General features: G+C 48.7%; 1 protein-coding gene across 1 annotated transcript; it reads left to right on the top strand.

Annotated features, from left to right (window-relative positions):
- Positions 1 to 23,888: 23,888 nt before the first annotated feature.
- On the top strand, positions 23,889 to 52,741 carry LOC116967688 (atypical kinase COQ8B, mitochondrial-like). The gene is made up of 15 exons (XM_033014279.1): positions 23,889 to 23,947; positions 26,525 to 26,703; positions 27,401 to 27,763; positions 29,092 to 29,158; positions 30,501 to 30,578; positions 31,790 to 31,912; positions 33,360 to 33,445; positions 35,606 to 35,746; positions 37,735 to 37,816; positions 39,222 to 39,315; positions 45,237 to 45,378; positions 46,565 to 46,672; positions 48,391 to 48,456; positions 50,279 to 50,365; positions 52,206 to 52,741. The coding sequence occupies exons 2-15, from the start codon at positions 26,527 to 26,529 to the stop codon at positions 52,518 to 52,520; spliced, it is 1,929 nt and encodes a 642-aa protein (XP_032870170.1). The 5' UTR covers positions 23,889 to 23,947; positions 26,525 to 26,526; the 3' UTR covers positions 52,521 to 52,741.
- Positions 52,742 to 63,491: the final 10,750 nt, after the last annotated feature.

Raw genomic sequence — 63,491 nt, 5'->3', positions numbered from 1 at the left:
AGTTCGCGCTAAGTACGCGCGTGACGTCATTTGCATCATACTCACCAATCAGCTGGGCAGGAGGCGGGCCGACTGAATTTAGGCGTCAGGCGGTGATGTCATCGTGCAACGCCACGCGCTAGGCGTACGCCGTCAAGACGCTGCGTACGACCGCAATGCGCCTGCGAGCCGACAGGCCGTTGGCGCGCGAAGATTTCGGCCACTGCCCGGATTTCGGAGCCCCGCGCGATCTTGGGACCAGCCCCGTGCAACTCCGCGCTTCTAAGTGGGACCGGCCCCGCGCGGGCATACGGTGCCCGTACGCCTCAAGCGACCACGAGGTAGCGTAACTTGTGAGCCAAGGTTGCGTAGGTGGGACAGGCCCTTTAGTCAGAGAGATGGGATCTAGATGAGCATTTGCACCAGTTCCTCTCATTGTATTTTGTAATGACAACCACCTTGTCCCGAAGCTCTGTGTGTGACCAGAAGACATAACAGCAGAATTAGGCCATTCAGCCCATCGAGTCTACTCCGCCATTCAATCGTGGCTGGTCTATTTTTTCTCTCAACCCCATTTCTCCACTTTTCTCCCTGTAACATCTCCGCTTTCAAAATACCAATCGATTTGACCTCCACAGCCGTCTGTGGCATAGAATTCCACAGATTCACCACCGTCTGACGAAAGGAATTCTCCCTCATCTCCTTTCTAAAAGCACGTCCTTTTATTCTGAGGCTGTGCCCTCTGGTCCTAGACTCTCCCACTAGTGGAAACACCCTCTCCACGTCCACTTTGTCTAGGCTGTTGTGCTGGATTTTGTGTGGTAGACACAAAACGCTGGAGTAACTCAGCGGGTGAGGCAGCATCTCCGGAGAGAAGGAATGGGCGACGTTTCGGGGTTGAGACCCAACGGGTCCTTCTCTCTCCATTCCTTCTCTCCAGCGATGCAGCCTCACCACGCTGAGTTACTCCAGCATTTTGTGTCTACCTTCAATTTAAACCAGCATCTGCAATTCTTTCTTACACGCCTTTTTATGTGCATAGAACCTCCTTTTAAAGTTTGCACGGAAAGCAATATTTATTTTAAGAGACTGACCTCTCCTTCATTGACATTATTGGAATCAAGTTGGTAAGGCTTTTTGAGAAGTGTTCATTCAAGCTGGGCATCACCCTGGGCGGCACGGTGGCATAGGGGGTAGAGTTATTGTCTTACAGCGCTTGCTGCACCGGAGACCCCGGTTCGATCCTGACTACCGGTGCCGTCTGTACGGAGTCTATATGTTCTCCCCGTGATCTTCTCCAAGATCTTTGGTTTCCTCCCACACTACAAAGACGTGCAGGTATGCAGGTGAATTGGCTTGGTATAAATGTAAAAGTTGTCCCTAGTACGTGTAGGTTAGCGTTAGTGTGCGGGGCTGGCTGGTCTGTTTCTGCGGACTGTTTCCGCGCTGTATCTCTGAAAACTAAACTACAGAAATGCGATGGTTTGTTGTTTAACTACTGGGGGGATGCTGTTGAAGATGTGGATTGGATCAAGGACATTCAGATCGCTGGTTCTTTGAGTGCAAGTTTCCAGTTACGCCTGCACCCATTGTTCTGATGTAGACCTACACCACAGGGGCGGCACAGTGCCACAGCTAGTAGAGACGCTGCCTCACAGCGCCAGAGACCCAGGTTCAATCCTGACCTCGGGTGCTATGTCTGTGTGGAGTTTGCACGTTCGCCCTGCGGCCGCGGGGGTTCCCTCGGGTGCTCCGATTTCCGCCACATCCCACTCCCCAAAGACATACGGGTTTGTAGGTTAATCGGCCCTCGGTAAATTGCCCCTAGGTGTGTAGGGAGCGGATGATTAGATTAGATTAGATTAGATTAGATCCTTTATTTGTCATTCAGACCTTTCGGTCTGAACGAAATGTCGTTGCCTGCAGTCATACATATAATTTTTTAATTTTATTTAACCTTTATTTAACCAGGAGAGGTCTCATTGAGATTAAAAATCTCTTTTACAAGAGAATCCTGGCCAAGACAGGCAGCAGCACGGTTCCACAGTTACAGACAATAATTGAAAAACAACAGAGAACATATAAATAGAGTCACAGTCAGAACATCAACAAACAAAGCATGTACAGACTATAAACAATACATAATAATAAACAACAAAACACAAATTAACATCCACCACAGTGAGTTCACCAGGCACCTCCTCACTGTGATGGAGGCAAAAGTCTTAAGGTTACTGTTCCTCCCCTCCTCGTTCTCCCTCTGTGCTGAGGCGATGTGTTGTTCCCCCACCGGGCGATGGTAGTCAGTCCCGCGGCTCAACCGAGCTCCGCGAAATGAGAATGTGGAATTACGTCGAGCTAGTGTTAACGGTTGATCGATGGTCAGCGTGGACTCGATGGGCCAAAGGGCCAGTTTCCACGCTGTATCTCCGAACTAAACACAAATCATCCACCAGTGACAATGTCTCCTTCATATGAAGCTGTATCTTATATATTTGTATTAAAAAAAAAGCTTAATAAATAGAACAGCAATAATTTAAAAAATGAATAGGAAGAACAATTTCATCCAGTGAATTAAAAAAATGACTTTTACACTGGGGATTAAGTCAGTCATTCTTGTCAGTTAAATCGTTTTTTAGTGTTATTTTAAAAACGTAACCCTTCATAGCAGTAAAATTGTTTTGCTTTGGTAATATGTGGTGACTGCGTAGCATAAAATAGGCTTTGCACAGATATTTTACAAAAGATATTTATTGGTTTAGTTGTGATAAAACGCTGCTGTACATATCTCCAAATGTATGTGATTTTGTTCATTGTTAATGAATGATGTGGAAGACAAGGTTGGAATAACATGCAAGGAAAATAAAGCAAGATGTTGCAAACAATGGGAGTCTTTCTTTCTGGTGGGTACGGAGTAAGTGGGCGGGCATGGTGGCTAAGCGGGAGAGTTGCTGCCCCTGTCCCACTTAGGAAACCTAAACGGAGACCTCTGGAGACTTTGCGCCCCACCCAAGGTTTCCGTGCGGTTCCCGGAGGTTTTTTTATCAGTCTCGCTAATGGTCGAGAGCGGTTTCCGCTTCTTCTATGTTCCGGCGATTATTTCAAAAAATTCAAAACCGCGTTTTAGCCGCGACTAAAAATAGGTTGCCGTTTTAAAAATCGGTAATTTTTTAGTCGAAGCCGGTTGCGATGCTAGTTGAAGGCGGTTGCCGGAGGTTGCAGGTGGTTGCCGGAGGTTGCAGGCGGTTGCCGGAGGTTGCAGGTAGTGGAAGGTAAGAACATAGAAGAAGCGGAAACCACTTTCGACCATTAGGGAGACTGACAGAAACCTCCGGGAACCGCACGGAAACATTGGGTGGGGCGCAAAGTCTCCAGAGTTTCCGTTCAGGTTTCCTAAGTGGGACAGGGGCATAAGTGGGACAGGGGCATATTACAGCGCTTGGAGCGCCGGAGACCCGGGTTCGATCTCAACTATGGGTGCTGTCCGTACGGAGTTTGCACGTTCTTCCCGTGACCTGCGTGGGTTTTCTCCGAGATCTTCATTTTCCTCCCACCCTCCAAAGACGTGCAGGTTTGCAGGTTAATTGGTATAAGTGTAAATTGTCCCTAGCGTGTATTCTGATTCAGATTCAGATTCAATCTTCATTGTCATTGTGCAGTGTACGTTACAGAGACAATGAAATGCAGTTCGCATCTCACCCAGAAGAGCGAACATAGAATAATGAGCAGTAAATATATATACGCACATACAGTCGTAGTAGTGCAATTTTTCTAGGGGGAAGGAGTGTCCGGGGTGGGGGGGAGGGAGGGTGACTGGCATTCACCGAGGGAGCGCTAATATGCAAGCATCGCTGGTCGGTGCGGACTCGGTGGGCCGAAGGGCCTGTCTCCTCGCCGTATCTCTAAACTAAACTTAAGTAGTGGGCGCAGTCGTGCAGCGGGTAGAACTGCTGTCACAAAGTTGGGGTTGATAATGATGGGTGTAAGAAGGAACTGCAGGTGCTGGAAAATCGAAGGTAGACAAAAATGCTGGAGAAACTCAGTGGGTGCAGCAGCATCTATGGAGCGAAGGAAATAGGCAACGTTTCGGGACGTTTTGTGCAACCCTGGAAAGCAAACTTGTGTCTTTAGCCTTCAGTAATCCAAAATATACATGAATTAGGATTTTGGTGACTGTGTGTGGACTAACATGCAGGGAAGCTGTTGTTCTAAACTAACAAAAGTCTAACACACAATAACTACTGATTTATAGTGTTTAAGAAGGAACTGCAGATGCTGGAAAATCTGAAGAAGGGTTTCGGCCCGAAACTTTGCCTATTTCCTTCGCTCCATAGATGCTGCTGCACCCGCTGAGTTTCTCCAGCACTTTTGTCTACCATTGACCATTTACTATTGACCATTGACCAATTACTATTGACCATTGACCATTTACTATTAGAAACATAGAAACATAGACAATAGGTGCAGGAGTAGAGGCCATTCGGCCCTTCGAGCCAGCACCGCCATTCGATATAATCATGGCTGATCATCCAACTCAGTATCCTGTACCTGCCTTCTCTCCATACCCCCTGATCCCTTTAGCCACAAGGGCCACATCTAACTCCCTCTTAAATATAGCCAATGAACTGTGGCCTCAACTACCTTCTGTGGCAGAGAATTCCACAGATTCACCACTCTCTGTGTAAAAAATGATTTTCTCATCTCAGTCCTAAAAGACTTCCCTCTTATCCTTAAACTGTGTGACCCCTGGTTCTGGACTTCCCCAACATCGGGAATAGTCTTCCTGCATCTAGCCTGTCCAACCCCTTAAGAATGTTGTAAGTTTCTATAAGATCCCCCCTCAATCTTCTGAATTCCAGCGAGTACAAGCTGAGTATTGACCATTGAACGTCCGGCTTCATGTGGAAGACTCAGCAGGAAGCAGAGGCAGTCAGTGGGGAAACTGAGAGAAGGAAACTCATTGCGATTACCCAAGCCGCCCTGGTTTTAAGTTCCACTCCGTCCCACTTTGTAATCTGTCCCCAGTGACATTGAAAATACATTAGTGCACTAATCCCGTGATGTAAAGACATGTGACCAGCTGGCAGCCTCGATAAATGTGGCCCACTTTCATAATCCCCAACAGCATTAAAATGCATCCTGTTTCAAAATATCACCAGGTCCAGGATATTTAAAGGGGTGGAGTAATGTGAAAACATACAACATAGAGCAGCACGGTGCAGGAACAGGCCCTTCGGCTCATAATGTTGGTGCCAAACATGATGCATAGTTAAGCTGAAGATAGATACAAAAAGCTGGAGTAACTCAGCAGGACAGGCAGCATCTCTGGAGAGAAGGAATGGGTGACGTTTCGGGTCGAGACCCTTCTTCAGACTGACGTCGGGGGGGGAGCGAGATAGATAAGATAAGGAAGAGTGAAGGTGTGAAAACAGGGCAAAGGGAATGGAGATGAAGGAACGTAGGTTAGATTGGTTGGTTGGTTGGTTTGTGTGATGGTCTGGGCTGCATCCACAATTCGCTGCAATTTCTCGCGGCCTATATAGTCCATGGCTGGATAGAAACATAACACCATCCTAGCGGGACGGTTCCACATCAATGGGGGCCACCGTATCCACCACCCAAGCCGTAGTTTATTGTCACGTGTACTGAGGTACAGTGAAAAGCTTTTGTTGCGTGCTAACCAGTCAGTGGAAAGACAATACATGATTACAATCGAGCCGTCCACAGTGTACAGATACATAGACACATAGAAACATAGAAAATAGGTGCAGGAGTAGGCCATTCGGTCCTTCGAGCCTGCACCGCCATTCAATATGGCTGATCATCCAACTCAGTATCCTGTACCTGCCTTCTCTCCATATCCCCTGATCCATTTAGCCACAAGGGCCACATCTAACTCCCTCTTAAATATAGCCAATGAACTGGCCTCAACTACCATCTGTGGCAGAGAATTCCACAGATTCACCACTCTCTGTGTGAAAAATGTTTTTCTCATCTCGGTCCTAAAAGACTTCCCCCTTATCCTTAAACTGTGTGACCCCTTGTTCTGGACTTCCCCAACATTGGGGACAATCTTCCTGCATCTAGCCTGTCCAACCCCTTAAGAATTTTGTAAGTTTCTATAAGATCCCCCCTCAATCTTCTAAATTCTAGCGAGTACAAGCCGAGTCTATCCAGTCTTTCTTCATATGAAAGTCCTGACATCCCAGGAATACATGATAAGGGAATGGCGTTCAGTGCAAGGTAGTAAAGTCCGAGGGTCACCGATGAGATAGATAGTAGTTCAGTGGAAAGTCCAAGCATGTGATTCCCAACCTGGGGGGCCATGGCAAATTTCAGGGGGGCCTCAGAAAAAAATTGGGATTAAATTAAATTTAAATTAAATTTCTTTATTTATATAGCACATTTTTAGTCAACTTGCATTGACCCCAAAGTGCTTCACATAATTACATCCACACACACAGGCAAAGGTGGGTGAAGTGTCTTGCCCAAGGACACAACGACAGTATGCACTCCAAGCGGGATTCGAACCAGCTACCTTCCGGTTGCCAGCCGAACACTTAGCCCATTGTGCCATCTGTCGTCCCAGGATTGAGGGGGCCACAGGTTCAATGAAGGGGGCCACAGAGCTACCACCCTGTTGCCTCCTAAATTTCAGTTCTAATAAATTTATATCTATGTAGTTGAAATATTTTTGATGTTTGTGGAATAGAATAAAAGAGAATATTTGTGCAATTAATAGACTGATATTTTTATGGAAGGTATTATAATATTGAAGTACTTTTTTCCCGCTAATAATGTCAAGGGGGGGGGCACAGAAAAAATAAAAGATCCCAAGGGGGCCATGAGCTAAAAAAGGTTGGGATCCACTGGTCCCCGAGTTTAAATCGCCCTGTCTCCTTGTCCTGCTGTCTGGAAATTGCATTTCAATTATGTTTCTACCCGAATGCAGCCGATAATCACGTATTTTATTAACGATAGAGGTTTTTCTCCCTGCGATCGCCATCGGTTCCTGCCATTACTTGGTCTCCATATTGGCGCTGGCTTCCAATCCCGTTCTGCAAGGTTTAATTCACCTCTGTGCTGCCCTCTACATCCTCTGCCCCCATCTGTCGAGCGGATAAAAAGGGATTAGATTCCAATCTGTCCGTCTCGCTCACCGGCTCTTATCAGAAGCAAAACGCTGACTCGGACGGAAGATTAATTAAATTATTCTCATTTTGTCTCTGGCTAAATCTGAGTGATACAAGCAGGGTAGATTGGAATAGGCGGGCAAGATGTTCCATCCCATTTAGGTCAGGGGCTAGGCCTTGTGTCTGCTTTTTTTTGTTTTGGAAGGAAGGGGAGGTGAAAAGGAGACATTTTCTGCCATGTCCAGCCCTCTCCCCACACAAAGTGCTGGAGTTATGCCCCTGTCCCACTTAGGAAACCTGAACGGAAACCTCTGGAGACTTTGCGCCCCACCCAAGGTTCCCGTGCGGTTCCTGGAGGTTTTTGTCAGTCTCCCCACCTGCTTCCACTACCTGCAACATCAGGCAACCACCTGCAACCTCCGGGAACCGCACGGAAACCTTGGGTGGGGCGCAAAGTCTCCAGACGTTTCCGTTCAGGTTTCCTAAGTGGGACAGGGGCATAACTCAGTGCGACAGGCAGCATCTCTGGAGAACATGGATAGGTGACGTTCCTGATCGATCAGGTTGATTGCGTTAGTCTAAACAAGGTGGACCACGTGAAGGTTGCAATCTCCCACCCCGACCTCCTGATTACATTTTATCTTTGTATACTTCGTTGTCACCTTGCCTGAGCTAACAATTATCTATTCTACATTCTCCTTGATCTCAATCTCCTTTGTCTTGTTTTCACACCTTACCATTCTATATCTGTGTGTCTCTCTGTCCCCTGACTCTCAGTCTGCAGAAGGGTCTCAACCCGAAACGTCACCATTCCTTCTCTCCAGTTTGTATAGCCTCCGAAAATGTCGGATGAATTTTTCGCATGGCTCACGTATTGTATATATTTATTACCTGAATAAAGTCTATTTTGAAAAAAAAAAATTCCTTCTCTCCAGAGATGCTGCCTGTCCCGCTGAGTTACTCCAGCATTTTGTCTCCATCTTCTCTCTCTCCCTCCCCTTCAATTCCTGTCCCTCTCTCCCGCTCCCCCCCCCTCTCCGTCCCCCCCCCCCCCCCCCCCACTCTCTCACTCTCTCTCTATCATTTCCCATTGCCAAGTTGTGGTCCCAAATTCTGCAGGATTTCAGCTCGGAAATTTGAGCCCAGAATGCAGGTCCACACTCCCAGTGTCGCACGCTCGGAGTTACTGATGTTAAATCCAGGGAATGCTGCCCTTTCCGTTGGACGTAAAGAGCCCTTTGGCGGGAAGATCAAGGAAGTCGAGTTTAGTTTAGTTTCGAGATGCAGCGCGGAAACAGGCCCTTCAGCCCACCGAGTCCCAGCTGTTCAATTGTTCAGCTTCTGTCAAGGAGAAGCTATACTTCACCCTCGTTAGACCTCATTTGGACTCCGCAGTTGCAGCATGGGACCCCATACACAAATAAAAACATTTCTTCCATCGAACGTGTCCAAAGACAGGCAGCTCGATTTGTTACTAACACCTATGAGAGAGAAGCGAGTGTCACCAAACTACTGAATTCTCTGGGGTGGAACCCTCTCCAAGACAGACGTGAAGGTCACCGTTTGACCTGTTTTTACAAAATGTTAAATGGTCAGCTCGACGACATAGATTACAAGACCAAACCCAAACCAATTAGGAGCAGACGAGGGCATTCGATCCAATTTGTGATCCCAGCTACAAAGACAGATGTGTACAGCAATTCGTTCTTCCCCCGCACAATTAAAGCATGGAATAATCTCCACCCTACTATAGTTACCCAACCAGACGCAACTACATTTAAAGTAGCTCTTTCTTCCCAATAACCCTTTCTGGCTTAAGTCCTCCCTTCACCACCTCCAGTTTAAATTCCATTTGGAATATTTTGGAGGACCAAGAAGACCAGCGATCACCCCCGTACACTAACACTATCCTGCAAACACAAAGGACAATTTTACCAAAGCCAATTAACCTGTAAATCTGTACGTCTTTGGAATATGGGGAAAAACCGGAGAAAACCCACGCAGGTCACAGGTTTAACAGACAAACTCTGTACAGATAGCACCCGTAGTTTGGATCGAACCGGGGTCTCTGGAACTGTACAGCCCCCTGTCCCACTTAGGAAACCTGAACGGAAACCTCTGGAGACTTTGCGCCCCACCCAAGGTTTCCGTGCGGTTCCCGGAGGTTGCAGGTGGTTGCCGGAGGTTGCAGGTAGTGGAAGCAGGTAGGGAGACTGACAAAAACCTCCGGGAACCGCACGGAAAGCTTGGGTGGGGCGCAAAGTCTCCAGAGGTTTCCGTTCAGGTTTCCTAAGTGGGACAGGGGCATAAGGCAGCAAATCTACCCCTGCGCCACCGTGAAAGTTGTAGGAGAACGAAATGGAATTAGTGTAGGAGGCGTTTGATGGTTAGCATGGGCCTGGTGGGCAGAAGGGACTGGTGCTGTAAAACTAAAAATGATGAGTGGATTTATTCATTCTTCTGCCTGGTTAGCACGTGAGCAGTGCTGGTGTACACCGGGGATATCTCCAGTCCCACAGCTTGGCAAAAACAAGCAGGATAAAAAATAATTTGCTGAAATCCACTTCAAGGGACAGAGCATTTAAACCGAGCCAGACCCTGCCCGGCACTAATCCTGACTGACATCAGCGTTACAGGACAAATAACCTGGCTCGCCTGTCCCAGCATGTTCCCTGCCCACCTCCCTCTCTCCTCCCTCCCTCTCTCCCTCCATCGGTCCCTCTCTCTCCCTCCTTCCTTATCTCACTCTCTCTCGCCATCTCCCTCCCTCTGTATCTCTCCCTCTCCCTCTCTCTCCCTCCCTCTGTTTCTCTCCCTCTCTCTCTTTCCCTCTCTCTCCATGGATCACTCTCTCTCTCTCTCTCTTTCTCTCTCTCTCTCTCCCTGTCCCTCTCTCCCTCCCTATCTCCCTCTCCCTCCCTCTGTCTCCCTCTCTCCCCCTCCCTCCCTCTCTCCCTCTATTGATCTCTCCCTAGCCCTCAATTTTCCTCCCTCTCCCTCCCTCCCTCTCTCATTATCTCTCTCTCTCTGTTTACATTTTTCTCTCTATCGCTCTCACTCACCCTCCCTCTCTCTCTATCTATCTGTCCCCCTCTCTCTCTCTCGTCACCCTAAGTCCCTTCTTTCCCTTCCTCTTTCTCTGTCTCCCTCTCTCTCTCAGCTTCTCTCCCACTCTTTCCCTTTCCCCCCCTCTCTTTCTATCCCTTTCTCTTTTCCTTCCTCCCACTTTTTTTTCTCTCTTTCTCTGTCAGTCTCTTTCCCAATTTCCCCTCCTCTCTGTCTCTCTCCCTAGCTCCCTCTCTCTGGCTCTCTTTCCCTCTCTCTGATCTGCCTCCCTCCCTCTCATTTTCTCTCTCTCTCCCTCCCGCGCTCCGTCCCTCTCTCTCTGTCTCTCTCTCCCTCTCTTCCTCTCTCCCTCTCTCAGTCTCTCTCTCCCTCTCTCTCCCTCTCTCTCCCTCTCCGCCTCTCTCTCCCTCTCTCTCTCTCTTCCTCTCTCTCCCTCTCTCTCCCTCTCCGCCTCTCTCTCTTGGTTGAGAGACCTACTTTACAATTTGCCCTGAGGGGAATAATTAATAACCAAGCAGCAGTGATTTCTTTTGAAGGGTTTGGAGCAGGTTCTAGTGCGTGGCTGGGGCAATACCAGGAAGAGAGGCGCCTTGCCTGGGAATTCTTTGACAGCTCAGCAACCTCACCCCCAGCTTCTTAGATTTGCTCAGACAAATGAGGCCTCCCATGTAATCTAATCAGGTACGACACGCCCAGCTAGAATGGAGAAGAAAAGGAGGCCATTTCACACGATGCCTGCAGGTCAAGCAGTTCCCGGGTTGAAGTCCCTCTTCCCCTCGAAGTCTTAGAAACTTAGAAAGATAGAAACTAAGTGCAGGAGTAGAGGCCATTCGGCCCTTCGAGCCAGCACCGCCATTCAATACGATAATGGCTAATCATCCCCAATCAGTAGGTAGACAAAAATGCTGGAGAAACTCAGTGGGTGAGGCAGCATCTATGGAGCGAAGGAAATCGGTAACACCGAAGCCATTCACGTTGCCCATTTCCTTCGCTCCATAGATGCTGCTGCACCCGCTGAGTTTCTCCAACATTTTTGTCTACCTTCGATTTTCCAGCATCTGCAGTTCCTTCTTAAACAATCCAGAATCAGTACCCCGATCCTGCTTCCCCCCCACCCCCCCCCCCCATATCCCTTCATTCCGTGATCCCTAAGAGCCACTGTATGTCTAACTCTCTCTTGAAAACATCCACTGAATTGGTCTCCACTGCCTTCTGTGGCAGAGAATTCCACAGATTCAGCAGGTGTGGTAATACTGGGGAACTGTCATCCCTATTGCAGCCGTTGTCCCCATCAGATATTTACCCTATGACATAGTTGGCACCTAAAATTAGGTATTGTATTAACTTCTAATAAAATAAACAAAAAAAAAAAAAAAAAGATATTTACCCAAGCAATAACGTTTAGTGCAAGGTAAAGCCAGCAAAGTCCGATCAAGGATAATCCGAGTGTCAACAAAGAGGTAGGAGGAACAGCACCTCATATTCCGCTTGGGGAGTCTGCATCCTGGGGGCATGGACATTGAATTCTCCCAATTTTGTTAGCCCTTGCTGTCTCCTCCCCTTCCTATCTCTCCCTCAGCCCTCGGGCTCCTCCTCCTCCTTTTTCCTTTCTTCTCCCCCCCTCCCCCCCACCTATCAGTCTGAAGAAGGGTTTTGGCCCGAAACGTTGCCTATTCCCTTCGCTCCATAGATGCTGCCTCACCCGCTGAGTTTCTCCAGCATTTTTGTCTACCTTAGATAGTAGTCTAGTTTAGTTTAGATATACAGCATTGAAGCAGGCCCTTCAGCCCACCGAGTCCATGTTGGCCATTGATCACCCATTCACACGAGTGCCTCTCTTAATTGTAAGTACTTAAAGGACATCAAGTCAAGTCAAGTCAAGTTTATTTGTCACATACACATACGAGATGTGCAGTGAAATCTTCTACTTCTTTCGTGTGGCATGCACAGCTTAAAGTTGTTGGACAACTTGTTCTATTTGATCTTCTGTTTGTGCACGTCGAGTTGATTGCATTAGTCGAAACAGGGCGGACCACGTGAAGGTTGCAATCTTCCACCCCTGCAGTGAAATGAAAGTGGCAATGCTTGCAGACTTTGTGCAAAAAGACAAACAAACTACAGACAGAATGGAAAAGAATCACATATTCTTTTACATATTAAATATTGTGGGCGGAAGGAAAAAAGGGGGAAAAAACAGCATTTCCCCCCCCCCCCCCCCCCCCACCACCTCCCTCTCTCCCCCCTCTCATCAGTCTCCCCTCAGCTTCTGACGCTCCAGAGAAACCAATCCAAGCTGGGCACAATAGATCCTGTTTTGCGGAGGCAGCTGTTTTTATACGTGACGTGGTATCAACGTTCCACAGAGGCTTTGTGATGTTTCAAAGAGTCATTTGATACTCAATAAGGTGCCACATCAAAGGTGGGCGTGGAAGGTAAACGCGCAGGATGTTATGAGGTGACACGTTGGCATGGGGAGAGAGTCGATGACTAACACCTCTCGTTAGACCTCATTTGGACTCCGCAGTTGCAGCATGGGACCCATACACAAATAAAAACATTTCATCCATCGAACGTGTCCAAAGACAGGCAGCTCGATTTGTTACTAACACCTATGAGAGAGAAGCGAGTGTCACCAAACTTCTGAATTCTCTGGGGTGGAAGGAACCCTCTCCAAGACAGACGTGAAGCTCACCGTTTGACCTGTTTTTACAAAATGTTAAATGGTCAGCTCGACATAGATTACAAGACCTACACCAAACCAATTAGGAGCAGACGAGGGCATTCGATCCAATTTGTGATCCCAGCTACAAAGACAGATGTGTACAGCAATTCGTTCTTCCCCCGCATAATTAAAGCTTGGAATAATCTCCACCCAACTATAGTTACCCAACCAGATGAAACTAAATTTAAAGTAGCTCTTTCTTCCCAATAACCCTTTCTGGCTTAAGCCCTCCCTCCACCACCTCCAGTTTAAATTCCATTTGGAATATTTTGGAGGGCCAAGAAACCAAGAACAGGAAATCCTTCAATGTGTGTAAGGATATGCTGCACATGTTTTACAACACAGTGGTTGCAAGCGTTATTTTCTACGCTGTTGTCTGCTGGGGCAACAGCATTAGTGCAAAAAACAATAGGAAGCTGGTCAAACTGGTTAAACGAGCTAGCTCAGTGCTGGAGGGGAGAGTAGACTCTGGGATGGATGTGCTTGAGAAGCGTATGAGGCACAAGGTGCAGGTCATCCTGAAAAACCCCGGGCATCCCCTCCATGTAATTCTGGAGAGTCAAAAGAGCACTCGGAACAACAACCGGCTCCTCTCCCTGCCCTGTAGAACGGAGCGGTTCAGGAGATCCTTCACCCTTGCAGCCATTAGATTTTATAATTCGGACCGCTAGGCTGTAGGGGGATGCATTTTGCAATTAATAATTTTTAACTGTTAATTATTGGTCTTTTTAAGTATTTATTGCTCTCAGGTAGTGTCCACATTGTATTCTATGTATTTTCTGTCTGCGTTCGTTTTGAATCTGTGGGTTTGTTGGTTGGGGGCTTCTGGACATCTGAATTTCCCTGAGGGGATCAATAAAGTATTTATTATTATTATTATTATTATTATTAGGCCATAAAATGGAGGCAAAACTGATGGAGAAAGCTCGAAGACATGCGGAGGACAAGGTTAATATTGTAGGAAGGAAGTGCAGCATGGCACACTGGTCAGCCTGCGGAGTACCTTCCAAGATGCCTTACCAAGATAGAAACATAGAAAATACGTGCAGGAGTAGGCCATTCGGCCCTTCGAGCCTGCACCGCCATTCAATATGATCATGGCTGATCATCCAACTCAGTATCCCGTACCTGCCTTCTCTCCATACCCCCTGATCCCTTTAGCCACAAGGGCCACATCTAACTCCCTCTTAAATATAGCCAATGAACTGTGGCCTCAACTGCATTCTGTGGCAGAGAATTCCACAGATTCACCAGTCTCTGTGTGTGAAAAAAATATGTTTTTCTCATCTCAGTCCTAAAAGATTTCCCCCTTATCCTTAAATGCAGCACAGAACACCACAGGAGACCCTTCTTCCCCGTGGCCATCAAACTGTACAACTCCTCCCCCTTCTGTCGTGGGGTAGACTGAGACTCCCCCCCCCCCCCCACACAACCCCCTCCCCAATCATTGCACATCCCCAACCCTTTCCTTTCATCACTTTAATTTCATTTCATGCATTTTGCGTTTCATGGCAGATCAATTTCAAGATTCAAGTGAGTTTATTGTCATGTGTCCCAGATAGGACAATGAAATTCTTGCTTTGCTTCAGCACAACAGAACATAGTAGGCATTGACTACAAAACAGATCAGTGTGTCCATATACCATTATATAAATATATACACACATGAATAAATAAACTGATAATTTATGGCTGATAAATCTGTCAGCGGGACTGACAATTTCCCTCCTGGGATAAATAAAGTTCTATCCTATCGTATTGTATCGTATGGTAAAAGCTGGTTTAAACCGAAGATAGACACAAAATGCTGGAGTAACTCAACGGGACAGGCAGCATCTCTGGAGAGAAGGACTGGATGATGTTTCAGGTCGGGACCCTTCTTCAGACTGAGAGTCAGGGGAGAGAGAGACACACACACACACACAGATAGAGAAGGGTAAGGTGTGAAAATGAGACAAAGGAGGCGGAGATCTCCAGAACAAGGGGGTCACAGTTTAAGGATAAGAGGGAAGTATTTTAGGACCGAGATGAGAAAATCATTTTTCACGCAGAGAGTGGTGAATCTGTGGAATTCTCTGCCACAGAACGTAGTTGAGGCCACAGTTCATTGGCTATATTTAAGAGGGAGTTAGATGTGGCCCTTGTGGCTAAAGGGATCAGGGGGGTATGGAGAGAAGGCAGGGATGGGATACTGAGTTGGATGATCAGCCATGATCATATCGAATGGCGGTGCAGGCTCGAAGGGCCGAATGGCCTACTCCTGCACCTATTTTCTATGTTTCTATGTTTCTATGAGAATGTAGAATTGTTAGCTCAGACAACAAGGTATACAAAGATAACATTTAATCAGGAGGACAGTCAGACCAGTCCGAGAACTAGGAAGGGGGAGGGATGGAGAGAGAGGGAAAGCAAAGGCTACTTGGAGTTAGAGAAGTCAATATTAGATGGGAGCAGAGAGAAGGAATGACCGGGGTGGAACAAGTCATAGCAATAAGGATCAGTACTGGGGCATCCACATTTGACCAGACGTATATATATACAAAAATCAAAGTTTCTTCACGGGTCCTGACCCGATACGTCAGCTATCCACTTTCTCTAGAGCTGTCGGAAGGAACTGCAGATGCTGGTTTACACTGAAGGCAGACACAAAATGCTGGAGTAACTCAGCGGGACCGGCAGCATCTCTGGAGAGAAGGAATGGGTGACGTTTCGGGTCGAGACACTTCTTCATACCTTCTCCAGAGATGCTGCCTGTCCCGCTGAGTTACTCCAGCATTCTGTGTCTATCATCAGTTTAAAACCAGCACCTGCAGTTCCTTTACCACACATATCTAAAAATGACTTGGATCCAGGCTTTGAAGGTTTCTCTGAGTTTCTGAGTTGACTGGTGACGCTAATATTGGTTGGAAGGGGACAGTAGGAAGATGCAGAGGGGGCTAAGTAGGGGTTAAATGAGCCGTCAAAGTTCTGGCAGCAAGAGTATGAGGTGGGAAAATATGAAATTGTTCACATATGCAAGTAATACAAAAGAGAAACATATTTAAATGGTGAGAGGTTTCAGAACAATGAGTTGCGGAAGGAACTGCGTGTACTAGTACACAGTTTGCCAGAGGCTGGTACAGTGAGTAATTAGGAAAACCAACAGAATATTTTTTAGTTTAGTTTAGAGGAACAGCATGGAAACAGGCCATTCGGCCCACCGAGTCCATGCCGACCAGCGATCCCCCATTCACATTAGTTCTATGTTACCCCACTTTCTCATCCACTCCCTGCACACGAGGGCCGATTAGCCTGCAAACCCACATGTCTTTGGGATGTGGGATGTCACAGGGAGAACGTGCAAACTCCACACAGACAGCACCTTCCAGTTGGGTTGAGGTTAGTTTAGTTTATTGCCCTGTGTACAGAGGTACAGTGAAAAGCTTTGGTTGTGTGCCAACCAGTCAGTGGAAAGACAATACATGATCTACAGCAGGAACATACAAACTCCGTGTAGACAGAACCCGCGACAGAACCGGTATCATAGAAACATAGAAATTAGGTGCAGGAGTAGGCCATTCGGCCCTTCGAGCCTGCACCGCCATTCAATATGATCATGGCTGATCATCCAACTCAGTATCCCGTACCTGCCTTCTCTCCATACCCTCTGATCCCCTTAGCCACAAGGGCCACATCTAACTCCCTCTTAAATATAGCCAATGAACTGGCCTCGACTACCCTCTGTGGCAGAGAGTTCCAGAGATTCACCACTCTCTGTGTGAAAAAGTTCTTCTCATCTCGGTTTTAAAGGATTTCCCCCTTATCCTTAAGCTGTGACCCCTTGTCCTGGACTTCCCCAACATCGGGAGCAATCTTCCTGCATCTAGCCTGTCCAACCCCTTAAGAATTTTGTAAGTTTCTATAAGATCCCCTCTCAATCTCCTAAATTCTAGAGAGTATAAACCAAGTCTATCCAGTCTTTCTTCATAAGACAGTCCTGACATCCCAGGAATCAGTCTGGTGAACCTTCTCTGCACTCCCTCTATGGCAATAATGTCCTTCCTCAGATTTGGAGACCAAAACTGTACGCAATACTCCAGGTGTGGTCTCACCAAGACCCTGTACAACTGCAGTAGAACCTCCCTGCTCCTATACTCAAATCCTTTTGCTATGAAAGCTAACATACCATTCGCTTTCTTCACTGCCTGCTGCACCTGCATGCCCACTTTCAATGACTGGTGTACCATGACACCCAGGTCTCGCTGCATCTCCCCTTTTCCTAGTCGGCCACCTATCGAACCCGCATCTCTGGCGCCGTGAGGTAGCAGTGTTACCGCTGCACCACACCTGAGGTCAGGTACTACCTGCTGTCCCTCTTGCTATTGAGGGAGTGCAGCATCGGTTCACCAGGTTAATTCCTGGGATGGCGGGACTGACATATGATGAAAGAATGGGTCGACTGGGCTTGTATTCACTGGAATTTAGAAGGATGAGAGGAGTTCTTATAGAAACATATAACATTCTTAAGAGATTGGACAGGCTAGATGCAGGTAAAATGTTCCCGGTGTTGGGGGAAATCCAGAACCAGGGGTCACACAGTTTAGGAATAAGGGGTCGGCCATTTAGGACTGAGATGAGGAAAAACGTTTTTCACCCAGAGAGTTGTGAGTCTGTGGAATTCTCTGCCACAGAAGGCAGTGGAGGCCGGTTAACTGGATGTTTTCAAGAGAGAGTTGGATTTAGCTCTTAGGACTAATGGAGTCAAGGGATATGGGGAGAAAGCAGGAACGGGGTACTGATTTTGGAGGATCATATTGAATGGTGGTGCTGGCTCAAAGGGCCAAATGGCCGGCCCCTGCACCTATTTTCTATGTTTCTATGTTTTTAGATACAGCACGGATACAGGCCCTTCGGCCCATCGAGTCCGCACCGACCATTGATCACCCGCTCACACTAGTTTTGTTTTATCCCACTTTCTCATCCACTCCTTACGCACCAGAGCCAATTTACAGATTGCCAATTAACCCACAAACAAAATAGTTTTTTTGTGGGGGGGAATTATTTCGGGCTTTGGTGAGACGACATCTGAGTTCTCTGTTCAGTAATAGTCTGTTTATCAAACAAAGGAATCAATCAAACAAGAATGTTTACGAGACTAATACCTGGAACGACCAGCTTTGTCTTTTGAGGAAAAGCCAGACAGGTCGGACTAGTATACGGTGGAATTTGGAAAAAATGACGGTGTACTCAAATGTAACCTGAGGAGCTTTAATTAGATGGGTGAGAGAGATGCAGATGCAACTACATTTAAAGTAGCTCTTTCTTCCCAATAACCCTTTCTGGATTAAGTCCTCCCTCCACCACCTCCAGTTTGAATTCCATTTGGAATATTTTGGAGGACCAAGAAACCAAGAACCAAGAGAGGATTGTTACACTGCAAGTCAAGTCAAGTCAAGTCAAGTTTATTTGTCATATACACATACGAGATGTGCAGTGAAATGAAAGTGGCAATGCTCGCGGACTTTTGTGCAAAAAGACAAACAACCAAACAACCAAACAAACTATAAACACAATCATAACACACATATTCTTTTACATAATAAATAATGGAAGGAAAAACGTTCAGTAGAGTTAGCCCCTGGTGAGATAGGCGTTTACAGTCCGAATGGCCTCTGGGAAGAAACTCCTTCTCAACCTCTCCGTTCTCACAGCATGGCAACGGAGACGTTTGCCTGACCGTAGCAGCTGGAACAGTCCGTTGCAGGGGTGGAAGGGGTCTCTCATGATATTGTTGGCTCTGGAGTTGCACCTCCTGATGTATAGTTCCTGCAGTGGGAATCTAGAGCCAGGAGTGTAGGAAGGAACTGCAGATGCTGGTTTACACCGAAGATGGACACAAAATGCTGGAGTAACTCAGCGGGACAGGCAGCATCTCAGGATAGAAGGAATTCCTTCTATCATTCCCATTATTCCTTCTATTATATCCTATCCAGAGATGTAGCCTGCCCTGCCGAGTTACTCCAGCATTTTGTGTTTATCTTCAGTCTAGAACCAGGGGTCATAGTTTCAAAATGGTACATATAAATGACTTGGACGTATACGTAGAAGGGTTGTTTAGTAAGTTTGCCGATGACACCAGGAACACTGGCATTGCAGACTGTGAGGAAGGCTGTCCAGGTACACAGCTGGATATAGATCGACTACGGAAATGGGCGGAAGAATGGCAGATGGAGTATAATCCGAGCAAGTGCGAGGTGTTGCATTTTTAATAAAGGGCCTGTCCACTTTCACGACCTAATTCACAACCTTTTTTACTCGTGGGCATTTTTCATCAGGCTAGAAAAAACGCCCCGACCTACTTGATGCCACGAGTACCTACGACTAGCATCACGACCTGCTACGACCTACCTACGACCTTCCACGACCTCGTGACGACCATGCTGCGAGTATGAGTCAAGGGCAAATTCAGCAGAGGTCGTGAATTAGGGCATGAAAGTGGGACAGGCCCTTAAGAATAAGACAAAAACATTGCTCCCATCTTCCTATGTAGTTTGGAATGTGTAGAAAGTAACCGCAGATGGTGGTTTTTACCAAAGATAGGCACAAAGTGCTGGCGTAACTCAGTGGGTCAGGCAGCATCTCTGGAGAAAATGGATGGGTGACGTTTCGGGTCGGGACCCTTTCCCTGAAACATCGCCCATGGTTTTTCTCTAGAGATGCTGCCTCACCCGCTGAGTTACTCCAGCACTTTGTGTCGCTCTATGTAGTTTGGAGCTTATTCGGTGGTTGTGGAGTTTAATAGCCCAAAGAAGCTGCTCCTGAACCTGGACGTTTCAGTTTTCAGGCTCCTGTACCTTCTTCCCAAAGACAAGAGTTAAATGAGAGCATGCCCAGGGTGGTGTGGGTCTCTGATGATGCTGGCTGCCGTTTTGAGGCTGCGACTGCTATAGATTCCTTCTATGGTAGGGAGGTGAGTACCCATATAACCATATAACCATATAACAATTACAGCACGGAAACAGGCCATCTCGGCCCTTCTAGTCCGTGCCGAACACTTACTCTCACCTAGTCCCATCTACCTGCACCCAGACCATAACGCTCCATTCCTTTCCCGCCCATATACCTATCCAATTTATTTTTAAATGATAAAAATGATCCTGCCTCCACCACTTCCACTGGAAGCTCATTCCACACAGCTACCACTCTCTGAGTAAAGATGTTCCCCCTCATGTTCCCCCTAAACATTTGTCCCTTCATTCTCAAATCATGTCCTCTTGTTTGAATCTTCCCTACTATCAATGGAAAAAGCTTATCCACGTCAACTCTGTCTATCCCTCTCATAATTTTAAAGACCTCTATCAAGTCCCCCCTTAACCTTCTGCGCTCCAAAGAATAAAGACCTATCTTGTTCAACCTTTCAGCAGTCCAGAACAAGGGGTCACAGTTTAAGGATAAGGGGGAAATCTTTTAGGACCGAGATGAGAAAAACATTTTTTTTCACACACAGAGAGTGGTGAATCTGTGGAATTCTCTGCCATAGAAGGTAGTTGAGGCCACAGTTCATTGGCTATATTTAAGAGGGAGTTAGATGTGGCCCTTGTGGCTAAAGGGATCAGGGGGTATGGAGAGAAGGCAGGGATGGGATACTGAGTTGGATGATCAGCCATGATCACATTGAATGGCGGTGCAGGCTCGAAGGGCCGAATGGCCTACTCCTGCACCTATTGTCTATGTTTCTATGTTTCTCTGTGATGGACTGGGCAGTGTTCACCACTTTTAGCAATCTTCTCGATTTCTGGGCGTTTGAGCTGCCCAACCAGTCATTGACATTCATTGAGTGTTCATTGAAGTAGGGGCATTGATGGGCTTTGTAGTGGCCACTCAGGTGTTGTGTAGTCACAGGCCAATTATGGCATCAGTGCATCCAGTCTCCATCCTGCTCTCTACCCTTCCCGAGGCCCCAAAGCCAAAACAAAAATAATCCTTCCATCTCAATTTTCTGATCTGCTAATCCTGGCAGAATTTGTGCGTCAGGCTAGGAGTGGTTGCAGGAGGCGAGCGGTGACTCTCCTCCAGCACGGGTCCGGGCCGCAGGAACAGGCTTGTCGAGTAACCGACGCTGGGTAATTGCAGGGGGGGGAGGTGTGCGGCGCTGGGCCGCGTTCCTGCTCCGCCCGCTCCTGGGGGCCGGAGGACTTCACATGCGGAGACTTCACGTCTCTCGTGGCACCTCCTGCCTGGCGGGATGGCACTAATCCAGACACAGACTGCTGCAGGACCTTTCCCCTGCCGTTGTGTAATTACCTGTGTTTAGCTCTCCAACCTGTCATTCAGGACGTCTGCTCTGGTTCCTCGGGTAACATGATCTCCCCCGTCGCCCCATCTTCCCGGCCTGCTCCCCCCCCCTCCCCTTCCTTCAAAGCCCCCCCCCCAGTTCATGCAACTCTGCTGCTGCCTCACAATGCCAGAGACCCTGGTTCGATCCTAGCCTCGGGTGCTGTCAGTGTGGAGTTCGCACATTTACCCCATTGTCTCTGGAACTGGGGCGCTACAATTTTGAATCTTGAAATTTCACTGTACCAATTGATGGATGTGACAATAAATGTCTCTTGAATCTTGCTGGGAACTATATTCTGCACCCTGTATCTTCCCCTTTGCTCCACCTGTTGTACTTGAGTCATGGAGTCATACAGCGTGGAAACGGGCCCTTCAGCCCAACTTGCCCACACCGCTCCATCTACACTAGTCCCACCTGCCTGCTTTTGGTCTATAGGCCTCTAAACCTGTCCTCTCCATGTCCCTGACTAGCTGTTTCTTAAACATTGCACGAGTCCCTGCCTTAACTACCTCCACCGGCAGACCGTTCCATACACCCACCACCCCTTGTGTGAAAAGGATACCGCTCAGGTTCCTGTTAAATTTTGTTTGAGATTGTCGGGGTGCAAGGCCTCGACGGGGGAGAGTTCCGCTGGAGGCCCTGCAGCAGTCTGGGGCTCAGCTGGACTGGGCGCTGCTCTAAGAGGCTGAGAATAGACGCAAAAAGCTGGAGTAACTCAGCGGGACAGGCAGCATCTCTGGGTAGAAGGATTGGGAGACGTTTTGTGTGGCGTCTGAAGAAGGATCTAAACCAGAAAAGTCACCCATTCCTTCTCTCCAGAGATGCTGCCTGACCCGCTGAGTTACTCCAGCTTTTTGTGTCTGAATGAATGAATAAGTTTATTGGCCAAGTATTTACACATACAAGGAATTTGCCTTGGTGCTCTGCTCACAAGTAACAACATGACAACAGTAAACAATTAAGATTAAAACATTAAGACTAAAACGTTATATGTCTACCTTTGATAGTAAGATCTTTACCGAACTGTATGCGAAAGAAGGAATTTCACGGTACCTTAGCAATAATAAACGTCGAGAAGCTTTGTCGAGGAGAAGATTTGTCGAGGGAAGACTCTCTAACTTCTACAGGTGCACAGTAGAGAGCATGCTGACCGGTTGCATCGTGGCTTGGTTCGGCAATTTGAGCGCCCTGGAGAGGAAAAGACTACAAAAAGTAGTAAACACTGCCCAGTCCATCATCGGCTCTGACCTTCCTTCCATCGAGGGGATCTATCGCAGTCGCTGCCTCAAAAAGGCTGGCAGTATCATCAAGGACCCACAACATCCTAACCACACACTCATCTCCCTGCTACCTTCAGGTAGAAGGTACAGGAGCCTGAAAACTGCAACAACCAGCTTCAGGAATAGCTACTTCCCCACAGCCATCAGGCTATTAAACTTGGCTCGGACAAAACTCTGATTATTAATAACCATTTTCTGTTATTTGCACTTTATCAGTTTATTTATTCATGTGTGTATATATTTATATTATGGTATATATATGGTATATATATTTGGGACGACAGATGGCACAATGGGCTAAGTGTTCGGCTGGCAACCGGAAGGTAGCCGGTTCGAATCCCGCTTGGAGTGCATACTGTCGTTGTGTCCTTGGGCAAGACACTTCACCCACCTTTGCCTGTGTGTGAATGTGTGTGAATGTGTGTGAGTGATTGGTGGTGGTCGGAGGGGCCGTAGGCGTAGATTGGCAGCCCCGCTTCCGTCAGTCTGCCCCAGGGCAGCTGTGGCTACAGAAGTAGCTTACCACCACCGAGTGTGACTGAGGAGTGAATGAATAATGCGATGTAAAGCGCCTTGAGTATTAGAAAGGCGCTAAATAAATCCCATCCATAATTATTATTATTATATGGACACACTGATCTGTTTTGTAGTAAATGCCTACTATGTTCTGTGTGCTGAAGCAAAGCAAGAATTTCATTGTCCTATACAGGGACACATGACAATAAACTCTCTTGAATCTTGAACTTGAACTTGAACTTGATGGCGAAGGGTCACGAAACAAAAAGGTCTCCTCTCCATCTTCTCCACAGATGCTGCCTGACCCGCTGAGTTATTCCAGAACTCTGCGTTTCAGCCACGATTCCAGCATCTTTCACGATTCGGGAAGTCAGCCTTCAATGGGGTGAGGAGGGAGAGATGGAGCGGCCGTGATTGAATGGACTCGATGGGCTGAATGGCCTAATTCTGCTCCTATCCCTTGTGACTTTATGACCTTAAGACCAGTCAGTGGCGGGGAAGGAGGGAACTGATGGGTGAGCGCGGTGATTGGAGGAAGGAGACGTCGGTCAAAGTGGGCAGGTGGGCGGGACTGTTGATCCAGGCGCCGATTGGACGAGAGAGACGTCGGTCAGCAAACAGTGGGAGGTGTCAGTCAGGGCGGAAGTGGGGGGCGGGACTAAGGATAGAGCGCGGTGATTGGAGGACATAGACGCCAGTCAGTGGCCTCAGGGGGCGGTGCTAGTGATGCAGCGCGGTGAATGGAGGAGGGAGACGTCGGTCAGTGCTAGAGCGGGGGCGGGACTGCCAATTGCGTTATGTGATTGGAGGTGGGAGACGTCGGTCAGTGATGGGCGGGACCAGTCATTCAATGCGGCGATTGGAGGAAGGAGACGTCCGGGGGGCGGGACAAGGCGAGGCCTGGTGGAGCGAGGCGGCGGCGCCGGGAGCGCAGGTAGAGGCGGCCCCCGGGGGAGGGCAGCGGGAGCGCGGGCACCGGGCTGGGAAAGGCCGGGGCGCGGCTGCAGGGCCGGGGCCTTGTCGGTGTCAATAAGCGTTTTTAAAGCAAGTGGAGGGAGTGAGGAGTCTGTGAGTGTGAGCAGTGAGTGTGAGCAGTGAGGGGGTCACTGTGAGTGTGAGCTGTGAGTGTGAGCAGTGAGGGGGTCACTGTGAGTGTGAGCTGTGAGTGTGAGCAGTGAGGGGGTCACTGTGAGTGTGAGCAGTGAGTGTGAGCAGTGAGGGGGTCACTGTGAGTGTGAGCTGTGAGTGTGAGCAGTGAGGGGGTCACTGTGAGTGTGAGCAGTGAGGGGGTCACTGAGTGTGAGCAGTGAGGGGGTCACTGTGAGTGTGAGCAATGAGGGGTGACTGTGAGATGTGAGTGTGAGCAGTGAGGGGGTCACTGTGAGTGTGAGCTGTGAGTGTGAGCAGTGAGGGGGTCACTGTGAGTGTGAGCAGTGAGGGGGTCACTGAGTGTGAGCAGTGAGGGGGTCACTGTGAGTGTGAGCAATGAGGGGTGACTGTGAGATGTGAGTGTGAGCAGTGAGGGGGTCACTGTGAGTGTGAGCAGTGAGTGTGAGCAGTGAGGGGGTCACTGTGAGGGGGTCACTGTGAGCAGTGAGGGGGTCACTGAGTGTGAGCAGTGAGGGGGTCACTGTGAGTGTGAGCTGTGAGTGTGAGCAGTGAGGGGGTCACTGTGAGTGTGAGCAGTGAGGGGGTCACTGTGAGTGTGAGCTGTGAGTGTGAGCAGTGAGGGGGTCACTGTGAGTGTGAGCAGTGAGGGGGTCACTGTGAGTGTGAGCTGTGAGTGTGAGCAGTGAGGGGGTCACTGAGTGAGCAGTGAGGGGGTCACTGTGAGTGTGAGCGGGTCGCTGTGAGCTGTGAGTGTGAGCAGTGAGGGGGTCACTGTGAGTGTGAGCTGTGAGTGAGCAGTGAGGGGGTGAGCTGTGAGTGAGCAGTGAGGGGGTCACTGTGAGTGTGAGCAGTGAGGGGGTCACTGATTGAGCAGTGAGGGGGTCACTGAGTGTGAGCAGTGAGGGGGTCACTGAGTGTGAGCAGTGAGGGGGTCACTGTGAGTGTGAGCTGTGAGCAGTGAGGGGGTCACTGTGAGTGTGAGGAGTGAAGGGGTCACTGTGAGTGTGAGCAGTGAGGGGGTCACTGTGAGTGTGAGCAATGAGGGGGTCCCTGTGAGTGTGAGCAAAGGTAAGGGGGGGTCCGTGTGAGTGTGAATGGGGAAGACCCTGCGAGAGTATGAGAAGAGATGATCACTATAAGTGAGCAAGGACTGGTGTGAATATCGTTGTGAGTGTGAGCACTGTGGCTCAGAGCCCCCCTGAGTGTGAATACTGTTGTTCACCAGTTCCCGTGAGTGAGCACCGTTCTCTGGCCCCTGTCAGTGTGAGCACTTGTTCACCAGTCCGCGTGAGTGTGAGCACTTGTTCACCAGTCCCTGTGAGTGTGAGCACTGTTGTTCACAAGTCCCCATGAGTGTGAACACTGGTGTTCACCAGTCACTGTGAGTGTGAGCACTGGTGTTCACTGGTCACTGGGAGTGTGAGCACTGTCGTTCACCAGTCCCCGTGAGTGTGAGCACTTGTTCACCAGTCCCTGTGAGTGTGAGCATTGTTGTTCACAAGTCCCCATGAGTGTGAGCACTTGTTCACCAGTCCCCGTGAGTGTGAGCATTGTTGTTCACAAGTCCCCATGAGTGTGAACACTGTTGATCACTGGTCCCTGAGAGTATGAGCACAGTTGTTCACCACTCCCCATGAGTGTGAACACTGCGGAACACTAGTCCCCTTGAGTGTGCAGGCTCAGAATGACATGACAGCCTCATTGGGCTGAACGGCCTCCAGTTCTGATCAAGCACCAGGCTGGCATGCAGCCCAGCCCGTCCTGGTTTCCCTTCAAAACCCAGTACACTCACACACTTCCACATCTACCAGAGGAGGCTGTTGAGGCAGGTACTGTAGCAGCCTTTAAAATACACTTGGACAGGTACTTACACTACAAGGGCCAGGAAGCGAGCGGGCAAGATCATCTCTGGCCCCTCTCACCCTGGCCACAAACTCTTTGAATCACTTCCCTCTGGAAGGCGACTCCGGACTGTCAAAGCTGCCACAGCCAGACATAAAAACAGTTTTTATCCACGAGTAGTTGCTCTACTCAACAGCCAAAAACCTGTAGCTTCCCTTTGATCTGGTATTTTGTTGGTTCACATGCTTGATCAATGGTGTTTTATCATTAATGTTTTATTATTACTAATGTTTAGTGTTTTCTGAGTCATTCGTAACTGTCACTGTATCTCATGTCATTACTTGTGGGCGGAGCACCAAGGCAAATTTCTTGTATGTGAATACTTGGCCAATAAACGTACTTACTTACATGGATGGGAAAGGTTTGGAGGGATGTGGGCCAAATGCAGGCCGGTGGGATGAGGTTAGATGGGCTATCATGGACGGGCTGGGCCGAAAGGCCTGTGTCCATCATGTGTGACTCCTTTGATTTTAACCCAGCGCCTGCTCTTTGGCTGCAGAGATGTGGAGCGAGACTCTCAGTGTTCTGCGGGGTGCTGCACGGGTGGGGAAGGCCATTGCAGACACGCAGGGGGACCAGCTGCGGTTCGCTGTCTGCAATTCTGTGCTGGGCGACGGGCTGAAGAGGCTGCAGGTCTCTGCAGAGCAATGCATCAGCTCGCTGCTCGTGGCAAGTGAGGTAACGTGTGGCGTCTCTTTTTCCCGTGTCCCACACCCCCGTACCCCTCCCACCTCCCCGTCCCATCTTCTTCGTCCCCCCCCCCCCACCCACTCACACTCGCTCACCCCCTCCCCAGCTTCAGCCCCCTTTACCTCACTCTCACTCCCCACCCACACGCACACCCTCCCATCCACCACCACCCCCTCCATACCATAATCCCCATCTACACCCCCCACACTCATCCTCATCCTTCCACCGCCCCATCTCCACCTTCACGTTCACTTCCAACCTCCATCTCCCAACCCCCACCTTAACTCCCCCATTACCCTGCTCTCACCCCCCTCCCCAACTTCACCCTCATCCCCGTCCATGTCCCCAACCCTCCTTCACTTTACCTTTAAGAACAGCAGATGCTGGTAAAATGGAAGGTTGACACAAAATGCTGGAGAAACTCAGCAGGTGAGGCAGCGTCTATGGAGAGACGGAATTGGTGAGGTTTTGAATCGAGACCCGAAAGGTCGCCAATTCCTTCTCTCAATAGATGCTGCCTCACCCGCTGAGTTTCTCCAGCATTTTGTGTCTACTTTCACTCACCTTCACCCACCCTCACCTTCATCCCCTCCAGCTCCAGCTCCTCATCCCTACCTTCCACCGCTAAGCATCCTGGCTTGTACTTGGTCTTCTCGTCACATCCTCTGTTGCTCTTCACTTTCAGCGTGGAGTTCGCGAGTTCAAAGAGGAGCCGACTCCCTTCCCGGAGGAAGATGATGCTTCGCAGTGGAACCTGGCGTCGGAGATGGCCCCGGAGTATTCTGCCGGAGACACAGCGGGAGGGCACCGGAAGAGTCCGTCCGACGCTGGAGGGGCGCAGAGAGGTGGCGCCACCCCGTACCACGCGGGCGGATTCAAGGCCGGCAGCCAGGACTTTGCGGGGCCAGCGGGCCCCGGGGTGGGGCAGACCCGGAGCTTCCACGAGGAGACCTCGGTCAGGGGTCTGACTCCCGAAGACATCGCCAAGGCCAGGGACAACAAACAACACAGAGACAAGTGGAGTCAAACCAAAGGACCAAGGCAAATAGTAAGCCCATTGTGTACAGTACCTGCTGGAACAGGACCTCGTTCAGTCTTGTCCCACCACTCAACAAGACCGTGCCACATCTGTAGCCAAATCACACTTCCACTATCCACATCATCTCATGTCATTGATTCCAAGCGGTGTCTTGATCCGAAATGTCACCTATTCCTGTTCTCCAGAGATGCAGCCTGACCCGCTGAGTTACTCCAGCTTTTTTGTTTCTTATAGAAACATAGAAACATAGAAATTAGGTGCAGGAGTAGGCCATTCGGCCCTTCGAGCCTGCACCGCCATTCAATATGATCATGGCTGATCATCCAACTCAGTATCCCGTACCTGCCTTCTCTCCATACCCTCTGATCCCCTTAGCCACAAGGGCCACATCTAACTCCCTCTTAAATATAGCCAATGAACTGGCCTCGACTACCCTCTGTGGCAGGGAGTTCCAGAGATTCACCACTCTCTGTGTGAAAAAAGTTCTTCTCATCTCGGTTTTAAAGGATTTCCCCCTTATCCTTAAGCTGTGACCCCTTGTCCTGGACTTCCCCAACATCGGGAGCAATCTTCCTGCATCTAGCCTGTCCAACCCCTTAAGAATTTTGTAAGTTTCTATAAGATCCCCTCTCAATCTCCTAAATTCTAGAGAGTATAAACCAAGTCTATCCAGTCTTTCTTCATAAGACAGTCCTGACATCCCAGGAATCAGTCTGGTGAACCTTCTCTGCACTCCCTGTCCACTCTATGCCCCTGTCCCACTTAGGAAACCTGAACGGAAACCTCTGGAGACTTTGTGCCCCACCCAAGGTTTCCGTGCGGTTCCCGGAGGTTTTTGTCAGTCTCCGTACCTGCTTCCACTACCTGCAACCTCCTGCAACCTCCGGGAACCGCACGGAAACCTTGGGTGGGGCGCAAAGTCTCCAGAGGTTTCCGTTCAGGTTTCCTAAGTGGGACAGGGGCATTTGGTTTAAACCAGCATCTGCAGTTCATTCCTTCCCATTTAGCTGATTTACACAGTCAGGGTTATCAAACTGAAGATAGACACAAAATGCTGGGGTAACTCAGCGGGACAGTTGGCGTCTCTGGACAGAAGGAATGGGTGACGACGTTTTGGGTCGAAGTTTTAAGAAGGGCCTCGACCTAAAACGTCGCCCATTCCTTCTCTCCAGGGATGCTGCCTGTCCCGCTGAGTTACTCCAGCATTGTGTGTCTGTCTTCAGTTTGATAACCCTGACCGCCTGAGCAGTTTCAGGGAGGAATAAACTTTGATGGAAAAGTCCAGTTCGTTACGACTTTACATCTATCATTGTAATTCTGTTTATTTTTTCCCCCAGTTAAGCGACAGAGCTCGTGAAAGAAAAGTACCATCGTCGCGAATCAGTCGGCTGGCCAACTTCGGAGGTGAGCCACGTCCCATCGAGACCACTCCGCCATTCAATCGAGGCTGATCTCTGCCTCCTAATCCCATTCTCCTGCCTTCTCCCCCATAACCCTTGACACCCGTTCTAATCAAGAGTTTGTCTATCTCTGCCTTAAAAAACATCCACTGACTTGGCCTCCACAGCCCACTGTGGCAATGAGTTCCACAGATTATCTACCTATGACTAAAGAAGTTCCTCCTCATCTCCTTTCTAAAAGAGCGCCCTTTAATTCTGAGGCTGTGCCCTCTGGTCCTAGACTCTCCCACCAGTGGAAACATCCTCTCCACATCCACTCTATCTATGCCTTTCATTAAGTTTCAATGAAGTCCCCCCCTCAACCTTCTAAACTCACCACGTGCTTGGCATTGACTTCATTCAGTCCTAGAGCACCAGGATATTTTCTATGTTGTACGGCGGGTAGTGCTGCTACCTCACAGCGCCAGAGACCTGGGTTCGATCCCGACCTCTGGTGCTGTCTGTGAGGAGCTTGCACCTTCTCCCTGTGGCCGTGTGGCTCAACAGGCACTCCGGTTTCTCGCCACATCCCAACAACGAGTGGGTTTGTAGGTTAATGGGCTTGTGTAACCTACTCGTAGATGAGAGAGTGGGATAACCCAGAACTAGTGTGAGCTGGCCATTTACAGGGGGCCGATTAACCTACAAACCCGGGATGTGGGAGGAAACGGAAGCATCCGGAGGTCCCAGAGAGAACGTACAAACTCCACAAAGATAGCACCCAAGGTCATCATCGAACCTGGGTCTGTGACGCTGTGAGGCAGCAACTCTACCAGCTGCACCACTGTGTATCACCCACAGCAAGCGAGACAAAACTTTTCACTCTACCTCGCCACATGTGACAATAATATCTTTTAGGCCCCCTTCGGTCATGGCTGTGCATGGGTGTCTCCAGGGTGCTATTCCCTATATGGAGGACGCCTGTGCGCGACTTTGTTTAACGTGGGGAGACTGGTGCACAGACAGCCACCCCACGGTCCTTGACAGATCTGGGTCAGGATCCAGTGGCATGGAGTCCAAGACGACCGGAGACCCTTTTCCGCTGCAGCCTTCATCCGCCATCCCAGCCGTTGTGACGCTCCACTAAGGTCATCCATCGTCCTCCGCCTTGAAGGTCCTGGTGGGATTGCTCTTTGTCAGAGACTTCCCTCTCGACCTTACCACCATGGGTGGCCCTACCAGGAGCGTAGCTCCAGACGGCATCGCTCTCAGGATCTCGGGTCCACGCAAGCTTCTCCGCCACGACAAGGCGACAATCCACAGACAATAATAAGCCTAAACCTAAATCCGTGTATTTCTGTTGACAGGTTTGGCAGTGAGTTTGGGGATCGGTGCCTTGGCAGAAGTAGCCAAAAGTTCATTGAAAGGAAGACAGAAATCAAACGGTGAGCTCTTGAATAGGTTTATTGGCCAAGTATGTACACATACAAGGAATTTGCCTTGGTGCTCCGCTCGCAAGTAACATCATGACGTACAGTGATCAATTCTTGCATCTCGGCACTATTGCCTCTGAGCAAACTGTTGGAACTGTTGACTGACAATTCTCCAGCTCTTCATGGAGACCATTAAGCTGGAAGGAGTGCAAGGAAGGGCTTATTTTTAAGATAGGGTGCTGGAGTAGCTCAGCGGGTCATTCTGAAGATGAATTCAGTTTATTGGCCAAGTATTCACATACAAGGAATTTGCCTTGGTGCTCCGCCCGCAAGTGACAACATGACATACAGTGACAGTTAGGAACGATGGGTTCCAACTCAATACGTCACCTTTTCATGTTCTCCTGAGATGTGTCGGAAGGAACTGCAGGTGCTGGTTTAAACCAAAGACAAACACAAAATACTGGAGTAACTAATAGGGACAGGCAGCATCTCTGGAGAGAAGGAATGTGACGTTTCGGATCGAGATCCCTTTTCAGTCATTTCAAGGTTTTGACCTAAAACGTCACCTGTCCATGCCCTCCGGAGATGCTACCAGACCCACTGAGTTACTCCAGCACTTTGTGTCTTTTTTTTTGGTAAGCCAGCATCTGCAGTTCCTTGTGTCTCCAAATGATCTACGCACTGTCCTTTGGCTTCACGAAGAATTTTGGGTTTCTTTCCTCTTGTGTATAATTTAGTTCTTGGTTTTGTTTAGAGATACAGCGCGGAAACAGGCCCTTCGGCCCACCGAGTCTGCACCGACCAGCGATCCCCGCTCACTAACACTATCCGACACACGTTAGGGCCAATTTACACAAACACCAAGCAGATTAAACTACAAATCTGTACACCTTTGCGGTGTGGGAGGAAACCCGAAGACCTTGGAGAAAACCCACGTTGGTCACGGGGAGAACGTACAAACTCCGTACAGACAGCGCCCTTAGTCGGGATCGAACCCGGGTCTCCGGCGCTGCAAGGGCTGTAAGGCAGCAACTCTACCGCTGCGCCACCCTGACCGCCCCATTGTGGTTATTAAATTATTGATTTTTTTTCTTTTATACATTTATAGGATTGTATTAACAGGGCTGTTTTGCCGTTGCAAGTAAGAGTTTCGTTGTTCTGCTGTTGGCAAATATGACAATGAAAGTCTCCTGACCGTTAATGCTCCTGTGTCACCACAGACAGTGAAGCACTCCTGGACTCCAACCCCTTCCTCTCCGAGGCAAACGCTGAGCGAATTGTCGACACCCTGTGCAAAGTGCGGGGGGCGGCGCTGAAGATGGGACAGATGCTGAGCATTCAGGGTGAGCGAGCTCCCACTGCATACATCCTCTCTCTTAAACATAGAACATAGGTGCAGGAGTAGGCCATTCGGCCCTTCGAGCCTGCATCGCCATTCAATATGATCATGGCTGATCATCCAACTCAGTATCCTGTACCTGCCTTCTCTCCATACCCCCTGATCCCTTTAGCCACAAGGGCCACATCTAACTCCCTCTTAACCTCTCCCTGACCGCCTGCTCATAGAAACATAGAAAATAGGTGCAGGAGGAGGCCATTCGGCCCTTCCAGTTATGTCCGGGCACAGCATCTCAACCCCATTCAGGGTGGCAAAAGATTACGGGGCGGAGGCAGGAGAATGGGGTCGAGAGGTCTTAGGACCAGAGGTCATAGGCTCAAAATGAAAGGACTTTATAAAGCACTTTGGCCAACAAGAGTTGTTTTTTTAAATGTGCTATATAAATAAGTGTGACTTAACTTGACCTTCCTTTTGGAAGGAGATGAGGAAGAATTTCTTTAGGCACAGAGTAGTGAATCTGTGGAATTCATTGCCACAGATGGCTGTGGAGGCCAAGTCAATGGATATTTTTAATGCAGAGATAGATAGATTTTTGATCAGTACCGGTATCGGGTTATGGGGAGAAGGCAGGACAATAGACAATAGGTGCAGGAGTTGGCCATTCGGCCCTTCGAGCCAGCACCGCCATTCAATGTGATCATGGCTGATCATCCACAATCAGTACCCCGTTCCTGCCTTCTCCCCATATCCCCTGGCTCCGCTATCTTTAAGAGCCCTATCTAGCTCTCTCTTGAAAGTATCCAGAGAACCGGCCTCCACCGCCCTCTGAGGCAGAGAATTCCACAGACTCACCACTCTCTGTGAGAAAATGTGTTTAATGGAGTTAAGAGGGAAAGATAGATCAGACATGATTGAATGGCGGAGTAGACTTGATGGGCCAAATGACCTAATTCCACTTATGGCCTTATGACTTAGGTTGGGTGGGCAAGTTTGAGCCAGGGTGGGGTAGACTGTGATGGGACCTGGTCAGGACCAGGTTAATCTGGGTGGACAGTGGTTGGGATGGCCGATGGCTGGCCTTGGTCAGCTTTGGTCTGGCGAATATCTGCCAGGCCAAATATTTTCTGTCTACAATATCTTCTAGTCTACAAAAGATAGACTACATTTCTAGTCTGCATTTAATTCATTTAGCTGATCTAGGGTGGCTAAGTGGTGCAGCTGGCAGAGCCCCTGCCTCACACCGTCAGAGAGATGTGTCCTCTGGTGCTGTCCATGTGGAGTTTGCACGTTCTCCCCGTTGCGTTTCCTCCCACATCCCAAAGACGTGTAGGTTAAGGGCAAGAAACTCTACATCCGCCCAATCTATTCCCCTCGTGATTTTACACGCCTCTATAAGATCTAAAACTAACAAAAACTTTTTTAAAAACCTAATAAACTTTCTGTGTGCGCAGACAATAGCTTCATCAACCCCCAGCTCCAGAAGATCTTTGAACGAGTACGACAGAGTGCCGACTTCATGCCGGCATCGCAGACGATGGTGAGTGTGGTGAGAACAGATTCCTATCCCCATTACGTGGGAAAATAACCCCGTAGCACTTCAAGAATCTGTCAGCTCTGCTCAAAAAATATCCACTGACTTGGCTTCCACAGTCTTCAGTGGCAATGAATTCCACAGATTCACCACCCTCTTACTAAAGACATGTTTTGTTTAACACGTACACCGTGTTCTTGTGGCCTTCTATAAGTTGAAATGTTTAGCTTGTTCTTTTAGTTTAGAGATGCTGCGCCAAAGCAGGCCCTTCGGCCCACTGAGTCCGTGCCGACCAGCGATCCCCGCACATTAACACTATCCATCACATACTAGGAACAATTTACACTTCAACCAAGTAAACAAACCCAAGCCAATTAACCGACAAACCTGTACGTCTTTGGAGCGTGGGAGGATTTCGGGAAAATCCCACGGGGGTCACGGGGAGAACGTACTAACTCCGTATGCACTGCACCCGTAGTCGGGATTGAACCGCCGTCTCTGGCGCTGCAAGCATTGTAAATGCCCCCGTCCCACTTAGGAAACCGGAACGGAAACCTCTGGAGACTTTGCGCCCCACCCAAGGTTTCCGTGCGGTTCCCGGAGGTTGCAGGTGGTTGCCGGAGGTTGCAGGTAGGGAGACTGACAAAAACCTCCGGGAACCTCTGGTAACCGCACGGAAACCTTGGGTGGGGCACAAAGTCTCCAGAGGTTTCCGTTCAGGTTTCCTAAATGGGACAGGGTCAATAAGATAGCAACTCTACCGCTGCGCCACCCTAAATTGTGTTATCCCATCTCTTACAACGGCAGGCAGTTTATTAGCTACTCTTTCCCCCTTCCCCTCCCCCATCTTGGTTATCTGACTATTGTGTTCGACACTTCTTTGTCCACGGAGCAACAAAAGACTTCTCTCTCTGCACGGCGACTCGACGTGGTAAATGTTGCCATTTTCAACCTTGAAATACTTGGCAGCCGTCCCTTCAAGGCCCACTGCTAGATATTTCGCAAAGCTTCACAATCCTCTGAGCGAAGAAATTGTTCTCTGCACTCTGACCATTCAAAGCGTTTGAAAAACGTTCTAAAAAGGATAGATTTTGCATGTGGGAGAGGTTGCTCGGACCAAAGATCCTATAGCGGAGCAAGATAGACCACTCCTGCTAAACGCAATGGGCTGACGTGTAGTACGCAACGGAGCGGAACGTGGGCCTTTTTTTCATCCATTTCAGTAACCCGACCCGACCCGACTCGCAGTGTAATCAACGTTGAGGGAGAACAGTTTGTGTTAATAAATTAAAATTCTGAAAATGAGAAGATTTTTACCAAAGAACTTTTATTTTTACGAGGATGTTTCCGTAACTGGCTTCCGTCTCTGCACTAGTATCTTTGCTCCGCTACGGGATCTTTGGTGCGGAGATGGAAGCCGGTTACGGAAATGGGGCCGAAAATTACCCATGAATCTGCCCATGACCGTACCACGTTTTTTTCGTCGAGTGGTCTATCTTGCTCGCTATAGGATCTTTGGCTCGGACAGTGGGAGGTTTTAACGATTCATTCCCAAAGATAGGGGGCTGTTGAAGGTGTAAACATTCAACACTGCTCTCTGGCTGTGGTAGTTTGAGTTTGAATACGTTTATTGGCCAAGCCTGTACACATACAAGGAGTTTGCCTTGGTGCTCCGCTCGCCAGTAACATCATGATATACAGTAAACCATTAAGAATAAAACATACTACATTAAGAATAAAACATTATAGTTTAAACATGTGAATTGAATTAAATACCAGAGCAAAAGAAGGCTACAAACTTTTGGTTATTGAGTAGAGCAACTACTCGTGGAAAAAAAGCTGTTTTTATGTCTGGCTGTGGCAGCTTTGACAGTCCGGAGTCGCCTTCCAGAGGGAAGTGATTCAAAGAGTTTGTGGCCAGGGTGAGAGGGGTCAGAGATGATCTTACCCGCTCGCTTCCTGGCCCTTGTAGTGTACAGTTCGTCAATGAGGGGGAAGGTTGCAGCCAACAACCTTGTCAGCTGATCGAGCGATTCACTGCAGCCTCCAGGATGGTTCAGTTGCCTGATACGTTGTCTGGACGTGTGCGTTTTCACACCTTATGGCTGATGGACATTTGTGAGGGATCGGTGAATCGAACCAACGTCTTCAATGGTCTTCACACAGAAGGTCCTGAACGTGGAGCTGGGCCCGGACTGGCGAGACAAGCTGGCGGTGTTTGAGGAGAGGCCGTTCGCTGCTGCCTCCATCGGGCAGGTGCACCACGCGGAGCTGAGAGATGGTCGCGAGGTGGCCATCAAGATCCAGGTAACTCCATGCTTGTTTGGCAGTGAACAACTCAAGTAGATGGGATAGAATTCCATATTCTATATTAGTGGTCTTGGTGGGATAAGATTCCATCTTCTGTATCGGTGGTCTTGGTGGGATAAACATAGAAAATATGTGCAGGAGTAGGCCATTCGGCCCTTTGAGCCAGTGCTACCATTCAATATGATCATTGCTGATCATCCAAAATCAGTACCCTATTCCTGCTTTCCCCCCATATCCCTTGATTCCGTTAGCCCTCAGAGCTAAATCTAACTCTCTCTTGAATACATCTATGTAAGGGATGGGATGAGATTCCATCTTTTCTATTAGTGATCAGCCAGAGACCATAATGAATGGCGGTGCTGGCTCGGAGGGCCGAATGGCCTCCTCCTGCACCTATTGTCTATTGGCCTTGGTGGGATGAGATGCCATCTATTATTGTTGCCAATGCCACAATTGCGCTCAGCAACTTTAATTCAGATCTGGGTCAACGTTTGGTCAGTGGGACTCTAGGGTTTCGACCTGACATGTCACCACATCCCTTCTCTCCAGAGATGCTGCCTGTCCCGGCTGAGCTACTCCAGCATCTTGTGTCCACCAGTGAAGAGTTCTGTCCTGCATGCTGTCCAAGATGATCAGATACTACTATACGTAAATATAATCAAGTCAAACTCAAGCGAATGGCATGTTAGCTTTCATAGCAAAAGGATTTGAGTATAGGAGCAGGGAGGTTCTACTGCAGTTGTACAGGGTCTTGGTGAGACCACACCTGGAGTATTGCGTACAGTTTTGGTCTCCAAATCTGAGGAAGGACATTATTGCCATAGAGGGAGTGCAGAGAAGGTTCACCAGACTGATTCCTGGGATGTCAGGACTGTCTTATGAAGAAAGACTGGATAGACTTGGTTTATACTCTCTAGAATTTAGGAGATTGAGAGGGGATCTTATAGAAACTTACAAAATTCTTAAGGGGTTGGACAGGCTAGATGCAGGAAGATTGCTCCCGATGTTGGGGAAGTCCAGGACAAGGGGTCACAGCTTAAGGATAAGGGGGAAATCCTTTAAAACCGAGATGAGAAGAACTTTGTTCACACAGAGAGTGGTGAATCTCTGGAACTCCCTGCCACAGAGGGTAGTCGAGGCCAGTTCATTGGCTATATTTAAGAGGGAGTTAGATGTGGCCCTTGTGGCTAAGGGGATCAGAGGGTATGGAGAGAAGGCAGGTACGGGATACTGAGTTGGATGATCAGCCATGATCATATTGAATGGCGGTGCAGGCTCGAAGGGCCGAATGGCCTACTCCTGCACCTAATTTCTATGTTTCTATGTTCTATGTTTCTAAGTACAATAGGTGGAGCAAAGGGGAAGATACAGAGTGCAGAATATATGTGGAAGAAAGAACTGCAGATGCTGGTTTAAATTGAAGATAGACACAAAATGCTGGAGAATATATAATGCAGAATATAGACAATAGGTGCAGGAGTAGAGGCCATTTGGCCCTTCGAGCCAGCACCGCCATTCAATGTGATCATGGCTGATCATCCACAATCAGTACCCCGTTCCTGCCTTCTCCCCATATCCCCTGACTCCGCTATTTTTAAGAGCCCTATCTAGCTCTCCCTTGAAAGCATCCAGAGAACCGGCCTCCACCGCCCTCTGAGGCAGAGAATTCCACAGACTCACCACTCTCTGTGAGAAAAAGTGTTTCCTCGTCTATCTATATATATATGTATGAAAGAACTGCAGATGCTAGTTTAAATCGAAGGTAGACACAAAATGCTGGAGTAATTCAGCGGGTGGGGCAGCATCTCTGGAGAAAATGAATGGCTGACGTTTTGGGTCGAGACCCTACATTCCTTTTCTCCAGAGATGCCGCCTCACCCGCTGAGTTACTCCAGCATTGAGTGCAGAATATAGTTGTCCACATTGTGGTTATTGCTCTAGTTCCTTCATTAACTGTGTCCGTGCTGTCTGCTCCGTCTCCTCAGTATCCAGGAATCGCTCAAAGCATCAGGAGTGACGTTGAGAACCTACTGTCGGTGTTGAAAATGAGCATCTCTCTGCCCGAAGGTAAAGCAGAGACATAGCGTGATAGTCACGGATTCATGCGGCACGGACACAGGCCCTTCGGCCCGACTTGGCCATGCCGACCAAAATATCCCATCTACGCAGGTTCCGTTTGTCCATGTTTTGCCCATATCCCTCTCAACCCTTTCCCAGATAGACAAAAATACTGGAGAAACTCAGCGGGTGTGGAGCGAAGGAAATGGGCAACGTTTCGGGCCGAAACCCTTCTTCAGACTGATGCAGGGTCACCTGTATGACCCCCCCCACCCTGCATCAGTCTGAAGAAGGGTTTCGGCCCGAAACGTTGCCTATTCCTTCGCTCCATAGATGCTGCCTCACCCGCTGAGTTTCTCCAGCATTTTCGATTTTCCAGCATCTGCAGTTCCTTCTTCAACCCTTGCCCATCCTTGTGTCTTTTAAAAGTTCTTCCACTGAATGTATTTTAAATGTTAACTCAACCACCTCCTCTGGCAGCCCGAATGGAAAATGTTAACCCTTAGATTCCTATAGAAACATAGAAACATAGAAATTAGGTGCAGGAGTAGGCCATTCAGCCCTTCGAGCCTGCACCGCCATTCAATATGATCATGGCTGATCATCCAACTCAGTATCCCGTACCTGCCTTCTCTCCATACCCTCTGATCCCCTTAGCCACAAGGGCCACATCTAACTCCCTCTTAAATATAGCCAATGAACTGGCCTCGACTACCCTCTGTGGCAGAGAGTTCCAGAGATTCACCACTCTCTGTGTGAAAAAAGTTATTCTCATCTCGGTTTTAAATGGTTTCCCCCTTATCCTTAAGCTGTGACCCGTTGTCCTGGACTTCCCCAACATCGGGAGCAATCTTCCTGCATCTAGCCTGTCCAACCCCTTAAGAATTTTGTAAGTTTCTATAAGATCCCCTCTCAATCTCCTAAATTCTAGAGAGTATAAACCAAGTCTATCCAGTCTTTCTTCATAAGACAGTCCTGACATCCCAGGAATCAGTCTGGTGAACCTTCTCTGCACTCCCTCTATGGCAATAATGTCCTTCCTCAGATTTGGAGACCAAAACTACGCAATACTATAAATCTTTCCCCTCTCCACGTCCCCCATTGAGATGTGTAAGAAGGAGCTGCAGATGCTGGTTTAAATCGAAGATCCACGCAAAATGCTGGAGTAACTCAGCGGGACGGGCAGCATCTCTGGAGAGAAGGAATGGGTGATGTTTCGGGTCGAGACCCTTCTTCAGACTGAGGAAGGGTCTCGACCCGAAACATCACCTGTTCCTTCTCTCCAGAGATGCTGCCTGACCTGCTGAGTTACTCCAGCATTTTGTGTCTATCCCCCATTGAGATCCTTTCCTGCGCTTGCGTTCAGGAGCAGGGCCTGTGTCGCTGCCTCTCTGCCTCTTTCTTCTCCGTGCAGGGTTGTTTGCGGAGAGCGCTATTGTGGTGTTGCGACGTGAGCTGGAGTGGGAATGTGACTACATACGAGAGGCAGCCTGCGCCAGGAGATTCAGGTACAATTCATCTTGTCCCAGTCACTCTACAACCAGAGCTGAGTTTTGAACGGCACTATTAAAACCTATGGGCAGTCACGGTGGCACAGCGGTAGAGTTGCTGCCTTACAGTGAATGCAACGCCGGAGATCTGGGTTCGATCCCGACTGCGGGTGCTGTCTGTACGGAGTTTGTACGTTCTCCCCGTGACCTGCGTGGGTTTTCTCCAAGATCTTCGCTTTCCTCCCACATCCAGAACAAGGGGTCACACAGTTTAAGGATAAGGGGGAAATCTTTTTGGACCGAGACGAGGAAAACATTTTTCACACAGAGAGTGGTGAATCTGTGGAATTTTCTGCCACAGAAGGTAGTTGAGGCCAGTTCATTGGCTTTATTTAAGAGGGAGTTAGATGTGGCCCTTGTGGCTAAAGGGATCAGGGGGTATGGAGAGAAGGCAGGGATGGGATACTGAGTTGGATGATCAGCCATGATCATATTGAATGGCGGTGCAGGCTCGCAGGGCCGAATGGCCTACTCCTGCACCTATTTTCTATGTTTCTATGGAACAGCTTCTTCCCCTCTGTTATCAGGCCTCTGAACGGTCCTTCCATGAGCTATGGTGCTGACTGTCCGATTCACCTCTACCCCGTTGCGGACATTGGACTTTGTCTGTGGAACTGATGCAGGTACAGGATACTGAGTTGGATGATCAGCCATGATCATATTGAATGGCAGTGCGGGTTCGAAGGGCCGAATGGCCTACTCCACCTATTCTCTATGTTTCTATTCCAAAGACCTACAGGTTTGTAGGTTAATTGGCTTAGGTAAATGTAACAATTGTCCCTGGTGGGTGTAGGATTGTGCGGGGATCACTGGTCGGCATGGACCCAGTGGGCTGAAGGGCCTGTTTCCATGCTGTATCTCTAACCTGAACTATCAGTGGCGCTGCATTTGGAGCCTCAGCCTCGCAGTGCCAGAGACCCCGGTTCGACCCTGACCTCGGGTGTTAGACACAAAGTGCTGGAGTAACTCAGCGGGTCAGGCAGCGTCTCTGGAGAAAACGAAAAGGAGACGTTTTGGGTCGAGACCCTTCTACAGACCGCTCCGTGTGCAGCTTGCACCTTCTCCCTGTGACCACGTGGGTTTCCTCCGGGTGCTCTGGTTTCCTCCCACATCCCAAAGACGTGCAGGTTTATAAGTTAAATGGCCCTCTGTCAATTGTCTCTGGTGTGTCGGAAGTAACATAGAAATGTAGAAAATAGGTGCAGGAGGTGGCCATTCGGCCCTTCGAGCCAGCACCGCCATTCATTGTGATCATGGCTGATCGTCCCCTATCAATAACCCGTGCCTGCCTTCTCCCCATATCCCTTGACTCCACTAGCCCCTAGAGCTCGATCTGACTCTCACGTGGATGAGACAGCGGGAATAACATAGAGCTAGTGATCGATCTTCGCTGCGGACTCAATGCGACAAATACCCAGTATCTCTAAATTTAAAAATGTACTTCATCTGGTAACGAGGTGTTTAACAAGAAAGGACACAGGCAAATGCTGACAAAAGGCCACTTAAGAAGCCATTAGGACAGATTAGTGTAAGCCTAGTCATAAGGGTCAGCTGTAATGGGGGAGAGAGGCAGAAGGAGGCATTATAGTCAAGCCAAGAGTATTTTAATTTTCAAATCTACCTGGAATGGAATAAAGAAATTCTTAATTGCTGCAGCTTTGTTGGGCATTACAACTTAACAAAGAGGTAGACCAAAAATAAGAATTAATAAATGATCAGCGGAACCAGACCGTAATTGTGCAAATAGCCAAAATACGTAGTTCATCGCTTAAAGTCCATCATAGATTGTTGGTGAGGTCAGGATGTGGTTCGTGTTATGCAGTGTGGTTCAGGAGACTGTGTAGGAAGGAACTGCAGATGCTGGCTTAAATTGAAGATAGACACAAAGTGCTGGAGTATCCCAGCGGGACAGGCAGCATCTCTGGAGAGAAGGAATGGGTGACGTTTCAGGTCGAGACCCTTCTTCAGACTAGTCTTGACCCGAAGCGTCACCCATTCCTTCTCTCCAGAGATGCTGCCTGTCCCGCTGAGTTACTCCAGCATTTTGTGTCTATCTTTGGTTCTGGAGACTGATGGTTATTGGAAAGAAACTGTTCTTAAACCTGGTCTGCCACACGATTTTACCAGGTTGTATGCAAAACATGATGTGTGATTATACACGATGTGTATAAAATCATGAGAGGAATAGATCGGGTAGACGCACAGAGTCTCTTGCCCAGAGTAATAATAATAATGGATGGGATTTATATAGCGCCTTTCTAATACTCAGGCGCTTTACATCGAATTATTCATTCACTCCTCAGTCACACTCGGTGGTGGTAAGCTACTTCTGTAGCCACAGCTGCCCTGGGGCAGACTGACGGAAGCGTGGCTGCCAATCTGCGCCTACGGCCCCTCCGACCACCACCAATCACTCACACACATTCACACACAGGCAAAGGTGGGTGAAGTGTCTTGCCCAAGGACACAACGACAGTATGCACTCCAAGCGGGATTCGAACCGGCTACCTTCCGGTTGCCAGCCGAACACTTAGCCCATTGTGCCATCTGTCGTCCAGAGTAGGTGAATCGAGGACCAAAGGACATTGGTTTAAGGTGAAGGGCAAAAGATTTAATAGGAATCTGAGAGGTAACTTTTTTACACAAAGGGTGGATGGAACAAGCTGCTAAAGGAGGTAGTTGAGGCTGGGACTATCCCAACATTTAAGAAACGGTTAGACAGGTACATGGATAGGACAGGTTTTGAGGGATATGGACCGAATGCGGGCAGGTGGGACTAGTGTAGCTGGGGCATGTTGGCTGGCATGGGCAAGTTGGGGCGAAGGGGCTGTTTCCACACTGACAAAGCATTTCTCTGTATCTCGGTACACGTGACAATAAAGCATCAGCGACATAGGGCGCAGTGGTAGAGTTGCTGCCTTACAGTGCCGGAGACCCGGGTTCGATCCCGACTACAGGTGTTGTCTGTACGGAGTTTGCACATTATCCCCGTGACTGCGCGGATTTTCTCCAAAATCTTCACTTTCCTCCCACTCTCCAGAGACGTACAGGTTTGTAGGTTAATTGGCTTTGGTATAAGTGTAAATTGTCCCTCGTGTGTTAATAGTGTTAAGGGCCTGTTCCACTTGGGCGACCTAATCCGCGAGTTCTGGTGAGTTTGCCCTCGACTCATACTTGCAGCATGAGGTCGTAGGAGGTCTTCGTAACTCTCCTTCATGCTCGAGAGTGGTCTCCGCGTACTCGAGACCTCAGCTAGGTCGCGGCGTTTTTTAAAAATATGTCGAAAAATGCCCGCGAGTAAAAAAAGGTCGCCATGGCACTTTTTTTACTCATAGGTTTAGTCGTAGTAGGTCGGCATGTTAGTCGTAGGTAATCAAGGGTAGTCATAGATAGTCTTCATCATAGTCGAAGGAGATCGAAGGAGGTCGTCTTCACTATCCACTATTCGGTGCCCAATTTTTCCGAAGTTAGTTGTAGCTGGTGTTCAACATAGTCGAAGGAGGTCTTCAACATGACATTTTTTCAAACTCTTCTAAACTCGCCAATTAGGTCGCCCAGGTGGGACAGCCCCTTTAATGTGCGGGAATCTCTGGTCTGTTTCCGCACTGTATCTCTAAACTGCACAAAACTCAGACTAAGTATCATTGAGGTGGTGGTTTTCAGGATGCAAAACGGGCTACGCACAGGCCAAACAGGCTTCCCACCCAGTGCTATCCCACAGGCATGCTTCCATCAAGAGTCAGGCACTAGCAAAATCCCTAAGGGAGAATTAGCTTCATTTCCCTGGGGCTGGAGCTGCAGTTCATCGCCCCACCACGTGGTGGTGCCGTCAGCTCAGTTTACCAGCTCACTTCCCAGGGCTGTGCTTCATTAGCCTTATGTCCCCAAATGCACCCAAATGCTTATCTCCACCCATCCTGTCACATCTTCCGTTGCAGGTTGAGGAGAATCCAACTGCCTGAGTTAATTTGCAAGTGATTTAATCCTGTGGAGATGATTAAGATCAAGCTATATGTGCTTGTGTCCGTAGAATGTAAATAGCAACACTAGTGCGCGCATTCTAATCACAACTACAGGAGCCCACTTGTGATCCTACAGTGGTTTATAAACATTGAATTAGTTTGCTTCACCTCACTGCTGTAATGTAGCAAATCACCAGCTGATGACAATAGACATTAGACGCAGGAGCAGGCCATTCGGCCCTTCGAGCCAGTACCGCCATTCAATGTCTGAAGAAGGATTTCGGCCCGAAACGTTGCCTATTTCCTTCGCTCCATAGATGCTGCTGCACCCGCTGAGTTTCTCCAGCATTTTTGTGTACCGGCCATTCAATGTGATCATGGCTGATCATCCCCAATCAGTACCCCGTTCCTGCCTTCTCCCCATTTCCCCTGACTCCGCTATTTTGAAGAGCCCTATCAAGCTCTCTCTTGAAAGCATCCAGAGAACCTGCCTCCACCGCCCGCCCTCTGAGGCAGAGAATTCCACAGACACCGATGTCAGGTTTGTACTTTTGTTAGTTAGATACAGAATGCTGGAGTAACTCAGCGGGACAGGCAGCATCTCTGGAGAGAAGGAATGGGTGATGTTTCGGGTCGAGATGCTTCTTCAAACTGATGTCAGGGGAGTGGGCGGGACAGAGATAGAATGTAGTCAGAGACGGTAAGACTGGTGGGAGAACTGGGAATGGGGAAGGGATGGAGAGAGAGGGAAAGCAAGGGCTATCTGAAGTTAGAGAAGTCAATGTCCATACCGCTGGGGTGTAAACTACCCAAGCGAAATATGAGGTGCTGTTCCTCCAATTTGCGCTGGGCCTCACTCTGACAATGGAGGAGGCCCAGGACGGAAAGGTTAGATTGGGAGTCAAAAGTGCTGGAGAAACTCAGCAGGTGCAGCAGCATCTATGGAGCACAGGAAATGGGCAAAGTTTCGGGCTGAAACCCTTCTTCAGACTGATGGGAATGGGAGGGGGAGTTAAAGCACTTATGTTATTTGCGGCAAGATTGCTGTTGGTTGCAAGCCCGGCCTTTGAAGTATAATTGCTACAGTCTACAATTAATCAGCAGTGCCCAGGGGCACTCAGTCTGTCCCCTTCACAGTCTCAGAAGGAGCAGTCGTTTTTATTAGTTTTAATTTCAGAGATACAGCGCGGAAACAGCCCAGCGAGTCGGCACCGACCAGCGATCTCCTACACACTCTAGGGACAATTTACACATACATACGCCAAGCCAGTTAACCTACAAACCTGCACGTTTTTGGAGTGCTGGAGGAAACCGAATATCTCAGAGAAAACCCACGCAGGTCACTGGGAGAAGGTACAGTCAGCACCCGGGTCTCTGGCGCTGTAAACATAGAAACATAGAAAATAGGTGCAGGAGTAGGCCATTCGACCCTTCGAGCCTGCACCGCCATTCGATATAATCATGGCTGATCATCCAACTCAGTATCCTGTACCTGCCTTCTGTCCATACCCCCTGATCCCTTTAGCCACAAGGGCCACATCTAACTCCCTCTTAAATCTAGCCAATAAACTGGCCTCAACTACATTCAGTGGCAGAGAATTCCACAGATTCACCACTCTCTGTGTAAAAAATGATTTTCTCATCTCGGTCCTAAAAGACTTCCCTCTTATCCTTAAAATGTGTGACCCCTTGTTCTGGACTTCCCCAACATCGGGAATAATCTTCCTGCATCTAGCCTGTCCAACCCCTTAAGGATTTTGTAAGTTTCTATAAGATCCCCCCTCAATCTTCTAAATTCTAGCGAGTACAAGCCGAGTCTATCCAGTCTTTCTTCACAAGGCAGCAACTCTACCTCTGCGCCACTGTGCTGCCACGCTGTAGTCGGTTCTAACCCACCGTGTCGGCTTTGAATCGCAGGGAGTTGCTGAAGGACGATCCTTTCTTCTACGTCCCAGCGGTGATCGACGAACTGACAACAAAGCGGGTTCTTACCGCGGAACTGGTGACGGGCCTCCCCTTGGACAAGTGTGACGGGCTCGACCAGTGTACTCGAAACAAGGTTCGAACGCAAATTACCTGCTGCTTCTCACATCACCCAGCTCCCTCTTTCCCCCACTAATGTCCGAGCCTGCCCAACCTTTCTCTACAGCTCAGGCCCTCGAGTCCTGGCAGCATCCCCTCTCCCATTGGGCAAGAGTATTGTGTGCAGTTTTGGTCCCCTAATTTGAGGAAGGACATTCTTCCTATTGAGGGAGTGCAGAGTAGGTTTACAAGGTTAATTCCCGGGATGGCGGGACTGTCATATGCTGAGAGAATGGAGCAGCTGGGCTTGTACACTCTGGAGTTTAGAAGGATGAGAGGGAATCTCATTGAAACATATTAGATTGTTAAGGGCTTGGACACACTAGAGGCAGGAAACATGTCCCCGATGTTGGGGGAGTCCAGAACCAGGGGCCACACAGTTTAAGAATAAGGAGTAAGCCATTTAGAACGGAGACGAGGAAACACTTTTTCTCACAGAGAGTGGTGAGTCTGGAATTCTCTGCCTCAGAGGGCGGTGGAGGCAGGTTCTCTGGATGTTTTCAAGAGAGAGGTAGATAGGGATCTTAAAAATAGCGGAGTCGGGGGATATGGGGAGAAGGCAGGAACAGGGTACTGATTGGGGATGATCACATTGAATGGCGGTGCTGGCTCGAAGGGCCAAATGGCCTACTCCTGCACCTATTCTCTATTAGAGGTACAGAAGTGTGAAAACGCACACCTCCAGATTCAGGGACAGTTTCTTCCCAGCTGTTATCAGGCAACTGAACCATCCTATCACCATCTAGAGAGCGGTGCTGAGCTCATATCTGCCTCATAGGAAACCCTTGGACTATGTTTGATCAGACATTACTGGACTTTGTCTTGCATTAAACGTTATTCCATTTACCCTGTATCTGTACACTGTGGACGGCTCGATTGTAATTGTGTATTGTCTTTCCCCCGACTGGTTAGCGCGCAACAAAAAGCTTTTCACTGTACCTCAGTCCACGTGGCAATAAATCCAACTAAACATCCTTGTAAGTCTTCTCTGCACTCTGTCCAGAATGTCATCTTTCTCACAGCCGGGTGACGAAGGTGAATAAATGAGGGGATTCATTTATAACATTTAGTGCCTGTCGTGAGTGATTCATGAGAATGTGACGTATTTTTGTTTTCCCACGCATCCTTGCTTTGCTCAAGGGTCTTTGTATTCTGATTTTCAGATTTGCTCCGGCATCCTCGAACTCTGCCTCCGGGAAGTCTTTGAGTTCCGCTTCATGCAGACCGACCCAAACTGGTCCAATTTCTTCTTCGATGCGGAGAAAGGGAAGGTGAGAAGGCGGCAAGGTGGCGCAGCGGGTAGAGCCGCTGCCTTACAGCGCCGGTGACCCGGGTTCGATCCTGACTACGGGTTCTGTCTGTACCGAGTTTGTGCATTCTCTCCCCGTGACCTCGAGGGTTTTTTCCGGGTACTCCGGTTTCCTCCCACACTCCAAAGACATGCAGGTTTGTAGATTAATTGGCATTTAAAAACTGTGTGTAGGACAGAACTAGTGTACGGAGTGACCACTGGTCAGCATGGACCCGGTGGGCTGAAGGGCCTGTTTCCAAAATGTATCTCTTAAATTCAGACAACATTTGCAATGAGCCGGATTTCCATGCTTGCTTCATTCCTAACCCCCCTGATTACCAGGATGGTAACAAACACCAGCATCGGAGGTGAGATCGTTGCTGCTTCCCCCATTTAAGAGACCCTGCCTCTCCAAAAAGAAGCGTGCCACGGTGGCACAGCGGGTAGAGTCGCTGCCTTTCAGCGCTGGAGACCCGGGTTCGATCTTGACCATGGGTGCTGTCTGTACGAAGTTCGTATCTTCTCCCCGTGACCCGCGTGGGTTTTCTCCGGCTGTTTTTAGATTAATTGCCCTCTGTAAATAAGTGTGTCGGGGATGGAGGTGAAAGTGATCTAACATAGAATGAGTGTGCAAGGGTGATCGATGGTCTGACAAAGGGCATATTTCCATGAAGCATATTTCAATTTCAATTCCGTTTAATTTAATAGGATCAGAGCATGATTAATTGAAAGATACAGCATGTAAACAGGCCCTTCGGCCCACTGAGTCCATGCTGCCCATTGATCACTTGTTCACACCAGTGAGTGCATGGGCTTCCTCTGGATGCTCCGGCTTCCTCCCACATCCCAAAGACGGGAGGCTAATTGGCCCTCTGTAAATTGCCCCCTAGTGGGTGGGGAGTGGATGAGAAAGTGGGATAACATGGAACTGATGGGCTGAAGGGCCTGTTTCCTTGCTGTATCTTTCAATGAATCAAACTCTGATCTTATTAAATTGAATTGAATTGAAATATGCATCATGGAAGTACGCCCCTCAGCCCACCAAGTCCACTCCGACCATCGGTCACCCATGCACACAAGCCCTTAACAATCTTATATGTTTCAATGAGATCCCCTCTTCTTCTTCTTTTGTGTGGCGTGCACAGCCTAAAGTTGTTGGACAACTTGTTCTATTTGATCTTCCGTTTGTGCACGTCGAGTTGATTGCATTAGTCGAAACAGGGCGGACCACATGAAGGTTGCAATCTTCCACCCCAGATCTCCTCTCATCCTTCTAAACTCCATAGTGTACAAGCCCAGCCGCTCCATTCTCTCAGCATATGACAGTCCCGCCATCCCGGGAATTAACCTGGTGAACCTACTCTGGGCTCCCTCAATAGCAAGAATGTCCTTCCTCAAATTAGGGGACCAAAACTGTACACAATGCTCCAGGTGTGGTCTCACTAGGGCCCTGTACAACTGCAGCAGGACCTCTTTGCTCTATAGTTTATACTTTATAATTTATTGTCAATTGTACCGAGGTAAAGTGAAAAGCTTTTTAGCGCGCTAAATGTGCAAACTCCACACAGACAGCAGGGGAGGTCAGGATTGAACCCGGGACTACCAGCTAAAGGAACATGCACGAGAGGCTACCTGTTGTAATGCTTCAATCAGCGGTTTAGACAACAGGGTTTAACTTTGTATTTCCTGTTCCAACAGTTAACTCTATTGGACTTTGGTGCGAGCAGGGAATTTGATAAAGAATTTACAGATAACTACATTGAGGTATGTCGAATGATTCCTTGCTGTCCCTGTAGAATGTAAATCAAGTCCGTGGGAGTGGTGGGGAATGTGCTGTTGCTTTCCCAGACACTAGGTGGCCACCTAGAGTCATAGAGTGATACAGTGTGGAAACAGGCCCTTCGGCCCAACTTGCCCACACTGGCAAACATGTCCCTGCTACACTAGTCCCACCTGCCCGCGTTTGGTCCATATCCCTCCAAACCTGTCCTATCCATGCACCTGTCTTACTGTTTCTTAAACGTTGGGATAGTCCCAGCCTCAACAACCTCCTCTGGCAGCTTGTTCCATACACCCACCACACTTTGTGTGAAAAAGTTACCCCTCAGATTCCTATTAAATCTTTTGCCCTTCACCTTGAACCTGTGTCCTCTGGTCCTCGATTCCCCTACTCTGGGCAAGAGACTCTGTGCAGCTACCCGATCTATTCCTCTCATGATTGTGTACACCTCTATAAGATCACCCCTCATCCTCCTGCGCTCCATGGAATAGAGTCCCAACCTGCTCAACCTCTCCCTATAGCTCACACCCTCTAGTCCTGGCAACATCCTCGTAAACAAAATTGCTGGAGAAACTCAGCGGGTGCGGCAGCATCTATGGAGCGAAGGAAATAGGCAACGTTTCGGGCCGAATAGGAACTGTTTTAGGAAATAGGCAACTTTTCGGGCCAAAACCCTTTCGGGTTTCGGCCCGAAACGTTGCCTATTTCCTTCGCTCCATAGATGCTGCTGCACCCGCTGAGTTTCTCCAGCAATTTTGTCTACCTTCGATTTTCCAGCATCTGCAGTTGCTTCGGGAACACCCTCGTAAAACCTCTTCACAATGGCTCAGTAGGTTCCCCACCCACCCGTGAATGTGAAAGGTTGACGGTTCTGATCCCACCCCCAGACCCTGTTGTCACTTTTGCAATGAGCATAAATATAGCTATTTGGGCACAGAAGGTTACATACGATTCAGTTGGCAACGTCATGGACAAAAGGGCAGAGCTTTAGGGTGAGAGGAGCTAAGTGTGAAGGAGGTGTGCAAGGCGGTTTCAGTGGTAGAGTTGCTGCCTTACAGCGAATGCAGCACCAGAGACCTGGATTCCTTCCCGACTACGGGAGCTGTCTGTACAGAGTTTGTACATTCTCCCCGTGACCTGCGTGGGTTTTCTCCGGGATCTTCGGTTTCCTCCCACACTCCAAAGACGTACAGGTTTGTAGGCTAATTGGTTTGGTATAAATGTAAATATTGTCCCTAGTGGGTGTAGGATAGTGTTAATGTGCGGGGATCGCTGGTCGGCGCGGACCCAGTGGGCCGAAAGGCCTGTTTCCGCGCTGTATTTCTAATCTAAACTAAGCTAAGCTAAAAATTTCCACGCAGAGAGTGGCGAATCTGTGGAATTCTCTGCCACAGAAGGTAGTTGAGGCCAGTTCATTGGCTATATTTAAGAGGGAGTTAGATGTAGCTAAAGGGATCGGGGGGTATGGAGAGAAGGCAGGTACAGGATACTGAGTTGGATGATCAGCCATGATCATATTGAATGGCGGTGCAGGCTCGAAGGGCCGAATGGCCTACTCCTGCACCTATTTTCTATGTTTCTAAAATGTTTTTTAAACAGTGGAAGGGTCTCTACCCAAAACGTCACCCATTCCTTCTCTCCAGAGATGCTGCCTGTCCCGCTGAGTTACCCCAGCATTTTATGTCTATGTTCGGGCCTGTTGTATATCTACTCTAAACAAACTTAAACTAAATTCAGATGCTTAGTAAACAGTCCTGGCCCTTCCCTGACCTCCATCTTTATTGTCATCTTCACCGCCTCCCGCAGGTGGTCCGAGCTGCTGCGGTTGGTGACCGAGGGAAGGTCCTCCAGAAATCCCGGGATCTGAAATTCCTGACCGGCTACGAGACAAAGGCAAGTCGGCGACCTGCGTGTGGCATGGAAAGTCGGGTGTAGCCCTCTAGGCAGCAGAGTGGCACAGTGGTAGAGCTGCCCTCTCACAGCGCCAGAGTCCCGGGTTCGATCCTGACCACGTACCTGCCACCCGTACGGAGTGTGTACGTTCCTCCTGAGACCTCGTGGGTTTTCACCGGGTGCTCCGGTTTCCACCCACATACCAAAGGCGTGCAGGTTTGTCGGATGTAAATTTGAAATTTGTGTAAGGTCCCTAGTGTGTAGGATAGTGTAATCGCTGGTTGCTGGGCCAAGGGGACTGTTTCCGCGCTGTATCTCTAAACTAAATTAAACTAATGTTGACCCGAAACTTCACCTACTTCTTTCCTCCAGAGAAGGTTCCAGACCCACTGAGTTACTCCAGCACTTTGTGTTTTGCTCGAGAGCTTAGCATGTCGTGTTGTGGTTCAGCAGCAGGTGGCAGGTTGTCCTTTCTGACCCCTACCAATAGATAATAGACAACAGGTGCAGGAGTAGGCCGTTCGGCCCTTCGAGCCAGCACCGCCATTCAATGTGATCATAGCTGATCATCCCCAATCAGTGCCCCGTTCCTGCCTTCTCCCCATATCCCCTGACTCCGCTATTTTTTAGAGCCCTATCTAGCTCTCTCTTGAAAGCATCCAGAGAACCTGCCTCCACCGCCCTCTGAGGCAGAGAATTACATAAACTCACCACTCTCTGTGAGAAAAAGTGTTTCCTCGTCTCCGTTCTAAATGGCTTACCCCTTATTCTTAAAACATTATTCTCCCTGCCACAGAAGGTAGTTGAGGCCAGTTCATTGGCTATACTCCTTATTCTTAAACTGTGTGGCCCCTGGTTCTGTACTCCCCCAACATCGGGAACATGTTTCCTGCCTCTAGTATGTCCAAGCCCTTAACAATCTTATATGTTCCAATGAGCTGCCCTCTCATCCTTCTAAACTCCAGAGTGGACAATTCCTTCTCTTCGGAGATGCTGCCTGAGTTACTGCAGCATTTTGTGTCCATCTGTAAACCAGCATCTGCAGTTGCTTCCTACATGTTTCATAGCAAAAGGATTTGAGTATAGGAGCAGGGAGGTTCTACTGCAGTTGAACAGGGTCTTGGTGAGACCACACTTGGAGTATTGCGTACGGTTTTGGTCTCCTAATCTGAGGAAAGACATTCTTGCCACAGAGGGAATACAGAGAAGGTTCACCAGACCGATTCCTGGGATGTCAGGACTTTCATATGAAGAAAGACTGGATAGACTCGGCTTGTACTCGCTAGAATTTAGAAGATTGAGGGGGGATCTTATAGAAACTTACAAAATTCTTAAGTGGTTGGACAGGCTAGATGCAGGAAGATTGTTCCCGATTTTGGGGAAGTCCAGAACAAGGGGTCACACAGTTTAAGGATAAGGGGGAAACCTTTTAGAACCGAGATGAGAAAAACATTTTTCACACAGAGAGTGGTGAATCTGTGGAATTCTCTGCCAGATTCAGATTCAGATTCAATTTTAATTGTCATTGTCAGTGTACAGTACAGAGACAACGAAATGCATTTAGCATCTCCCTGGAAGAGCGACATAGCAAATGCCACAGAAGGTAGTTGAGGCCACAGTTCATCGGCTATATTTAAGAGGGAGTTAGATGTGGCCCTTGTGGCTAAAGGGATCAGGGGGTATGGAGAGAAGGCAGGTACAGGATACTGAGTTGGATGATCAGCCATGATCACATTGAATGGCGGTGCTGGCTCGAAGGGCCGAATGGCCTCTACTCCTGCACCTATTGTCTATGTTTCTATGTTTCTCTGATGGAGCGGATACTCTGTGTTGTTTCCAGGTGTTCGAGGAGGCTCATGTTGATGCGGTTATGGCTCTGGGGGAGGCGTTTGCCGAGCGGGAATCCTTCGACTTTGGATCTCAGGGCACCGCCCGGCGGATCCAGAGCCTGATCCCGGTGATGTTGAAGCACCGGCTGACTCCACCTCCCGAGGAGTCGTACTCCCTCCACCGCAAGATGGCCGGCTCCTTCCTCATCTGCTCCAAGCTGCAGGCCGCCATCCCCTGCAAGCGCATGTTTGACCAGATCTACGCCAGGTACTTCAACCAACCGGAGGAAGAGCCCCTCAAGGTGAAGCGTCCAATGGCGGCCTAGATCCAGGATAGGACTCTGGTTGGATACAGTCTTCAAGGCTGACCTTGCTATTGGTGGATTGTCGGTGGACTCTCACCAACCAGGCACCTCCTTCCATTGAAGTTCGGTGGTCAGCATTGAGAACTGCAGGTGCTGGTTTAAACCACAGGTAGACAAAGTGCTGGAGTAACTCAGCTGGACAGGCAGCATCTCTGGGGAGAAGGAATGGACAAGGAATGGCCGTTTCCGGTCGAGACCCTTCTGCAGGCCTGATGACGGGTCTCAACCCGAAACGTCACCCCTTCCTTCTCTCCAGAGATGCTGCCTGTCCCGCTGGGTTACTCCAGCATTTTGTGTCTACCTTCGATTTAAACCAGCGTCTGCAGTTCCTTCAGACACAAGTGCAGTACAAGGCCCATTATCAACTAGGGTACACAAAAAATGCTGGAGAAACTCAGCGGGTGCAGCAGCATCTATGGAGCGAAGGAAATAGGCAACGTTTCGGGCCGAATCCCGAAGGGGTTCGGTCCGAAACGTTGCCTATTTCCTATTGCCTCTTGCCTATTTCCTTCACTCCATAGATGCTGCTGCACCCGCTGAGTTTCTCCAGCATCTTCAATGTAAACCAGCTTCTACAGTTCCTTCCATTGAGGTTGGTCCTCAATGGGGGAGGTGAGGTGGGGGTGGGTGGGAGGGGGAATCTCTGGAATGCTGCTCAATATTTATACTGGCAACTCCTCAATAAGTGGACATTGAACATTGAAGCTTTTATCACTGATGTAAAGATTGTGAGTATTTTAAATTTTAAATAAATATTTAATAAGTAGGAATTGCTATTATCTTGGATAACTTGTACGATGAAACTATGCAAATAAAAAAAAGACACAGAGTGCTGGAGTAACTGCGGGTCAGGCAGCGTCTCTGGAGAACATGGTGGCATTTCAGGCCGGGACCCTTCTTCAGACTGAAGAAGTCTCAAGAATCAGGGAATCGGTCTGAAGAAGGGTCATAGAAACATAGACAATAGGTGCAGGAGTAGAGGCCATTCGGCCCTTCGAGCCTGCACCGCCATTCAATATGATCATGGCTGATCATCCAACTCAGTATCCTGTACCTGCCTTCTCTCCATACCCCCTGATCCCTTTAGCCACAAGGGCCACATCTAACTCCCTTTTAAATATAGCCAATGAACTGACCTCAACTACCTTCTGTGGCAGAGAAATCCAGAGATTCACCACTCTCTGTGTGTGAAAAATGTTTTTTCTCATCTCGGTCCTAAAAGATTTCCCCCTTATCCTTAAACTGTGAGCCCGTGTTCTGGACTTCCCCAACATCGGGAACAATCTTCTTGCATCAAGTCTGTCCAACCTCTTAAGAATTTTGTACGTTTCTGTAAGATCCCACCTCAATCTTCTAAATTCTAGCGAGTACAAGCCGAGTCTATCCAGTCTTTCTTCATATGAAAGTCCTGACATCCCAGGAATCAGTCTGGTGAACCTTCTCTGCACTCCCTCTGCACTGCACTCCCGACCCGAAACGTCACCTATCCATGTTCTCCTGAGATGCTGCCTGAGCCACCGAGTTACTCCAGCACTTTATATCTTTTCTTGTAACCCAGCATCTGCAGTTCCTTGTATGGCCTTTGGTTCTTTGATACGTACGCCATCACAACTGGCGAAATATTTATTGCAGTCCTGAACTTTGTCATCGTGTAGGGAATGAGCAGCTAATTTGTACAAAGCCGGATCCCACAAACAGCAGTGGGTTGATACTTATTTACGTTCTATTACAGACTCAAGGTTCAGTTAATAGACAAGACATGACATAGAATAAATCACATACAAAGGCACAGTACATGGTTTAAGATCAAGAATTTAAAATCGAAGGTAGATAAAAATGCTGGAGAAACTCAGCGGGTGAGGCAGCATCTATGGAGCGAAGGAATAGGTGACGTTTCGGGTCTCGACCCTTCTTCAGACCCGATACGTCGCTCCATAGATGCTGCCTCACCCGCTGAGTTTCTCCAGCATTTTTGTCTACCTTCGATTTTTCCAGCATCTGCAGTTCCTTCTTAATCATTAAGTCTCTGTAAACTTTCTGTAGTTGGACCACATATGTGCAGTATAAATGACTAGATTTGTTTAAGTTGCAAGATAAAGCGTAGAGAGGCCCTTCAGCCCACGGAGTCCGCACCGACCAGCATACTCCACACATCAATGTTACCCTGCACACACACACACACACACACACACACACACACACACACACACACACACTCACACACACACACACACACACACACACTCACACACACACACACACACAGACACACACTCTCACACACACACACACACACACACACACACACACACACACAGACACACACTCTCACACACACACAGACACACACACACACACACACACACACACACACACTCACACACACACAGACACACACACACACACACATATATATACACACATACACACACACACACATATATATACACACATATATACACACATACACACACACACACATATATATACACACATTCACACACAGACACAAACACACATTCACACACCACAACCACGCACCCAACACACACCACCCACCCCACCTATATCTACACACATACACACACACCCCTCACCAGCACCCCTACACAAACACCCATTCACACACCTCACCCTACACACCACCACCCACACACACATATATCTTACACACATACACACACACACATTCACACACACACACACACACACATATATATACACACATACACGCACACACACACACATATATATACACACATACACACACACACACACACATATATATACACACACACACACACACAAACACACACACACATACACACACACACACATATATATACACACACACACACACGCATTCACACACTCACACGTACCAGTGATGTACCAATCTTGCCCCCTTCTCTTTAAATCTTTAATTTACAATAGTAATAATAGACAGTTATCAAACAAGCTGTGAACAATAACAGTCTATCATTACTATTGCATTTTATCTGTTTATTTACTGTATATATATATATGGTCTACGGTGTATAGACACACTGAACTTTTATCTCCTGTTCTGTATTATGTTTACATATTCTGTTGTGCTGCAGCAAGCAAGAATAATAATAATAATAAATTTTATTTAATGGGCGCCTTTCAGACATCTCAAGGACACCTTACATAGTAATCGGAATAAAAACATATAATCGGAATATAACAAGTAATAAAGACATCACAGAGACACAAATTAAAAACAGAATTCAATCCAAAAACAGAAAATCAAAAACACAGTGTGAAGAATGTCATTGTCCTATCTGGGACACATGACAATAAAACTCTCCTGACTTCTTGACTTCTCTTGACTGTGCGATTATACTAGCCCAATAAACTAACCAACCTGCAGGCCTTAGGAGTGTGGGATTTTGAGCGTCTATGGGAGAGATTGCCAGTGACTGTCAGCCTGGGGTGATTTTTATTAAAAATGTTCCTGATCTTACAGAAACACATCGGTCTCCCCACATGCACGATAACACCCCCCCCCCCCCCCCCTTGCAGTTAATAAATCTCCCTTTGTCTGCCTGAGATGAGTGCATTCATTGGCTTTTCCTTTCCCCGTTCCCCAGTGTTAAAATGGCATTAAGATCCCACGGATTTCACACTTGAGAAGGCAAAAAAAACAGCCAATCAAAACCAAACTGAATATCCAGGCAACATCAGGAATATAATGCAAAATATTAACACTTCTGCTAAGCTGTGAATACAGGACCTGACATATTTTTCTCTCTGGGAGACAAAATTGCTGGAGAAACTCAGCGGGAGAGGCAGCATCTATGGAGCGAAGGAAATAGGCAACGTTTCAGATTGATGCTCTGGGCCGTTCGAGGCGGGGGGCTGCATTGGATCCAGAGAGATGGAAGTTGTTTTGTTTAGTTTAGCCATAGAAACAGGCCCTTCGGCCCACTGTCCGCACCTGTTTCCACACAGTATATCTCTCTAAAGGCTAAAGACTCAATAACTTAGCCAAATCTATTTGTTCCTGCCTCACATGTTTAGCCAAGCCCACAGTTCCGTTGGAAATCCCTTAGTTTAGAGATACAGCGCGGACACAGGCCCTTCGGCCCATCGAGTCCGCACTGACCAGCGATCCCCGCTCATTAACACTATCCTACACACACTAGGGACAATTTACACATAGCTACACACACTATGGACAATTTACACATACACCAAGTCAATTAACCTACAAACCGAAGATCTCGGAGAAAACCCATGCGGCTACAGGGAGAACGTGCAAACTCCGGACAGACAGCACCCGTGGTCGGGATCGAACCCGGGTCTCCTGGCGTTGCAAGGCAGCAACTCTACCGCTGCGCCACCGTGCCACCCAGCTCACAAAACAAGAGTTAAAAGTGGAGTCCTGTGCAGTTTGACTCCAGTAATAGGTGGCAGGTGCCCGAATTTCAAAACCACTTCCACCAGTTTGTGCTGAATTGGAAACTGCATTATGTTAAAGTGGTTTTAAAGCCTGAAGTTGTGTGTGGGCAGCTCTCCCAAGGTCTATATTGATGGGAGAGCTTTTAACCCAGTATTCATGTATCAAATAGCTTTACAATTTTGCACTGTTACATGAAATCACTTTACAGGACGAAGCCTTCATGTTTTTCACGGGACCTTCTCTCCTTCATTTACACCTCAAACACGCAGCCTCACCGCGCTAGGTTCGATCCTCACCACGGGTGCTGTCTGTACGGAGTTTGAACGTTCTCCCCGTGACCTGTGTGGGTTTTCTCCGGGATCTTCGGTTTCCTCCCACGCTCCAAAGACAATAGACAATAGGTGCAGGAGTAGGCCATTCGGCCCTTCGAGCCAGCACCGCCATTCACTGTGATCATCCACAATCAGTACCCCGTTCCTGCCTTCTCCCCATATCCCCTTCACTCCGCTATCTTTAAGAGCCCTATCTAACTTTCTCTTGAAAGCATCCAGAGAACCTGCCTCCACCGCCCTCTGAGGCAGAGAATTCCACAGTTCATTGGCTATATTTAAGAGGGAGTTAGATGTGGCCCTTGTGGCTAAAGGGATCAGGGGGTATGGAGAGAAGGCAGCTACAGGATACTGAGTTGGATGATCAGCCATGATCATATTGAATGACGGTGCAGGCTCGAAGGGCCGAATGGCCTACTCCTGCACCTATTGTCTATGTTTCTATGTTTCTATACCATTGGCTTTCTTCACTGCCTGCTGCACCTGCATGCCTACTTTTCAATTCATTTCCTTCGCTCCATAGATGCTGCTGCACCCGCTGAGTTTCCCCAGCAATTTTGTGTACCTTGCCTACTTTCAATGACTGGTGTACAATGACACCACTGCTTCTGGATGAGCTGCGAGTTCCCTGAACTATTAATTCCCCAATTAATACCACTTAAGTACATTATCTGACCTCTATCGCATTGTAACTGCGGTAGCAGTTACAATGCGATAGAGGTCAGATAATGTACGACATTTTCTAACAGCGTGTCTTCAAAAACGCATTTGATTACTTTTGCTAACCACTTGTTAGTAGTCGAGAAATCGGGGGCCCAAGACTCACTAAGACAGCAGCACATCCCCGATAGAATGTGTGCATCCTTCATCTTGTCAATAAGAACTCTCAGCATCTAATAATGTCAAACTGTGACAAGACTCTCAGAGTAAATAGAAAGCTGTGGTGAACTCTGTCACGATGGCTCTTTTGTTTCTCCGCTGCCAGTGACTGTTACAGCTACCAATGATTCACTCACTCATTCTCTCCCCCCCCCCCCCCCCGAGGTTAATTCCCTTGACCTGTGTGCAGCAGTTCATGTTAAATGATTGGGTAAATGAAACCAGCACTTCCAGTAAATTCCAGTAATTCCAGGCTACTGGCAGCAAGATTCCCCACCCTCTTTAGTCAGAGGGTGGTGAATCTGTGGATTTCTTTGCCACAGAAGGTTGTGGAGGCCAAGTCAATGGGTATTTTGAAATTCTGTGGAATTCCCTATCTCAGAGGTAGAGGTGGTGGAGGCAGGTTCTCTGGATGCCTTCAAGAAACATAGAAACATAGAAAATAGGTGCAGGGGTAGGCCATTCGGCCCTTCGAGCCTGCACCGCCATTCAATATGATCATGGCTGATCATCCAACTCGGTATCCCATCCCTGCCTTCTCTCCATACCCCCTGATCCCTTTAGCCACAAGGGCCACATCTAACTCCCTCTTAAATATAGCCACTGAACTGTGGCCTCAACAACCTTCTGTGGCAGAGAATTCCACAGATTCACCACTCTTTGTGTGAAAAATGTTTTCTTCATCTCGGTCCTAAAAGATTTCCCCCTTATCCTTAAACTGTGTGACCCCTTGTTCTGGACTTCCCCAACATCGGGAACAATCTTCCTGCATCCAGCCTGTCCAACCCCTTAAGAATTTTGTAAGTTTCTATAAGATCCCCCCTCAATCTTCTAAAGATAGCGGTGTCAGGGGATATGGGGAGAAGGCAGGAACGGGGTACTGATTGTGGATGATCAGCCATGATCACATTGAATGGCGGTGCTGGCTCGAAGGGCCGAATGGCCTACTCCTGCACCGTTGTTTTTATGTTGATACCCAAGGCGGTGCAGACAAACACGTTCCCAAAGTCGCTGACGCCGCCACCATTACGGGCAGCGACGAGACCGAGTGGAGATCGATCATCCAATTGATCAAATACAGAACGACGACCCTGCTCTCAATATCAATTGATTGTGTGGGAAGGAACTGCAGATGCTGGTTTACACCGAAGGTAGACACAAAGTGCTGGAGTAACTCAGCGGGACAGGCAGCATCTCTGGGGAGAAGGAAGGGGTGACGTTTCGGGTCGAGACCCTTCTTCAGGCTGAGAGTCCGGGTTGAGGTGAAACGAGGTATATAAACGATGATCAAGGAAAAGTGGAGCCCACAATGGTCCGATGTTGGCTGTGGATGGATTGTAGACTCTGGGAGGCTGAGGATCCATGAATCTGTCTGTGGAGAGCCAATAACTTCGGTGGTAGAGTTGCTGCCTCACAGCGCCGAGTTTGATCTTGGGCGCTGTCTGTGTGGAGTTTGCACGTTATCCCTGTGACCGCGTGGGTTTCCTCCGAGGACTTCGGTTCCTCCCACACTCCAAAGGCGCGCGTGTTTGTGGGTTAATCGGCTTGGTATCAGTGTAAAAAATGTCCCTAGTGTGTGTGGGATAGTATTAGTGTGCGGGGATCGCTGGTCGGCACAGACTGGGTGGGCCGAAGGGCCTGTTTCCGCTCTGTATCTCCAAACTAAGCTAAACTGAAAAACTAAGTTCTATGTTCTATTTTAATTTAATAAACTGTATTGAAGTTCGCCCGGTCACCGTGATGGGATTTGAACTCACGGCCACAGATCAATGATCCTGGCTTCGAGATAGTAATCGGCTAATTTAATTATTGGCCTTATGCTTCATGGAGACCAAAGGCCGTGGGAGTGAGACTGAAACAGAAAGCTACTGTGTGAATCCTACATGGAATAATACAGGGAGACTGGTGGGAACACAGAGCATTCGCTGCCGAGGCGGCCAATAGATGTCTGAAGAAGGGTCTCGACCCGAAACGTTGCCTATTTCCTTCGCTCCATAGATGCTGCTGCACCCGCTGAGTTTCTCCAGCACTTTTGCCTACCTTCGATTTTTCCAGCATCTGCAGTTCCTTCTTAAACAATGATTCCATGACCATGTATCTATCTGTACACTGTGTAAATGGGTCGATTGTAATCATGTATTGTCTTTCCGCTGACTGGTTAGCACGCGATAAAAAGCTTTTCACTGTACCTCGGTACACGTGACAATATACTCAACCTCTCTCTCTTTCCCTCTCCCTCTCATTCTTTCTCTCTCTCCCTCTTTCTCTCCCTCTCTCCCCCCTCCCTCTCTCCTTCTCCCTCCCTCCCTCCTTCTCTCCTTCCCTCCTTCCCTCTCTCCCTCCTTCCTCCCCTCCTCCCCTCTCTCCCTCCTCCCTCCTTCCTTCCTTCCCTCCTTCCCCCCTCTCTCCCTCTCTCCCCCTCTCCCTCCCTCCCTCCCTCCCTCCCTCTCCCCCTCCCCCCCCTCTCCCTCTCTCCCTCCCTCTCCCCCTCCCCCTCCCTCTCCCCCTACCTCCCTCCCTCCTTTCACATCTTCCTTCCTTCCTGTTCCTTTATTTATTTATCTCTCCCTCTCTCCCTCCCTCCTTCTCTCCTTCTCTCCTTCCCTCCTTCCCTCTCTCCCTCCTTCCTCCCCTCCTCCCCTCTCTCCCTCCTTCCCTCCTTCCCCCCTCTCTCCCTCTCTCCCTCCCTCTCCCCCTCCCCTCCCTCTCCCTACCTCCCTCCCTCCTTTCACATCTTCCTTCCTTCCTGTTCCTTTATTAATTTCTCTCTTCCCCCCCCGGTTTCAGACTGACTATTTAAAGCTGAGCCCCTCCCCCCCCCCTTGAAGACACTGAGGAAGTGGAGCTGCAGCCTGGATGATGTTGCTAGGCAACCTGACGTCGTTCCTCCTCCCCCCCCCACCCCCCATGAAGCAGCCCCTCCCTCCGGATGCCAGTGCCAACACCCCCCCCCCCCCCCCCCCCACACACACACTGACAAGCAGGCCGGCGCCGGGTGGGAAGAGACCAGTCCACACGTGGCCACTTTGACAGAAGCTGCAGCATCCTCTGCTGCTCCCAAACTGTGACCTTCATTACAGCAGGTAAAGCGAGTCTCATTCTCTGCTGTCTTCCATTCTCCTCAGGGGAGGGGGGGAGGATTGAAGGGGGGGGGGGGAGGAGGTTGGGGGGATTGAGGAGGGGGGGGGGGGGGTGGAGATTGAGGGGGGGGGGGGGTAGAGGGAGCATTAGCACCGGGAACATATTTTACCAGCAAAATGAGGATTTCTCCTTGCAAATTGAGTGGCTGGATTATGACGCTATTTATCTAAGACATTCTCTCATCTAAGACATTCTCTCATTAATTTATATCTCCTTGATATAATGTAACAAGGATCAGTGGTCCACTCTCAGTGAAGGGCATTGAGGGATGAACCCGGATTGTATTTATAGATATATATATATTTAAATTAAAACAAGAGCATCTTGCTACTTATTATATTTTATCTTTACAACATGTTATTCCTCGCAAGACTTAATGTCCGATTATTTTCGGTGGTTTTGGCCAGGGAAGGTGACTTTGGTGTAAAGGGTGACTTTAGGCTGAACATCTTTCTTGGTTACTCGATGTGTTAAGAGCTCTGATTTCGTCAGTACAATGCGTGATATCTCGCTACCGGCTGGAATATAAACTCACTAGATTCTCACCTCCCTTCACAATTTATTTCCAAGTCATTACTTGGAGGGTGTGATGTGCCAGTGCCTTGGTTTGGTGTCTGATAAGACAAAAATGGCAGTCTAGTACTCCAGTTACATAACTTCCAGTCCCCCACCTGCATTTGACCTGCATTCCCAGAGAAGCGACTTAAAGCTTGCACGCCTTATCCTTATCCGAGTGCTTAAAAGTGAATGGGAGACTTCTATCGGTGGGGACTTTACACGGCCCATAGTCAGGTAGCTGGTTTGGTTTGGAATCTGAGAACTCACGGTGGCGCAGCGGGTAGAGCCACTGCCTCATAGCGCGGGTTCGATCCTGACCTCCGGTGTGTGTGTGTCTGTGTCAGTGTGTGTGGAGTTTGCACATTGTGTGTGTGTGTGTGTGGAATTTGCACGTTCTCTCCTCGTGACCGCGCGGGTTTCCTCCGGGTGCTCCGGCTTCCTTCCACGTCCCCAAGACGCGCGGCGGTCGTGGGGAGAACGTGCAAACTCCACACACACACACACACAGACATCACCCCCGAGGTCAGGATCGAAACTGGGTCTCCGGCGTTCCTAATAAAGCGCGGGGTTGGAAGTTAATCGGCCCTGTGTAAATTGCCCCTTTGTGATGCAAGGAGTGGATGAGAAGGCACTCCCTGGTACATGGTACTGATTGTGGATGATCAGCCACGATTCACAGTGAATGGCGGTGCTGGCTCGAAGGGCAGAATGGCCTTACTACTTTGTCTATGGTCTATTGATAATATTGGAAATAGTTTGATTGGAGCTTCTGGAGATTGGGTTTTTTTGGGCGGGGGGGGGGGGGGCTCCAAGGTTGGCTATGCTGATTCTCTGATCCTTGTAGGTAAGGACCACGTCGCGATGTCGAGGGAGGCCAGACCCAACAGATCCGACATCCGATCCTCACGGCTAACGTGTAAGTTGAACACTGTGGGAGGGGGAGTGTGTGGGCGGTTACACTGGTGTGAGTCTCTGATGATACTGGCTGCCATCTGGAGGCGCCGCCTTCCTTGGTGGGGCGGTTATAAGATCATAAGACCATTGGAGCTTTCGGCCCATCGTGTCTGCTCCACCCCTCGTTCCCTCTCAACTCCATTCTCCTGCCTTTCCCCCCGTAACTTTGGACATTCTCACTGATAAAGGGCGAAAAGACTTTGACCTCCAACACGGAAACGGGCCCTTCGGCCCGTCTGATCACCCGTTGGCACTAGTTCCATGTTATCCCACTGTCCCTACACACTCGGGGCGAGTTACAGAACCCACAAGCCCGCACGCCCTTGGGACGTGGGAGGAAACCGGAGCACCCGGAGAAACCCACGCGGTCACAGGAAGAATTTGCAAACTCCACACAGGCAGCACCGGAGGTCAGGATCGAACCAGGATCGAATCTCTAGCGGTGCAAGGCAGCAGCTCTACCTGCTTGGGTTTAGATTATTTATTGCCACATGTGCCAAGGTACAATGAAGAGATTTGTTTTGAAACATAGAAAATAGATGCAGGAGGAGGCCATTCGGCCCTTCGAGCCTGCACCGCCATTCAATATGATCATGGCTGATCATCCAACTCAGTATCCTGTACCTGCCTTCTCTCCATACCCCC

The sequence above is a fragment of the Amblyraja radiata genome, chromosome 41 (genome assembly GCF_010909765.2).
Source record: "Amblyraja radiata isolate CabotCenter1 chromosome 41, sAmbRad1.1.pri, whole genome shotgun sequence".
In the NCBI taxonomy this organism is placed as follows: Eukaryota; Metazoa; Chordata; class Chondrichthyes; order Rajiformes; family Rajidae; genus Amblyraja; species Amblyraja radiata.
The sequence above is the reverse complement of the archived record's forward strand: the minus strand, read 5'-3'. Positions and strand labels throughout refer to the sequence as shown.

Excerpts from the sequence above, each read along its gene's own strand:
- LOC116967688 (XM_033014279.1), top strand. The coding sequence starts at position 26,527 with ATGTGGAGCGAGACTCTCAGTGTTCTGCGGGGTGCTGCACGGGTGGGG. Across the intron at positions 27,764-29,091 it reads CCAAAGGACCAAGGCAAATA|TTAAGCGACAGAGCTCGTGA; the intron begins GTAAGCCCATTG and ends TTTTTCCCCCAG. Across the intron at positions 29,159-30,500 it reads TCGGCTGGCCAACTTCGGAG|GTTTGGCAGTGAGTTTGGGG; the intron begins GTGAGCCACGTC and ends TTCTGTTGACAG.